General features: G+C 44.4%; 2 protein-coding genes across 3 annotated transcripts; both read right to left on the reverse strand.

Annotated features, from left to right (window-relative positions):
* Positions 1 to 1,473: 1,473 nt before the first annotated feature.
* On the reverse strand, positions 1,474 to 41,921 carry LOC129708456 (M1-specific T cell receptor beta chain-like). Its single transcript, XM_055654245.1, has 5 exons — positions 41,422 to 41,921; positions 17,415 to 17,494; positions 11,250 to 11,594; positions 5,331 to 5,461; positions 1,474 to 2,541 (listed from the first exon to the last, which is right to left on the reverse strand). The coding sequence occupies exons 2-5, from the start codon at positions 17,470 to 17,472 to the stop codon at positions 2,440 to 2,442; spliced, it is 636 nt and encodes a 211-aa protein (XP_055510220.1). The 5' UTR covers positions 17,473 to 17,494; positions 41,422 to 41,921; the 3' UTR covers positions 1,474 to 2,439.
* Positions 41,922 to 42,484: 563 nt separating this feature from the next.
* LOC129708457 (programmed cell death 1 ligand 2-like) lies at positions 42,485 to 59,789 on the reverse strand. Of its 2 annotated transcripts, XM_055654248.1 has the most exons (8): positions 59,396 to 59,778; positions 54,074 to 54,138; positions 52,624 to 52,705; positions 52,216 to 52,533; positions 47,032 to 47,304; positions 46,070 to 46,216; positions 44,297 to 44,331; positions 42,485 to 44,217 (listed from the first exon to the last, which is right to left on the reverse strand). In XM_055654248.1, the coding sequence occupies exons 2-8, from the start codon at positions 54,074 to 54,076 to the stop codon at positions 44,215 to 44,217; spliced, it is 861 nt and encodes a 286-aa protein (XP_055510223.1). In that variant the 5' UTR covers positions 54,077 to 54,138; positions 59,396 to 59,778; the 3' UTR covers positions 42,485 to 44,214. The 2 variants fall into 2 exon arrangements, with proteins under 2 accessions (XP_055510223.1, XP_055510222.1); XM_055654247.1 differs by lacking the exon at positions 54,074 to 54,138 and having other exon boundaries at positions 59,396 to 59,789.
* Positions 59,790 to 72,089: the final 12,300 nt, after the last annotated feature.

Consider the following 72,089-nt stretch of genomic DNA (forward strand, 5'->3'; position numbering starts at 1 on the left):
ATCTGCACACGGGTGCTGTCTGTACGGAGTTTGTACGTTCTCGCTGTGACTGCCTGGGTTTTCTCTGGGTGCTCCAGTTTCCTGCCACATTCCAAAGACGTGCAGGTTTGTAGGTTAATTGGCTTCTGTAAATTCCCCGTAATGTGCAGGGAGTGGATGCAAAAGTGAGATAACATAGAACTAGTGTGAACGGGTGATCAATGGGCGGCATGGACTTGATGGGCCGAATGCCCTTTTTCCATGTTGTACAAGAAATCCCTGCAATAACAAACCATGTGCGGGGGATGGGGGAGGGGGGATAGTGTCAGTATTGTCAATTGTCCACTATAACCATGTGAGGGTGGCGGGGAGTGCGGTGAAGTTTAACCCCAGGCCGAAGGAAGAAGCTCCGAGTTTGGGGTGGGGGGGGTTTAAAATCAGCGAGACTTCACAGGCAGGGGAGCCGCGGAGCCCGGCCCGACATGCAATGCACCAGGGACGAGCCCGGTACTCATGCCGTCTTCATCCAGCTCTCTCTATCCGCTCTCGGGCTTCCTGACCTAATGACTTACTCCAGCACTTTATGTTCTCAGCAAGATTGTAGCATCTGCATTTCATTGCATGCCCATCTACTGCCCTCCAGCTAGTTAGACCTACAAGTGTGATTCCTGACCCACCAATGTTGTTGGCATTTGACAACTCAGTTCAGAGTTCAGCTTCGACAGTGCCAGCAACATTCACATACCAGGGGTGAGGAAGAAAGATGACAATAATTGACACAATGATGTGGGCGCATTGTTGTAAAGATTTGCATTCACTGTTTTCTTCAGTATAAAGATCCTTTTTCAATCAAGGGTGGGAACGATAGCTGAAGATCAGAAGCCACTCAAAGAAACAAATGTGACACATTTTTCACACTTCTGTTGCAAGTGCAACACAGATTACAGAATGAGTTTCCTCCCCGTTGTGTGGAACGGATATTGAAAAACACTGAAGGTGGGGTGAAACATCGAGATTTATTTTAAATGAAAGCTAAAAATATATATACAATGTATATTGCATGTACATTGTAATGGAACAGTGAGTCTGTACATTATATACATGGGGAAACTCAGCGGGTGCAGCAGCATCTATGGAGCGAAGGAGATAGGTAACATTTCGGGCCGAAACCCTTCTTCAGACTGATAGGGGGTGGAGAGGAGAAGGAAGGAAAAAGGGAGGAGGAGGAGCCCGAGGGCTGAGGGGTGGGAGGAAACAGCTCGAGAGCTAAGGAAGGGGAGGAGCAGCAAGGGCACTTTACTAGAATGTTGCCTGGGCAGCTAAGTTACAGAGATAGTTGAATAACGTCTTTTTCTCTGGAGCGCGAAGGTTAAGGGGGGACCTGATAGAGGTCTTTAAAATGGTGAGAGGGATAGATAGAGTTGACGTGGAAAAGCTTTTCCCACTGAGAGTAGGGAAGATTCAAACAAGGGGTCAGAATGAAGGGACAGAAGTTTAGGGGTAATATGAGGGGGAACTTCTTTACACAGAGAGTGGTAGCGGTGTGGAATGAGCTCCCAGTGGAAGTGGTGGACGCAGGTTCATTGGTATCATTTAAAAATAAATTGGATAGGCATATGGATGAGAAGGGAATGGAGGGTTATGGTATGAGTGCAGGCAGGTGGGACTAAGGGGAAAAAATTTGTTCGGCATGGACTTGTAGGGCCGAGATGGCCTGTTTCCATGCTGTAATTGTTATATGGTTATATGGTTAAAATTGGGAGAATTCAATGTTCATGCCCGTCGGATGCAGGCTCCCCAAGCGGAATATGAGGTGCTGTTCCTCCAATTTCCGGTGTCGCTCACTCTGGCAATGGAGGAGACCCAGGACAGAGAGGTCGGATTGGGAATGGGAGGGGGAGTTGAAGTGCTGAGCCACTGGGAGGTCAGGTAGTTTCTTGCGGACCGAGCGGAGGTGTTCGGCGAAACGATAGCCCAACCTCCGCTTAGTCTCACCGATGTAGAATTGTGGATTCTACATCGGTGAGACTAGAACATCATGTAGATTATATACATGATGTTCTGTTCCAACACCAGCCATCAAAAAAACACACCCAATTTATACCACAGCAAAACACAAAGTGCTGGAGTAACTCAGCAGATCAGGCAGCATCTGTGGAGACTATGGAGAGGCAGCGTTTCGATTCTTAAGACTGATCAAGAGCTCCCGACCCAAAACGTCTCCTGTCCATTCCCTCCACAGATGCTGCCTGACCCGCTGATTTATTCCAGCATCTTGTGTTTTGCTCAAGATTTCAGCATTCCATCTTACTCCATAAAAGTTTACGTCACAGAAACAAAACAGTGAAGAAAATGATTAAGAACTTTGCAGATTCCATCAGGTCCTATCCTACTTTGATGGTGCATTTTACCTTTCATAGATCATTGAATCAAATGTTTAAGGCTCATTTTACTTGACCACTAACGAGCCATGCTTTGCGAACGTACCAAGTTCATATCTTCATACACTGAATTTGGAACTCGTTTTCGTTGAGATTCGGCCTCTTGATAGTGATTTTTCCCCTAAAAATGAAGACAATTTTTAAACGTTATTTTTTCTCTAAATTTACAACTTTCAACACAGACATTCTTGCACTCTTATTAATCCTAATTAAGCATAATGCTCTTTGGAATCAATATTGGTTGGCATTATTTGCGCAATGATAGGCCATCTTCTGCCAGATTGTCTATTCATATCTCGCTTCTTGCAAAGTTGCAAGAGAGAATTCTATCAAAGAAGGACGGAACTGCAGATGCTGGTTTAAACCGAAGCTGGAGTAACTCAACGGTCATGCAGCAGCTCTGGGGAAAAAGAACAGGTGATGTTTTGGGTTGAGACCCTTCTTCAGCCTGAGAGCCTTCAGAATTCTAGCAAATGTCTTTACAGTCATCGTGGCATACAGCATGGAAACAGGCCTTTCAGCCCAACTCATCCATGCTAACACCAAGTGTCCCATGTAAGCGAGTCCCATTTGCCCACATTTGGCCATATCCCATTAAACCTTCCTTTCATAGAAACATAGAAACATAGAAATTAGGTGCAGGAGTAGGCCATTCGGCCTTTCGAGCCTGCACCGCCATTCAATATGATCATGGCTGATCATCAACTCAGTATCCCGTACCTGCCTTCTCTCCATACCCTCTGATCCCCTTGGCCACAAGGGCCACATCTAACTCCCTCTTAAATACAGCCAATGAACTGTGTGGCCTCAACTACCTTCTGTGGCGGAGAGTTCCAGAGATTCACCACTCTCTGTGTGAAAAAAGTTCTCCTCATTTCCTTGTACCTGTCCAAGTGCTTTATAATGCTGTTATTAAATCTGCCTCAACTACCTCCTCTGGCATCTCATTCCATACACCCACTGAGTGAAAAAGTTGTCCCTCACGTTCCTTTACATCTTGTCCCCTCGCCTTAAACCCCCCGGTTCCTCAGGGTATAAAAACTCTGCATTTATCCTATCAATTCCCCTAATGAATTTTGGAAAGGTGAATAGTGGACATACATGCTGTTAATACCCCTAACAAGTCATAGAAACATAGAAAATAGGTGCAGGAGGAGGCCATTCGGCCCTTCGAGCCAGCACCGCCATTCATTGTGATCATGGCTGATCGTAGTGGGTCAGCTTCCTGAATTAGAGACTCTATATAAGTAATCCCATGGTGTTGTTGGGCAGAGAAGGGTCCAAGGTTTACAGCTAGCAATGAAGCAGGAATAGCACTAAATCCCCAAATCAGGGTGGATTGTAACTTGGAAGGGAAGAATGCAGAACAGTGCAGCACAGGAATATTCACCCCACAATGTCCATGCCAAATATGATGCCAAGTTCAACTAATTTCCTCTGCCAGCACATTTAATTTAGTTCAGTTTAGTTTTGTTAATTGTCACATGTACCGAGGTCCAGTGAAAAGCTTTTTGCCACGTGCTAGCCAGCCAGGGTAAAGACTACACATGATTACAATTGATCAGTGATCCATATTCCTCCACTCCCTGCCTATCCACATTCCTATGTTAAAGGCTATTAAAGGCCACTATCATATCTGCCTCCGACATCACGCTTGACAACACATTCTAAGCACTCACCCCACTCTGTGTAAAACATGTGCCTCGCACATCTCCTTTAAGCTTTGCCACCCTCGCCTTTAAACTGTACTCACTCGTCTTTGACATTTCCACCCTGGGAATAAAGGTTCTGACTGTCAGACTGTCTATCTAAGCCTCTCATAATTGTATGTACTCCCAGCAGTTCTCCCCTCAACACCCAAAGTTCCAGAAAAAAACAGTCCAAGTTTGCCCATCCTCCCTTTATATCTAAAACCATCAAATGCATCAATTGCTGGTCGGTGTTTCGAGTCAGGACACTTCGCCCAGGCTGCCTATTTCCTTCCACAGATGCTGCCTGACTGGCTGAGTTCCTCCAGCTGTTCTCCTTTCCATCCATCAGATTCCAGCATCTGCAGTCTGTTGCGCCTCAGAGCACCCACTATCTCTTGCCCACTCCCATGTACACCCATAGTGGCATTTAAGAGGCATTCAGATGGGCATATAGACATGCAGGGATATGGATCACATGCTGACAGAGACAGGATCGAACCCGGGTCTCTGGCGCTGTGAGGCAGTGGCTCTATCTGCTGCGCCAGAGACCCGGGTTTGTGTAATGTATTCAAAAAAAAAACACATTACACCAATTCTTAAATCCTTATATTGGCTCCCTGTATGTCAGAGAATTGATTTCAAAATCCTGCTGCTCACCTATAAATCACTACATGGTTTAGGACCAAAGTATATCACTGACATGCTTCCACTATATAAGCCTTCTAGACCGCTAAGATCTTCTGAAACCAATCTGTTAGTGATTCCCAGAGTAAATACAAAACATGGGAAAGCAGGATTTAGTTACTATGCAACAAATAGCTGGAATAAACTTCCTGAAGATTTAAGACTTGCCCCAACTTTGACCACTTTTAAAACAAGACTGAAAACTTTTATGTTTACTTTAGCTTTCAGCTAAATCTTAACTACATTGCACTTTTAACTTTTGCACTTTTTATAATGCATTTTTAATTTTGCTTTTCTTTTCTTTTAATTCTTCTATTTTATTTCAATTTATTATTTCATTTTATTGTATGACATGTTTTTATGTGAAGCACTTTGAGTCTGCCTCGTGTATGAAATGTGCTATATATATATAAAGTTGCCTTGCCTTGTGCCACAGTGCTGCCCTCAAATCAATTTCTTCAATCAGTTTAATAATCTTGTTATGTTTTTTATATTTCATGGCATAATATTCGATGAATATAAATTAGAAACTTACATGTCGAATTAACAGAACCAGTGCACAAAGGAAGCTAGCAACGGTAAGAATAATCATTGCAATCATCAGCGGATCCTTAAAAACAGCAAATGTGCACTTTTCTTCTGTGGCACAGTTATGCTTGGTTTCGTCTGAGAAGATAAAATATAAAAACATATACGTATGTCTTAATTTGTCCATTACATCATCAACTTCTCATAAAATGTTCACAAACCCCTTAAAAAAGATGAAACATGAGTTATAGGATGGAATATTTGTGTCTGGTGGCAAAATACCATTCGCTACATTAATCGTCAGTGTTTATCTCATGAACTGGATAGTGTGGGCATGAAGATGATGTTTCCACTAGTATGAAGGTGTGGGAGCAGAGGACACAGCCGTTAAGAATAAGAGGGCGTACATTTAGAAAGGAGATGAGGAGGAATTTATTTAGTCAGAGGGCGGTGAATCTGTGCATATTTTGCCACAGATGACTGTGGTGGGTCAAGTCAATGGATCTTTTTAAGGTGGAGATTGGCAGGTTCTTGATTAGTGCGGGTGTCAGGGGTGTTTGGGGGAAGGCTGGAGAATGGGGTTGAGAGAGAAAGATAGATCAGCCATGATTGAATGGCAGAGTAGACTTGATGGGCTGAATGGCCTAACTCTGCTCCTATAACATGAACGCATGAACTCTTCAAAGAAGTAATTCTAAGGATCTTGAACAAAGACCTTTAAACATGAGGTCAGCATGCTTGAGCTATTAAATTGCACATTGAAAATTAGCAAGGATTTTGATAACTAAATCACAAATATGAGAGCCTTTTTGAAAAAAGATATATAAGCTCAAGTTTACAAGTGTTTGGGGAGGAAAAACAAAACTGTTTACAGATCCAGCAGATTGGTTTATAAGGCATTAGGATAAGGCATAAGGAATAAGGCATAACCCCTCAGGAGTTTCATCCCACAATATAGAGGCAGTTCGATGCAGTGGCGGTTTCCAAGCACCACTGGTAGTTTTCAAAGTTCACACAAAATGGATCACATTTCAAAACATGAGAATCTAACAAGTGTAAGTATGGAAGCAGGCGGAACTGCAGATGCTGCAATCTTCAACAAACACAAAATGCTGGAAGAACTCAGGCAGCATCTCTGGAAGTCAAGTGTGTAGGAAGGAACTGCGAATTCTGAAGATAGACACAAAATGCTGGAGTAACTCAGCAGGACAGGCAGCATCCCTGGTTGGAAGGAATGGGTGACATTTTGGGTCGAGACCCTTGGGAGACTATCTGAAGAAGGGTCTAGACCCGAAACGTCGCCCTTTCCTTCAATCCAGAGATGCTGCCTGTCCCGCTGACTTACTCCAGCAATTATGTCTATCTTTGGAATTCAAACCAGGGCAGAACCAACAGTGAATGGCAAGGCCCTTTGACGTGTTGTGGAGCAGAGGGATCTGGGGTTACAGGTACAATGTTCCTTGAAATTGGCATCACAAGGCTATCAAGAAGGCTTTCAGCACATTAGTCTTCATCAGTCAGAGCATCGAGTATATAAGTGTTTAAGAAGGAACTGCAGATGCTGGAGAATCGAAGGTACACAAAAAAGCTGGAGAAATTCAGCGGGTGCAGCAGCATCTATGGAGCGAAGGAAATAGGCAACGTTTCGGGCCGAAACGTTGCCTATTTCCTTCACTCCATAGATGCTGCTGCACCCGCTGAGTTTCTCCAGCTTTTTTGTGTACCATCGAATATATAAGTTGGGAGGATATGTTACAGCTGTCCGAGACATTGGTGAGGCCACTGTTAGAGTACTGTGTTCAGTTTTGGTCACCCTGTTATAGGAACAACGTCGTTAAGCTGGAAAGTGTCCAGAAAAGATTTACGAGGATGTTGCCAGGTCTTGTAAATATCAAGTCCTGGAAACTTCATCGTAATGTATTGAATTTTAGTTTGGGGATATATATCGGTCAACTAGTGGTCTGGGAAATTTATGTCCTGCTGAGTGGGCAGATGGAACGGCATTTTAACACCTTATCCAAAGGATCTCCCAGAAATACATTATTAAAGACTTAGGCACAATCTATCTGCTTAAGTCTCTCGGAAATGGGTGTTGAACCGAGAATCTTTTCACTTGCCATTCTGACATGGAGAATGGACACATGTTCCCTCCCACACTCTAAGGACGTGCAACTTTGTAGGTTCATTAGCATCTAAATCTCCCAAATGTGTAAGGAGTGATTGAGAATGTGGTATAACATAGATCTAGTTTGAAAAGACAATTGATGGGTGGCGTGGACTCAAAACATCCTGTATCTCTAAACTAACCAAAGGTGTTGGTCATATGATCGAATAGAACAGACCACAAAAATAAGAAATTATCCCACTGACACCCAAGTTGCTGGGTTTATCCAATCTCACTTGAATAAAGAGGGGACTATATAATACAACGTTTTTCCTTTGGCATGTCTACTTTGATTACAGTAACCTCTTCTCCGGAGATGCTGCCTGTCCTGCTGAGTTACTCCAGCATTTGATGTCTATCTTTAGCAATTACAATTCCTTCCTACACTCTTCAATCAATATGCCGCGCAAAGGCAACACGACTTCTGCTGACCTCTGAATAAAGCACAAGATCCTGGAGTAGTGGGTCAGGCAACATCTGTGGAATCAAAGGATAGGCTGAAGAACAGTGCCAACCCAAAATGTCGCCAATCCATTCTTTCCAGAGATGCTGCCTGACTAGTGTTACTCCAGAACTTTGTATTTTACTCAAGATTCCAGCATCTCCAATTCGTTTTGCCTCTACTCTGCTGCCTCTTACTACATTCTGGAAGAAATTTTATTATGAATTCAGTATAAAACGGCACTTAAAATGCAATTGCCACAACTTCATTTTTCAGTCAGAAAAGTGAAATCAAATATGTTGAGTAACAAGCTGATAATTTATTCCCCTGGGAAGAGATAATTAGAAACAATAGAATTGATATTTTGGATACCTGTTAAGAAATATTAAAACAGGTAATTGCATAACACAGGTTTAGATGGATATGGGGCAAAAGCAGGCAGGTGGGACTAGTGCAGATGGCACATGTTGACCGGTGTGAGCAAGTTGGGCCAAGGGGCCTGTTTCTATGCTGGAAGGGGATTAGTGTTTTATAAATGATTGGAAACAAAGCTGTGAGCGGGCGGACGGCCGATAGCAGCAAAGGGCCGGCCGATCGTGGCTTCTGGGGCGGGAAGACTTCACTCACTGCACCGGGGAGAGAGAGAAAGAGAGAACAGGGCTCGACTATAGGGAAACCTGGGGCAGGCCGCGAGGAGAAAGTTCTTCAGCGCGTGAGCGCCGGTGACCTCCGGTGACCGCGGGATCTACAGAACACTCAATTTTTCTGCGCCTTTTGAAGAATGGGGGGGGGGGGGGGGTAACGTAACTCGTGGAAAGCAGTGCGCATGCGCGGTGACATCATCTGCTTTAATCCAGAAGCAGGACGGGGTCATGTGGGCCTCGAGCAAGGGCATTGTGACGTCAGCAGCTGGGCAGCGGTTGGGAGGAGAGAGAGGAGAGAGGAGGGGAGAGAGAGGGCGAGACAGGGGGGGAGAGAAAGGGGGCTGAGGTGGGGAGAGGAGGGGGGGGAGGGGGAAGGGAGAGGGAGGGGGGGAAGGGGGGGGAGAGGGTTGGGGAGGAGGGGGAAGGGAGGGGGAGGAAGGGAAGGGGGAGAGATGGTTGGTAATGGGATGGGGAAGGGGTGGAGAGAAGGGGGAGAGGGGAGGGGTGGAGGGGGGGAGGGGGTGGAGAGGGAGAGAGAGAGGGGAAGAGAGGGGGAGAGGGGGAGAGGGAGAGAGGGAGAGAGAGAGAGAGAGGAGAGAGGGGGGAGAGAGAGGCAGAGGGGGAGAGAGGGAGAGGGAGGGGGAGAGAAAGGGGAGGGAAGAGGGAGAAAAGAGAGGGATGGAGAGAGAGAGAGGGGGGAAGAGAGAGAGGGAGAGGGGAGAGAGAGAGAAAAAGAGCAAAGTGAAGGATGGGGAGGGAAGGGGGAAGAGAGAGAGAGAGGGGGAGAAGAGAGAGAGAGGGAGAGAGAGGAGAGAGAGAGAGATAGAGAGGGAGAGAGAGAGAGAGAGAGAGAGAGAGAGAGAGAGAGAGAGAGAGAGAGAGAGAGAGAGAGAGAGAGATCGGAGAGAGAGAGAGAGGGGGAGAGAGAGAGAGAGAGAGAGAGAGAGAGAGGGGAGAGAGAGAGAGAGGGAGAGGGAGAGAGAGAGAGAGGGGAGGAGAGAGCGAGAGGGGAAGGGAGGGAGGGGGACAGGGGAGGGGGGGGAGGGAGAGAGATAGATGCTATAGCGAGCTATAGGATCTTTGCTGAGGACTGATACGAGCAACGGAGGGCGGGGAAGAGAGAGATGGAGAAGAGAGAGCTGCATTCATCCAGAGTGGTATGGGGGGCGATGTCCTCGAGGAAAGGCATTGTGAGGTCAGCAGCTGGGCAGCCTTTCTATTTTTTTTAAATGTCAGTTTGGTGATAAATTTAAGTAAATATCTCGGAAAATAATTGACCACATTTATAGAGAATTGGATTTTTGAAATCATAACGGAAATTTCTACCAGAAGGTGTAAACATTTCACTGTTATTGTAACGTCAGGAACTGGGCAGTGGTCAGATTAAATGAAAAGGTCAGGTTGGTCACCAATTTTAATAAAAAAAGCCGGGGAAAATAATGTACCAAATGAACAGATTCTCTACTGCCCAAAATCTCTACTGAAATATGTACAAATGTCCCTGTTTCGGCGTCTGGTTTCGAGGAGATATGTTTCACAGGCAAAATGACATACACACACACACACACACACACACACACACACACACACACACACACACACACACACACACACACACACACAACACACACACACACACACACACACACACACACACACCAACCCCCCATTTCACACACACACACACACACATGTTGATATTATATTAATATTAATTTGCTCCTTATACCCCATGCCCCGCCCTATCCACTCATGCATAACCCCTAACTGCGCAGTCGTGTCTAGAGAGGGGGGGTGGTGGAGGGAAGGGGAGGGGGTATGGATTTGGGGCTGGGAGAGCACGGCATCACACTGGAGGGCTGGTTCCCAAACGCAATACTCCACCACTCACCCATAGGTCCCAACATTCACCACTCACTAGAGAGGGAGGGGGGCAGAGAGGAGGGGGGCAGAGAGGAAGGGAGGGCAGAGAGGGAGGGTCCCTCCCTCTCCCCTACTCCCTCTCCCCTCCTCTCCTCCCTCTCCTCCTCCCTCTCCTCTCTGCTTTCTCTGGGAGGAGAACCTTCTTCAGCATGTGAGTGCTGCTGACTTTGCGATCTGCCAAAACAAATATCCTATTGCGGAGCGGAGCTGTAGGATCTTTGCTGCAGAACTTTCTCATTCCTTCTGCGCCTTTTGAAGAATGAGGGGGGGGGGTGCGTGGAGTAACATACCTCGTGAAAAACTGCGCATGCGCATTGACAGCGGCTGCGTTAATCCACAGTGGTGGGAGGGCGGGGCCAGGAGGCAGGTGGGCTTTGATTGGTGGGCACGTGGGCATCGCGATGTCAGCAGCTAGCAAGCGGCAATTTTTTTTTTAAAGTGAGTTTTGTGAACAATTTTATTCAAAATCTGGGGAAATAATTGACCAAATTTTCTGAAATCATAAGGTAATTCCCTAGCAAAATATGTAAAAATCTCCCTATTTTTGCATCTGGTTTTCGAGGAGGTACGTTTCAAAGGCAAAATGACACACACCCACACACAGAGTTTTAAAAGTATATAGATAGATAGATATGTTATGGTAGTTCAATGTTAACCAGCATCTGCAGTGGCTTCCCACACATAGTTTTTAATTATCAGCTCTAGTTCAGTATATAATACTGCATGAATATTTGATGCATAAAACTCACGTACCTGTTACAAAAAGTATTGTTCCTGTAGAGTTGAAGTCTTTTAATCTACCGTTCTCTATCCCAGAAGAACAATAGTAAATATCAGTGTCGTTTTTCTGGAGATTTTTGAGAGTAATGTTGATCCTCTTTGCATCGTGTGTCCCAATGCAACCCAAACGAAGTTTATGCATATCAGGTATGAACGCAGATGTATTGGTGACATAACAAAGTTTCATTGGGTTGAAAGGATTCCTTAGTAAACTAGTGCCCACTAGCGTTCCATGTGTAAATGTGATTTCACAGGTCATTGAAACTGATTCTCCTCTTTCTGCATATATGGTACGTGGAGACTGGGAAACAAACTGTCCTGTAAAATTGCACAAACAAAAGGTTTGTCAGTGCATGCATCAAGTGATCAGTCAGCAATAAGCACATTTTCATACTTTAAAAAACAGAGATGGAGAAGGTACGAATATCATACAATTAGAGATATATCCCTGGAGGAAGTTTGTTTCATGCAACAATCAAGAATTGATGGACACAAAATGCTGGAGTGACTCAATCGAGGCCCAAATTTAGTTTAGTTTAGTTTAGTTTATTGTCACATGTACCGAGACACATTGAAAAGCTTTTTTGTTGCGTGCTATCAGGTCACTGGAAGGACTATACATGATTACAATCAAGCCGTCCACAGTGTACAGATATATGATGAAATAAATAACATTTAGTGTGAGATAAAGTCCAGTAAAGTCCACTTTAGTCTAAGGGTCACCGGTGACGTTGATAGTAGCTCAAAATCGCACTCTAATTGGTGATAGGATGATACAATTGCCTGAAAACAACTGGGAGAAACAGGTCAGGATGATGCGTGGAATAGAGGGTATTAGCTACCAAGAGAGGTTGGACAAACTAGAAATGTTTTCTCCGTAATGCTGGAGGCTAAGGGAAGACCTCAAGTTCAAGTTCAAGAGTTCCAGAGAGTTTATTGTCGTGTGTCCCTGATAGGACAATGAAATTCTTGCTTTGCTTCAGCACAACAGAACATAACAGGCATTGACTCCAAAACACATGAATTAATAAACTGATAGAGTGCAAATAACAAATAATGGGTTATTAATGTTCAGAGTTTTGTCCAAGCCAGGTTTAATAGCCTGATGGCTGTGGGGGAAGTAGCTATTCCTGAACCTGGTCGTTGCAGTCTTCAGGCTCCTGTACCTTCTACCTGAAGGTAGCAGGGAGATGAGTGTGTGGCCAGGATGGTGTGGGTCTTTGATGATACTGCCAGCTTTTTTGAGGCAGCGACTGCGATAAATCCCCTCGATGTTCTATGTTCTGTGTTCTCTGTTCTATGATCTAATCTCTCCCTTTTCTTTTATTCACTGGCTGCAGATTATTTTGCAAAGTTGCGGTCTGATCTTTGGTTCTGCAGCAAAAGTTGCAGTAAAAAATCTATTGACTTATCCTTGACTGCAGTAATGTCCAGAATATAATTTCATTCTGCAGTCCTCCTGCTCGTGGTATGTATCTACTTTTTTGGTCTTCAAATCAAAGGAGGCTACAAAAACAAACAAAATATTGCAGGTGAGGGAAACCTGAAATATAAACAGAAAATGCTGGAGCTACTCAGCAGGTCAGGCAACATCCGTGGGAAGAGAAGCAAAATTAATGTTTCAGGTTGAAGACCTTTCATTAGGATTAGGAAGAAGAAGGAAGACCAGCTCTAAGGAAGGGGTCCCAATCTGAAATGCTCACTCTGTTTCTCCTCCCACAGATGCTGTCCAACCTGCTGAGTATTTTGGGCATTTTCTGTTTTTATCAATGGAGGCGGATGGCTTGGTGGCACAATTGTACAGCTGCTGCCTTACAGACCAGAGACCTGGGTTTGATCCTGACCACGGGTGCTGTCTGTATACAGTTTGTATATTTGCCTTGTGACTGCGTGGGTTTTCTCTGAGTTATCCGGTTTCTTCCCACACTCAAAAGACTCACAGGTTTGTAGGTTAGTTGCCTTCTGTAAATTGTAAATTGTCCCTAGTGTGTAGGAAAATGTTAATGTATGAGATGATCGCAGGTCAGTGCGGACTCAGTGGGCTGAAGGGTCTGTTTCCACACTGTTTCTCTCAAGTCTCATGAGTCTAGCAGGTGATAGCTGTTTAATGACTTCAAGTTTTCACCAACGTTTTTCCTGTGGCCACTGATGAAATGTCATCATATCCCCAAAACATTGTGTGCACATTTTGCTTCACATTGACATTGCTGCCAAAGCCTGGCCTCAAAGTCTGGCCTATCCCTCAAGATATTGTTACTTCTAAGCAATAAGATCCACTCTGGTCCATTGAGGAATACAGGCGGTCATGCTGGACACAGCACCATGCATACTCAACATTAAGGTGTGCATGTCTCCATACATGTTACACAGTAAAATGATATGCAATGAACAGAATTGACTTCACAATCAATGGATTCGTTTTTTTAGTTTAGTTTATTATCAAGTGTACCAATGTTTTGTTGCGTGCTAACAAGTCAACGGAAAGAGAATACATGCTTACAGTCAAGCGCTCTGTAGCGTATAGATACAAGATAAAGGCAAAACGTTAATAACGTTTACAACAGGATAACATCCAGCAAAGTTGGGTCAAAGATATTCTGAGGGTCTCCAATGAGGTAGATAGTAGCTCAGGCCTGCTCTCTAGTTGTTGGTAGAATGGTTCAGATGCCTGATGGTAGCTGGGAAGAAACCACCTCCAGTTTAAATTCCATTTGGAATATTTTTGAGAACCAAGAAACCAAGAAAGAGTCCCTGAGTCTGGAGGTGTGCGTTTTCACATTTCTGTACCTCTTGCCCAATGGGGGAGGGGAGGGGAGAGGAGGGAGTGGCCAGGGTGCGTCTTGCCCTTGATTGTGCTGCTGGCCTTTGTCGAGGCAGCGTGAGGTGTAGATGGAGTCAATGGAAGGGTGGTTGGTTTGTGTGATAGTCTGAGCTGCGCCCGCAATCCTCCACTGGGCATCATGTCCCTGCCGAACATGACTCCGCCATTAAACTAATCTCCGCTGCTTGCACATTATCTATATCCCTCCATTCCCTGCCTATCCATGCGCCTATCAATAAGCCTCTTAAATGCCACTATCATATCTACCTCCACCACTGCCCCAGGCAGCCACCACTCTCTGTGTAAAAATCCTGTCTTGTTTAAATGTTGCCCCTCTTACTTTAAAGCAATGGCCTCTAGCCTTTGACATTGCCAAACCTGGGATGTGGTAACTGCAATCATTTACAATGATTATTGCAAAACCATAAGAACTCCCACTTTTACTTTACAAATATTTAAATGTAATTGAAACATATTAAGATGCTTAGAATCTAAGAATTAAAACATGCAAATAAAATGTTCAAGAATAAAATAACCTAATTTTGAGACAGTTTCTTAAACCTAAATATTTAAAATTAAAGAAATGTCGAATAAGATTTGTTGAAACAGTACGGGTTTGAGGGGCAAAAGAACATTTGCTTCACTCAGTCGGAGGCAGGGTCTTAAGGGGTTGGACAGGATTGATGCAGGAAGATTATTCCCGATGTTGGGGAAGTCCAGAACTAGGGGTTGCAGTTTAAGGATAAGAGGGAAGACTTTTAGGACTGAGATGAGGAAAACATTTTTTACACAGAGAGAGTGGTGAATCTGTGGAATTCTCTGCCACAGAAGGTAATTGAGGCCAGTTCATTGGCTATATTTAAGAGGGAGTTAGATGTGGCCCTTGTGGCTAAAGGGATCAGGGGGTATGGAGAGAAGGCAGGGATGGGATACTGAGTTGGATGATCAGCCATGATCATATCAAATGGCAGTGCAGGCTCGAAGGGCCGAATGGCCTACTCCTGCACCTGTTTTCTATGTTTTTATGTTTCTATGTCTTGAAATGTTGTCTGTTCATTCCCTCTGGAGATGCTGCCTAACCCGCTGAGTTCCTCCACCACTGTTTTTGCTCATTTATTTCTTAATCTTTGATATAAACATATATAAACATATAAGGATTACAGAACGGAAACAGGCCCTTCTTTCTTTTGTGCCTACATTTCAATTTTTATAGATGATAAGGTAATATTAATAATAATAATAATAATAATTTTATTTATAGAGCACTTTAAAAACAAACATAGTTGCAACAAAGTGCTGTACATCACTAATCATTGACAAAAAGTTAATACACACCAAAAATAACAATCAAAAGAAATAGTAGGAAAAGACAAGTAAAAAAAGAAACATCAAAAACACCACAAACAGAAGCAAAGCCTCAGGCATGGTCAAAAGCCAGGGAGTACAAATGTGTTTTAACACTGGATTTGAAGATGGACAAAAAATATTCCTAAAAAGAGGAGCTAGGAAATGGAATAATTCTTGATCTGAAACTTTAATTTGTTTTCTCTTTACATATACGACCTGTCTTGCGGAATATCCCAGCAATTTATTTCCCAGCAAATGCAACATATTATTTGCGCCTCCAAAGTCTATTCCTCACTATGGAAGCTTAAAATATATATTTTTGGATGTTCCAATGAGATTTTGGTTTACAACATTCATTTTTTGTATGTAATGTATTTTAATACAACACTTTCAAACCCAACATCATTTTGAAGGTCACAAATATATAAGAACTAATTCTATAAAGATTAGCTTGATTTTTCATGATAGATTCCTTATCGGTATTGCAGAATTTATCTTTTGTTTAAAACCTTTAAAATTAGTTCAATTATTTGCAGCTTTAACGACCAAGGATTGTAAAACATAGTTAGGTATCATTGCTTTCATGTTTAAGAAGGAACTGTAGATGCCGGAACAATCAAAGATAGACAAAAAATACTGGAGAATGCTCATCATCCTACAGTCCAAGAAATAGAGTCCTCGACTGCTCAACCCAGTATCTATGGTGAAGGAATAGACGTCGTTTTGGGTCAAGACCCTTCTTCAGACAGAAGAACATCAACTGCTTCAATGTTGATTGGTTTGTATTGGGATTATATTAATATTTAAGTATAGAAGTTGGGAGATCAATCTGCAATTGTGTAAGACATTGGTGAAGCCACATTTAGAGTATTGTGTTCAGTTTTGGACACCAAGTTATAGGATAGATGTTGTCAAACTGGAAAGGGTGCAGAGAAGATTTATAAGCTTGTCAGCACTCGAGGGCTTGAGCTTAAGGGAGAGGCTGGGCAGGCTCGGACTCTATTTCTTGGACTGCAGGACGATGAGGGATGTTCTTATTTATAGAGCTATACATGAGAGGCAAAAGCATAGAGTCTCTTGTACAGAGTAGGGGAATTGAGAACCAGAGGACATAGGTTTAAGGTGAGGGGGGAAAGATTTAATAGGAACCTGATGGGTTACCTTTTCACACAAAAGGTGGTCGGCGTATGGAACGAGTTGCCAGAGGAGATAGTTGAGGCAGGCACTATCACAATGTTTAAGAATTATATAGACAGGTACATGGATAGGACAGGTTTAAAGGGGTGCGGGCTACCTGCAGGCAGGTGGGACAAGTGTAGACGGGATGTTGGCCGGCGTGGGCAAGTTGGACGGAAGGGCCTGTTTCCATGCTGTAAGACTCTATGGTTCTATAACTCTATAACTCTATTTACACTGGAGAGAACAAGTTGAAATGCTCTAATAAAGATCACAGTTCAAGATAGCACAAGAAAAGGATAGCATGCACTTTTATAATTTCTTACTAATATAGAAACACATCCCAAAATGTACCACAGGAGTGAAAAAATTAAACATTAGACCACAGAACCTAGATTTGGAAAATCTATCCTAAACTCTGGGATTTAAGAAGAATCATAGATGAAGGGATTAGTTCCTTGGCAATGAAGAACATGGATAGGTGATGTTTCAGGTCGGGACAGAAGAATGGTCCCGACATGAACCATCGCCTATCCATGTTCTCCAGGGCTGATGCCTGACCCGCTGAGTTACTCCAGCCCTCTGTGTCATTCTTGTTGCAAACTAGCATCTGCAATTCCTTGTTTCTACAGTGCAGGGACAATATTTGTCAAAGGCTATCCCAAAGGAAGATTGAACATATACGATCACTTCTGACCACAAGCCTGTAGAGGAACAAACAAGTGCGGCAAAACATTTCTGGTGTGCAGTTATTATTTAAAATTCATGAGACTTCATTGGAAGTTGTTTCTTACCTGCAATTATCGTTGGAAAGAATAAAAACGAAAAGCAGAGGAATATTTGCACAGCCATATTTCTTCCTTGCTGGTTGTTTCTGTCAAAAAATTTAAAATCTGAGCTGGTATTCTAAGCAAGTTTCACTTTGAAGTCACTTTTGAAACCACACTAGATGACGCTGACAGGAAGATTAGATGCTGGTAGAAATAAAGAGACGCAGGTGTTGGGTAATACACTAAAGGCCACACAATGCTGGCGTAGCTCAGCAGGTCAGACAGCATCGCTGGAGGACATGGAGGTGATATTTTGGGTCGGGACCCTTCTTCCGACTGATTATAGAGGGGAGAAGAAAGCTGGACTTCCACACTTTGTGTCATTTTGAAAATAGTTACTTGATGCTTTACACTCTGTTATTCACAATGCAAGGGGAAATGAAACGGAAAAAATATGAAGTGATCTTAAAACCTGTGAATTATGTAAACATGAGGAAGAGCAGAGGCTGGTTTACAAATAAAAACACAAAATGCTGCAGTAACTCAGTGGGTCAGACAGCATGTCTGGAGAATATAAATGGGCAGACAGAAAAAGGGTCCCGACCTGAGATGTCACCTGTCCATATTCTCCAAAGATGCTGCCTGACCGCTGAAATACTCCAACACTTTGTGTGAATTTTGACATCATTTCTGAGTCCCAATTTCACAAAAAACAGACTTGATTGAGTACGTAAAATATACTTGAATGTTAATGGTGTATGCTGGTCTGCAAAATGATTTCACATCGAGTTAAAACAAGTGTTAGAGAAAAGAGGACTGATTAAATACGTTCATAAATTAAATATTTATTGAAAGATATTAGTGGTAGTTACTCCAGCACTTTGCATCTAGTTTAGTTTAATTTAGTTTAGTTTATTGTCACGTGTACCAAGGTTAGGTGGAAAGATATTGTTGCGTGCTATCCAGCCAGTGGAAAAGCAATACATGATTAAAATCGAGCCATACACAGTGTACAGCTGCATGATAAGGGAATATCGTTTAGTGTAAGGTGGAACGTAAAGCAAGCAAAGTTTGATCAAAGATAGTCTATCTTCAGTATAAACCAGTATCCGCAGTTCCTTCCTGCACACTTCGTTACAACATATTTGGGGCATTGCATGCTTTTCTGGTCACCCCACGACAGGAAGGATTTGTAATCGCTGCAGGTGCGGTTTACCAGGATTAGAGAGTATTAGCTTAGCTTGTTTTCCCTAGAAAGCTGGAGTTTGAGTGGAGACCTGTAGCATGTCATAGATAGGACATAGACACAAAAAGCTGGAGTAACTCAGCGAGAGAGGCCACATCTCTGGAGGAGAAATGGGTGACGTTTCTGGTCAAGATCCTTCTTAAGACCCAAAACGTCTCCCATTCCTTCTATCCAGAGATGCTGCCTGGCCCGCTGAGTTCCTCCAGCTTTTTGTGCCTATCTTCGCTTTAAACCAGCATCTGCAGTTCCTTCCTACTCATAGATAGGACAGACAGTTAAAACCCTCAGGGAATAGCTTGCACAAGACCAGAAGAAATTGTAGAAAGTTGTGGATGTAGCCCAGCCCATCACAGAGACCATTGACTCCAGCTACACCTCGTTCTGCCTTCAAAAGGTCTGAGGAGTCAAGTCAAGTCAAGTCAAGTTTATTTGTCACATACACATACGAGATGTGCAGTGAAATGAAAGTGGCAATGCTCGCGGATTTTTTGTGCAAAAGACAAACAACAAAACAACCAAACAAATTATAAACACAATCATAACACACATATTCTTTTACATAATAAATAATAGAAGGAAAAACGTTCTGTAGAGTTAGTCCCTGGTGAGATAGGCGTTTACAGTCCGAATTGCCTCTGGGAAGAAACTCCTTCTCAACCTCTCCGTTCTCACCGCATGGCAACGGAGGCGTTTGCCTGACCGTAGCAGCTGGAACAGTCCGTTGCAGGGGTGGAAGGGGTCTCTCATGATTTTGTTTGCTCTGGAGTTGCACCTCCTGTTGTATAGTTCCTGCAGGGGGGTGAGTGAAGTTCCCATAGTGCGTTCGGCCGAACGCACTACTCTCTGCAGAGCCTTCTTGTCCTTGGCAGAGCAATTCCCAAACCAGATGGTAATGTTACCGGAATGAACTGGAGTACATCTACAACGTGCTGCAACTCCTTGCGGTCTCGGGCAGAGCTGTTCCCAAACCCAGCAAGCCACAGTTTGCTCTCTACGGTGCATCATAGATGTTTTCAGTCACCGTAGACATGACTGAATTAATAATGTGTTATTGTCACATCTCACACTAGGTGTAGTGAAAAGCTTTATTTCACACATGACCGAGGCAGTACACGCGTGTCGCCACGTGTTGACGTTGACAAAGTTAGAAAAGTATCGGAGAGTCCTGTCTACTGCTGCACGTGGCAGCAGCCCCGCCACTCCCTTCCCACCCCTCACCCTTGTTCTTGCCGGGTTCCCCACTATTCTCACTGGCCCGCCACCAGGATCTCCTATCGCTCCTGCTGGTCCATCGCACTCTCAGTGGCACGGCTTGGGGATGATTTGTCCGCGATGGTTGAGCCCGCCCGACCCATTGTCGGTCCATGGCGGACAAGACCTCCTCTCAGGTTGGTCCTCGGTGTGTGAGTTAAGAGCCTGTCCCACTTGGATGACCTAATTCACGAGTTTAGAAGACTCTAGATGAGTTGAAAAATATGTCAAGGCCGTGTTGACTCGCCAAAGTAAAAGACCTCCTACAACTATGTCTATGACCTCCTGAGACCCCCCTCGACCTCAGTCTTCCACACCTAAGACCACCTACGACTAGCTACGAATGGAAAATGATCACATGATAAAATGATGTCACGTTTGCATTTTTTTTCTTGGGCCAGTTACCGACCCACGACTGCCATCACGACCTTCTACGACCGACCTACGAGTAAAAAGTATCATTTTTTTCCATGCCGGCCTTTTTTTTACTCGTGGACATTTCTATCGGGCTGGAAAAAAACGCCGCGGCCTACTTGAAGCCACGAGTACGCGGAGACCACTCACGAGCATGAGGAAGAGTTACGGAGACCTCCTACGACCTCGTGGCGACCATGCTGCGAGTATGAGTCATAGAAACATAGAAACATAGAAATTAGGTGCAGGAGTAGGCCATTCGGCCCTTCGAGCCTGCACCGCCATTCAATATGATCATGGCTGATCATTCAACTCAGTATCCCGTACCTGCCTTCTCTCCATACCCTCTGATCCCCTTAGCCACAAGGGCCACATCTAACTCCCTCTTAAATATAGCCAATGAACTGGCCTCAACTACCCTCTGTGGCAGAGAGTTCCAGAGATTCACCACTCTCTGTGTGTGAAAAAAGTTCTTCTCATCTCGGTTTTAAAGGATTTCCCCTCTATTCTTATGCTGTGACCCCTTGTCCTGGACTTCCCCAACATCGGGAGCAATCTTCCTGCATCTAGCCTGTCCAACCCCTTAAGAATTTTGTAAGTTTCTATAAGATCCCCTCTCAATCTCCTAAATTCTAGAGAGTATAAACCAAGTCTATCCAGTCTTTCTTCATAAGACAGTCCTGACATCCCAGGAATCAGTCTGGTGAACCTTCTCTGCAGTCAAGGACAAACTCGGCAGAGGTCGCCAATTAGGTTGTGAGAGTGGGACAGGGCTGTTTAGGCCTGTTTTCTGTGATTGGCCCGGCCCAATGCTCACCATGAATGCCCCATCCCAATGGTCACCAGAGTGTTCCAGCCCGCTGCCAAAATTCCTCAGTCTCCTAAGGAAGTGAAGGCATTAGTGTTTCTTCTTGGCTGTCGTATCAATATAGTTGGTTCATGACAGATCGCTGGTAGAAGCTATTGTACCATTGTAGACATATTATTCTGAGCTCTGTTGACGGAGGTGAGCATCAGGTAGACAAAGAAGAAGGATCAAAGGTGCGCTCCTTAAAGCCTTCCTGACGAAGAGCCAAAAAACAGGAATCCCACTGTTCCCTGGGAACCTCTAGTCCAAATATGCTCAGCTGGAGAAGAAGCATTCAGGATGTTGTTGGTATCCATGCATCAGGACCAACCAGAAATAAGCCTTGAGAATATAGTATCCAAGGAAGGATGATGTTGGTGTTAGAGAGGGTCCAGAGGAGGTTAATGAGAATGATCCGAGAAGTGATTGCGTTAACATATGATGAACGTTTGACAGCACTGCTCTCACTGGAGTTTAGAAGGATGAGGGGGCACCTCATTGAAACTTACCGAACAGTGACATGCCTGATAGAGTTGGTGTGGAGAGGATGTTTCCGCCTTTGGGAGAGTCTAGGACAAGAGGCCACAGACTCAGAATTAAAGGACATGCCTTTATAAAGGAAATGTGAAGGGATTTATTTAGTCAGTGTGTAATGGGCAATAGACAATAGACAATAGGTTCAGGAGTAAGCCATAGTAAATCTATGGAATTTATTGCCACAGACGGCTGTGGAGGCCGTCAATGGATGTTTTTAAAGCAGATATTGGTGGATTCTTGATTAGTACAGGTGTCAAGGATTATGGGGAGAAGGCAAGAGAATGTGGTTGAGAGGGAAAGATAGATTAGCCATGAATGAATGGCGGAATAGACTAGATGGGCCGAATGGTCTAATTCTGGTCCTATAATTTATGACCTTATGAACTAGTGTAAGCAGTGGAAGGAATGCACTACCTCATGAACTATTCTTCCATCCCAGCCCTGTGCAAGAGGCAGTGATTATGATATTGGTCCCATTGTCCAGTTCAGATGCCACAACCTGGAGTGGATTTGTCATTTAATTTTATATTTTGAGCCACAGCATGGAAACAGGCCCCTCAACCCACCATGGTCACCATCGATAACCCGTTCACACTCGTTCTACATTATCCCACTTTCACACCTCCTCCCTACACTTTAGCGGAAATTTCACGGAGGCCAATTAACCTGCAAACCCGCACGACTTCGGGATATGGGAGGAAATCGGAGCAACCGTAAGGAACTCATGCGATCACAGGAAAAACATGCAAACTCCTTACAAACAGCACCCGAGGTCAGGATTGGATATGGTCCCTGGTAGGGCGAGGCAGTGCGCCACTGTGCCACATTATGAAAGAGACTGCTTCAGATGAAGACTTCCATACGTACTCATTTTATTTTGCGGATCAGAGTTAAGTTTCCACTTCCCCGGGACTCTTTAAACATCTGCTGTTTCTAGCCTTTCACATATTTCTACCATTGTTATCTTTTCATCTGAAGACTGCGTGCAGACTTAGGTTAGTAGAACATCCGCAGGTGATTTCCTTCAAAGCATGTTTCAGTAAAGATTGAGAAGCAACATTGTGACCTTTAAATTTTATTTGCTTCTATCAACAAGAATAGTTCCGGTTAGAGCTCAGAAAGATAAACTGAACTGAGCATAATAAAATGGAGCCCATCAAGGATGTGGGCAGGTGGCACATATATATCTTCTATATCTATATAGCATTCATTATTATTATTATTATTTCTGAACCTGTAACATAGAACATAGAACATAGAAATTAGGTGCAGAAGTAGGCCATTCGGCCTTCGAGCCTGCACCGCCATTCAATATGATCATGGCTGATCATCTAACTCAGTATCCCGTACCTGCCTTCTCTCCATACCCTCTGATCCCCTTAGCCACAAGGGCCACATCTAACTCCCTCTTAAATATAGCCAATGAACTGGCCTCAACTACCCTCTGTGGCAGAGAGTTCCAGAGATACACCACTCTCTGTGTGAAAAAAGTTCTCCTCATCTCGGTTTTAAAGGATTTCCCCCTTATCCTTAAGCTGTGACCCCTTGTCCTGGACTTCCCTAACATCGGGAACAATCTTCCTGCATCTAGCCTGTCCCAACCCCTTAAGAATTTTGTAAGTTTCTATAAGATCCCCTCTCAATCTCCTAAATTCTAGAGAGTATAAACCAAGTCTATCCAGTCTTTCTTCATAAGACAGTCCTGACATCCCAGGAATCAGTCTGGTGAACCTTCTCTGCACTCCCTCTATGGCAAGAATGTCCATCCTCAGATTTGGAGACCAAAACTGTACGCAATACTCCAGGTGTGGTCTCACCAAGACCCTGTACAACTGCAGTAGAACCTCCCTGCTCCTATACTCATCAAATCAGTATCTGTAACCTCAATGTTTCTGCTGCATTCTGCACACAGATGGTGCTATACTTGACTTTTCACCACTGGTTGTTGATCACAATCCAAAGAACACAGAACATAGAACATAAAACAGTACAGCACAGGACCAGGCCCTTCAGTCCACAATATCTATGCCAAACATGATGCCAATACCCGCTAAATGGTGGCACAGCAGTAGATCTGCTGCCTCACCAGACCCGGGTTTGATTCTGACTACGGGTGCTCTCTGTACAGAGTTTGTACATTCTCCCTGTGACTGGGTGGGTTTTCTCCCAATGCTCTGGTTCCCTCTCACAGTCCAAAGACATACAGGTTTGTAGGTTAATTGGCTTTGGGAAAATTGTAAATTGTCCCTAGTGTGTAGTAGAGTGCTAGTGTACGGGGTTGGTCGCTGGTGATTGCTCGGGGGAATGAAGGGCCTGTTTCTGTGAAGGGCTGTATCTCCAAAGTCGAAAGTAAAGTCTAAAGGTAATGAAGTTGACTTTTCATCACTGGAAATCAGAACAAAAGTTGCTGACCACAGTCCAAATAACACTGAACATGGAACATAGAAGAGTACAGCACAGGAACAATGCTCATGCTGAACATCAGGCCAACACCAACCTCTATATCTGCCGTCACATAATCCATATCCCTCCATTCCCTGTGTATCCATGTGCCTATTCAAAAGTCTCTTAAATGAAATACACAAATGGATAGGTGACATTTGAGACTGAAGATATAAGCTTAAGGCCAATATAAATACATAACATTTATCAGATATGCAGCCACATCTCATAAAGGGTTGTTCAGAGGTCCGTCAGTGTAAGTCCAGGCCATTCTGGAAGATCAGGGGAGAATGTAAAATGGAAGGAGCATCAAGACATCAGCAGCAACAACAAGGGGACAAGTATTGTAAAGGATGGCCTTGAGTTTGGAATTTGGAGAAGACTACAATACTTTCACAAGATTACAAGATACATTTATTTGGCACATGTACCAATTGGTACAGTGAAATATGTGGTCACCATACAGCCATATGAATAATAAAGAGCACAGAACACGATAGCCTTTAACACAGACATCCCCACACAGCGGGATCAAAGTTTCCCACTGCGAGGGAAGGCTCCAAAATTCAGTCATCCTCCTCTGTTGTCGCCCCGCAGCTATGGGCGGCCCGATGTTCAGGCCCGCTCAGCTTGGACATCCGAATTGGCCACCTCCTACCGAAGTCCACGGCTCCCAAAGTCCACAGGTCACGCTGGGTGGAGATTCAATGCTGGCGGCCCTCGGCAAAGGGCCCCAGGACTCCGCGATGTTGAAGTCAGCGCTGCCCGCCCGCCGGAAGTGGTTGCCGGAGGTTGCAACTAGTGGAAGGTCTTACCTGCAACCTCCAGCAACCAACTTCAACTAGCATTGCAATCGGCTTCGACTAAAAAATTACCGATTTTTAAAACGGCAACCTATTTTTAGTCGCAGCCGGTTTTTAATTTTTTTAAATAATCGCCGGAACTAAAAGAAGCGGAAACCACTTTCGACCATTAGGGAGACTGACAAAAACCTCCGGGAACCGCACGGGAACCTTGGGTGTGGCGCAAAGTCTCCAGAGGTTTCCATTCAGGTTTCCTAAGTTGCTAAGGGGCATTACAAAGCACAGTAACAGGGTTTAAAAAATGATCGCAGTACTCTCAGGCCAGGAATGATTATGTACTGAATGAGTGTTAGACAACAACAATCTTGCTTAATTTACAGATTATAATGCCTTCTGAATTCCAAATTCGTGCAGGTTTGTATGTTAATTGGCTTCTGTAAAATTGTTCCTTTGTGTGTAGGATAGAATTAGTGTACAGGTTATCAATCTTCTTCTGATCGTGTCCCCACACAAGATTAGAAGTTGTTCAGCCAGAGCTGAACACACTTCTCGGCATCTGCATACAATGGTGTCTGTCTTGCGCTGCTTGTGTTTCTCGGGCGTGTTGGTGGAAAGATTGGTGGAAACAGGGCTGCGACGTGATCGGTCTTTCCATGACCCCAGGTGATCAATGGTCGCCGTGGACTCGGTGAGCCAAAGCGCCTGTTTCCACGCTCTATCTTCAAAGCTAAAAAGCTAAAAACTTCTGAGATCATTGCTCTAAGTTATTGATATGTCAGTTTTAATTATGAGAAGCAAATTGCAATCGTTGACATAATTTCTAAACAACACAGCCGCATCTACTTCACCCACCCACACGCACTTCGAGATCTGAAGTAAAAGTGATCTTCAGATCAAGTTTCATTTGATAATGTCGCAATAACACGCACAGAAAATTCCAGAAATATTCAGCAGATCAGGTCAGGGCAGATCTGTAGGAATGGAAACAGAACTAATGCTTCTAGTCAAATGCTTTCTGTCAGTCTGCAATACCAAGTGCAGACAACACTTTAATCTGCAACCCTCTGAAAATGTAACACAAGTCGTAAACAGGAAAGTAAACCACGATGAACAGTCATTACTCTCCAGGAGAGGGGGCGTGAATGAAGATTTCTCATCAGGCGGAATGGAAACAGGGTAAACAAGGTGCAAGTCTAAAGAAGGGTCTTGACGAGAATGATCCCAGAAATGATTAGGTTATGATGAATGTTAGACAACATTAGGCCTGGACTCGCTGGAGTTTAGAGGGATGAGGGAGGGGGATCTCATTGAAACTTATCGAATAATGAAAGGACTGGATGTGGAATAGTGGAAGGAGTGCATGTGGAGAAGATGTTTCCACTAATGGGAGAGTCTAGAACAACAGGCCATAGCCTCAGGCAAAAAAGATGTACCTTTAGAAAAGTACCTTTAGAATCTAGGACCAGAGGCTTTTGCCTCAGAATACAATGATGTACTTTTAGAAAGAAGATGAGGAGGAATTTTGTTAGTCACAAGGGCGGTGGATCTGTAGAATTCATTCCCACAGTCGGCTGTGGAGGTCAAGTCAATGGATATGTTTTAGGTGGAGATTGATAGATTCTTGATTAGCACGGGTGTCAGGGGTTATGGGGAGAAGGTAGGAGAATGGGAAAGGTGTTTGACTGGCAGAGCAGAGGATGGAAAAAATCCAAAGTGATACAGATAAACTAAATGGCCACAGTCTGTTTCCCAATGAATCTAGAACTAGAGGCCATGAGTTTAGGATGAATGGGGAAAGATTTAAAAATAGACCTTATACACAGACGGAGTGTGTATTTGGAATAAGCTGGAGAGGCAGGTGCAATGACAATGTTTAAAGGACAGAAGGTTAAGAGGTACAGGGACAGGAAAGATTAGAGGTGATATGACCAAATGCAGACTAATGGGACTAGCTCAGTTATAAATCTTGGTTGCCATGGACGAATTGCATGGAATGGCCTGTTTCCATGCTGTCTGACCCTATGATACTTTGACAGAGCAGGAACAGGAATGACTGCCTCTATGTAGCATTACTGAAGGAGAGAGTGGTGGTGGGGAAGATGCTGGAGTCAATTATAAAAGAATAAAATAGCGGCACATTTGGATAGCAGTAACAGGATCGGCCCGAGTCAGCATGGATTTACGAAGAGGAAATCATGCTTGACTAATCTTCTGGAATTTTTTGAGGATGTAACTAGGGAAATGGACAAGGGAGAGCCAGTGGATGTAGTGTACCTGGACTTTCAGAAAGCATTTGATAAGGTCCCACATAGGAGATTAGTGGGCAAAATGAGGGCCCATGGTATTGGGGGTAGAGTGCTGACATGGATAGAGAAGTGGTTGGCAGACAGGAAAGAAAGAGTAGGGATTAACGGGTCCCTTTCAGAATGGCAGGCAGTGACTTGTGTGGGTACCGCAAGGATCGGTGCTAGGACCACAGCTATTTACAATATACATCAATGATTTAGATGAAGGGATTTAAACTAACATTAGCAAATTTGCAGATGACACAAAGCTGGGTGGCAGTGTGAACTGTGAGGAGGATGCTATAACAATGCAGGGTGACTTGGACAGGTTGGGGGAGTGGGCAGATGCATGTCAAATGAAGTTTAATGCGGATAAATGTGAGGTTATCCACTTTGGTTGCAAAAACAGGAAGGCAGATTACTATCTAAATGCTGTCAAGTTGGGAAAAGGGGAAGCGCAATGGGATTTGGGGGTCCTTGTTCATCAGTCAATGAAAGTAAGCATGCAGGTACAGCAGGCAGTGAAGAAAGCGAATGGCATGTTGGCCTTTATAACAAGAGGAGTTGAGTATAGGAGTAAATAGATCCTTCTGCAGTTGTATAGGGCCCTAGTGAGACCACACCTGGAGTATTGTGTGCAGTTTTGGTCCACTGATTTGAGGAAGGACATTCTTGCTATTGAGGGAGTGCAGCGTAGGTTTACAAGGTTAATTCCCGGGATGGCAGGACTGTCATATGCTGAGAGAATAGAGTGGCTGGGCTTGTATACTCTGGAGTTTAGAAGGATGAGAGGGGCCCTTGTTCAGACCCCTGTTAGAGTTAGAAGAGGGGTCCTGACCTGAAACATCACCTATCTTTGTTCTCCTGAGATGCTGCCTGACCCGCTGAGTTACTCCAGCACTCTGTGTCCTCAAATGAAATTTATGGACTCTTGCAATAAGTGGCACATCCAATGTTTGATGGAAATAGCTTGAGTCTTCAAATTCTGCATCAAGTATTAAAATAGTTTATTTTCCATGACTCTTAGTTTTCTGCACAGTCAATAGACAATTAGAATTAGGGACGACAGATAGCACAATGGGCACAATGGGCTAAGAGTTTGGCTGGCGACCGGAAGGTAGCCGGTTCAAATCCCGCTTGGAGTGCATACTGTCGTTGTGTCCTTGGGGCAAGACACTTCACCCACCTTTGCCTGTGTGTAATGTAATGTAATTATGTGAAGCACTTTGGGGTCAATGCAAGTTGACTGAAAATGTGCTATATAAATAAGATTATTATTATTATTATTATAAATATACAATGAATGCTGACTTTGGAGCCAAACACATCTCATGATCAAGTACACTGTTGTAATCACGTGTAGTCTTTTAGCTGACTGACTAGCACCCAACAGAAATGCCTTTCACTGTACCTCGGTACATGTGACAATTACAAACTAAATTAAGTAGGACTGGAGGCGTGGGTTAGAATCCCACTTCTGACACCATGTAAAGAAGTCTCACCAACACATCGTGTCTTTACTAATTGTTTATTGATAGTACACAAGCATTGCTGTTCTAGCTGTACGTGGTCTGTCACCGGAGCTAGAGAGAGAGAACTATGGGTGGGGAGGTTGCAATTATACATCTAGTAAGGGGAGTGGTTAGCAGTGGTGAGGTCACTATGTTAAAGGCACATGCACTAGTCATCTACACAAACAATTGGAAATATAAGGAACTGCAGATGCTGGAATCCTGAGCAAAAGCTAAAGTGCTGGAAGAACTCCCCAGGTGTTCCGGTTTCTTCCCTCACTCCAAACTCGTGCAAGTTTGTAGGTTAATTGGCTTCAGTAAAAATTGCAAATTGGCCCCAGTGTGTAGGATAGTGCCAGTGATTGTTGGCGCAGATTCAGTTGGACAAAGGGCCTGTTTCGATGCTATATCCCTAAACTAATCTAAACTAAAACTCAGCTGGGTCAGGCAATATCTACGGAGAAAAGGAATCGGTAACATTTCGGTTCCTCTGACCAGGAGCATCTTTGGAGGGAATGGACGGAGGATGTTTTAGGTTTGAAGAGAGGCTCCAACTTGAAACGTTGCCTGTCCAATCCCTCCAAAGATGATGCCTGACCTGCTGAGTTCTTCCAGCACTTGGTCTTTTTTCTCAACAATGGTAAAAACAATAGTTACACCTAGTGAAGTAACGTCCTCTGAATATCTACTTGAGAGTGTCTACCGCCATCTGTTGATGCTCTGTGATACTGCGTTAGTTTGCAAGGTCAGATGGCAACTAATTTCTGTCCACTGCTCATGATGTGCAGCTGCCTCAGCAACAGTAATAGTCATTTGATTGATTTATTTCACCCTCTGTGTGAAAATATTTCCCCTCAGGTTTCTATTAAATCTTCCCCCCCCCCTCACCTTAAACCTATAGGTTGGGGTCAGGTGAAAGTCTCTGGGCATTCGCCATCCTTATCCCCTCCTGATTTTATACACATAGTTATCAGATCATCCCGCAGACTCCTGCACTCCAATAAATAAAGTCGTAGCCTGCCCAATCTCCCCCTATACCTCAGGCCCTGGAGTCCTGATAAGATCCTAGTGAATCTTCTCTGCACTCTTCCCAGCTTAATGGATTTTGATGCCAAATTATTCCACAGCCATTCACGTTAAGCATGTTTATGATCCTGACCTCTTGCACTACTGCTGTGCATGCTAGCACCAAGGCCTAAGGTGAGGGGACTGCTGTGGGCAAAAGGAATGGCAACTTCTAACCACCAAGGATTGTTGAGGCATTGAGGCACGTCCAATGAGCACGTCCATTGCTCTTTCTTGGTGTGCCTTCTCATATCTATCAGTCCTCCTGCGTCCTTGTTATAGCCCATCAGTCAGTCAGCCACCTCATAAGATCATAACCCTACGATCATGAGACCATTCAGCCCATCGAGTCTGTTCCACCATTCGATCATGGCTGATTTATATTTTTCCACTCAACCCCATTTTCTTGCCTTCTCCCCGCCACCTTTGACATCCTTACTCTCAATCTCCGTTTAAAAATACACAGCGTCTGTGGCAATGAATCCCTCAGATTCACCACCTTTTCGTTAAAGAAATTCCTGCTCATTGGCTGGGCTGATGCTGTCAGGTACCTTGGGCTTGAAGGCTCCGTGAAGTTCAGGATCGTTCCACACAGAAAACCACGGGCTTTCGACTCACTTACTGCAGCCACTGGAGTAGCACTGTAGAGGAACATTTGATCAGCAAGAATGATGATGAATGATTAATAAAACAGCACAGTGGTGCAGCTTACAGGGCAGCTGCCTCATCAAATACTGTTCAAAAGTCACTCTGCTGAGGTTCCTATTACAAATTTGAAAGTAAACGCACAGCGGTGCAGTCTGCAGTAATATTGCCTCCATATTGCCTCCAATATTGCCAATATTGGTCTCCAAATCTGAGGAAGGACATTATTGCCATAGAGGCAGTGCAGAGAAGGTTCACCAGACTGATTCCTGGGATGTCAGGACTGTCTTATGAAGAAAGACTGGATAGACTTGGTTTATACTCTCTAGAATTTAGGAGATTGAGAGGGGATCTTATAGAAACTTACAAAATTCTTAAGGGGTTGGACAGGCTAGATGTAAGAAGATTGCTCCCGATGTTGGGGAAGTCCAGGACAAGGGGTCACAGTTTAAGGATAAGGGGGAAATCCTTTAAAACCGAGATGAGAAGAACTTTTTTCACACAGAGAGTGGCGAATCTCTGGAACTCTCTGCCGCAGAGGGTAGTCGAGGCCAGTTCATTGGTTATATTTAAGAGGGAGTTAGATGTGGCCCTTGTGGCTAAGGGGATCAGAGGGTATGGAGAGAAGGCAGGTACGGGATACTGAGTTGGATGATCAGCCATGATCATATTGAATGGCAGTGCAGGCTCGAAGGGCCGAATGGCCTACTCCTGCACCTATTGTCTATGTTTCTATGTTTCTATGCCTCACAGCACCAGAGACTTGAATTCAATTCTGACCTCAGGTGCTGACTTGTGTGGAGTTTGCACGTTCTCCCTGTAACTGTGTGGATTTCCTCTGGATGCCCAGGTTTCCTCCCACATCCCAAAGACGGGTGGGTTTGTAGGGTAAGTAGCCTCTGTAAAGTGCCCCAAGCGTGTCGGAAGTGAATGCGAAAGAGGGATAGCATGGACTAGTGTGAATGGGTGATCAATAGTCAGTATGGACCCGGTGGGTCGAAGGGCCTGTTACAAAAGGCGAATCTTTCATTCAGTCAAAGTAAGTTTGCCCGCAGTATGGTTTCATTTACAAAACAAAGTAGATATTTTATTGTGTGTTGATTTTAATGTTTTCCTTTGGGTCTCAGAGAATGATATGATGATTAGTGACAGCAGGAAGAGAATGGAGGGGCTGGTGTGAATGAGCAAAATGATCGATTGTTGTTCGTTGTAGTCCACTTGAATTAGTTCTTCATTGGTAGAAAGGAACTGTTTGGGGCAGAACCTTCCTTCCTCAGATGTGTCTTCCATGTCTTCCAGCAAAGAATCCCACTCAGGTGCTGTCTGCGTGGAGTTTGCACGTTCTCCCTAGGACAACGTGGGTTTCCCCTGGGTGCTCCTGTTTCCTCCCACACCCCACAGACGTGCGGGATTGTAGATTAATTGGTCTATGTAAATATTTTCCCTACTGTGCAGGGAGTAGATGAGAAAGTGGATAACATAGAACAAGTGTGAATGGGTCGGCATGGACTCGGTGGGCCGAAGGGACTATTTCCATGCTGTATCTCCAAACTCAACTGAACTAACACTAAATTAAATGTAAATAAAAGAATGAATGCATTCTTGCCTACAAATGTGATAGGGTTACTTTGTGATTGTTTAAGGGGTTGGACAGGCTAGATGCAGGAAGATTGCTCCCGATGTTGGGGAAGTCCAGGACAAGGGGTCACAGCTTAAGGATAAGGGGGAAATCCTTTAAAACCGAGATGAGAAGAACTTTTTTCACACAGAGAGTGGTGAATCTCTGGAACTCTCTGCCACAGAGGGTAGTCGAGGCCAGTTCATTGGCTATATTTAAGAGGGAGTTAGATGTGGCCCTTGTGGCTAAGGGGATCAGAGGGTATGGAGAGAAGGCAGGTATGGGATACTGAGTTGGATGATCAGCCATGATCATATTGAATGGCGGTGCAGGCTCGAAGGGCCGAATGGTCTACTCCTGCACCTAATTTCTATGTTTCTATGTTTCTATGTTTCCACATATCTTGTGGAAAGAAAATAACGGGTCTTGTCAAGTTCAAGAAAAGCCATTGACTTCCTCCAGCTGCTCTCCTTGTTTTGTGCTATCAGGTTCTGTCAACTAGATGAGGACCACCCCAGCTTTATTGACTGTGTTTAAATGCTACTGAGAGCTGCCTGATGAACACCAAACAGCAGCCTGCCTCCATCATCTTGATTTACATTAATAGAATCTCCAATTCTGAAGGTCCAATTCTTGTGTCATCTACTCTGCACATCCGATTCCAAGTTGTCAGTGTGATTTGACTACAGCTGTAGTCATAATCCTACTAAACTGTGGGAATGTGTGGAAAGGAACGGCAGATGCTGGTTTATACGGAAAACAGACACAAAGAGCTGGAGTAACTCAGTGGGTCAGGCAGCATCTCTGGAGAAAAGGACCAGGTGATGTTTCGGGTCAGAACCCTTCTTCAGGGTGAAATTAGAAGGTAAACTGGATGTAGGAAAAATACTAGAAAGTGGGGGGGGGGGAGGGGGGGGGGGGGGGGGGGGGAGTTTCCTTTTTGTACCCTTTTCTACCTTAAGTTCCCGCCCATCGGACACGGAAATCGCTATCAAAATATGGAGGGGACCGAGAAACAGGGGGGACACAATTTCATGGCGGCCACGTGCGCATGTGCACACACACACGCGCACGAGGCTTCGGAGGCTCAATCCAGTGCTAAATGCAGCTCAACTCTGCCTGTCTCGCCGGGTTAACCTACAGCCCTCCCTGGACTGACGGGACACCAGCGCTGCTTCTCCGCGCTGGCTGTAAACCTGGGCCATATTTCCCGCAAGTCCAGGCAGGGCTGTAGGTTAACCTGGTGGAACAGGCAGAGTTGAGCTAGGTTTTGCTCTGCTTCTCTGCGCTGGCTGTGGGACAGGGGGCACAGCTCCCGCCTGACTCCCGACGTCTCTGGCCACCCGTGGGGGGGCACTCAGGTGGGGACGGGACATGCCGGAGAGCCGGGATCGATCCTGGCTGCGGATGAGGCGCAGGTCTGTGCCGAGAGTGTTTTGGCACGTCTCCCTCCTCCAATTACCACACTATCCTCAGTCCCACCCCCCCCCCCCCACTCCTCCCTCCTCAAATGATCGCGCTGATTCATCATGTCCCGCCCCCATTGCCTGCTGACTGACATCTCTCTCGTCCAATCGGCGTCCTCGATCAGCAGTCCCACCCCCACTGTCTCGCGGAAAGCGGAGATTTCACCGGGTTTTAAAATCCGGATTACAAAAACTGGGGGGGGGGGGGGGGGGGGTCATCCCCCCTCCCAAAACAGAGAGGAGTGATGTGTTCCCCCTGCCCCCCCCCCCCCCCCCCCCCCCCCACTGGGATTTCCGCCCCTGCCGCTCATAAAACACTAGCTCTATGTTATCCCACTTTTTCATCCACGCCCTCCACAATTTATAGAGGCCAATTAAACTATCAACCTGCACGACTGTGGGAGGAAACCAGAGCACAAGGAGGAAATTCATGCGGTCACAGGGAGAACGTGCAAACTCCCCACAGACAGCATCTGAGGTCAGGATTGAACCCAGGTCTCTGGCGCTGTGAAAGGTAGCTCCTCCACCAACTGTGTGAGTGCGCTTCCCATGTTGGTGTGATGTGATGTGACTCCTAACAAACAGGTCACACACCATTTGCAGACTGGTACATTTAGTGTTGTCTCTGGAGGTGAGTTTGTGGGCAGTCACTCTCAGCAGCAAGAGTGCCGCCAAGAAAGCAAGCGCTGTCTGCGGAGGGCGCTCAGCATCGCCAAGGACTGCTCTCACCCCAACCATGGACTGTTTACCCTCCTACCATCCGGGAGGCGCTACAGGTCTCTCCGTTGCCGAACCAGCAGGTCGAGGAACAGCTTCTTCCCAGCGGCTGTCACTCTACTCAACAACGTACCTCGGTGACTGCCAAATCACCCCCCCCCCCCCCCCCCCGGACACTTATTATTATTTATTCAAATCATTTGCTATGTCGCTCTTCCAGGGAGATGCTAAATGCATTTTGTTGTCTCTGTACTGTACACTGACAATGACAATTAAAATTGAATCTGAATCTGAATCTGAAGAAAGACATGAATTAACTGCACTGGTGAATTTATGTTGACACTTGCTTTTAGTTCCAGTAAGGGGCGCTACTTCTCCACATTGACAGAGGTCCAACCACTCCTGTACAGATAAACACTAGGTATAGTGTGAGACCAATGCAAACAACTCTTAGAGGGTTTAGAGGGATATGGGTCAAACGTGGTCAAATGAGATTAGCTGAGATAATCTTGGTCGGCATGGACAACTTGGGCAAAAGGGGCTTGCTTCTGTGCTGTATCACATTACGACCCTATGACTAACATCCCAGTCTTCCCGTAACTCCTCCACAATGGAGGCATTTTATTTTGTATGCTGTATGATTCTAAGTAGTGTCCCAACCCGAAACGTCCCCTATCCATGTCCGTCAGAGTTGCCGTGTGTTCTGTTTATGTAAACCAGCATCTACAGTTCCTTGTTTCTACGCTATTGTTTTCCAGATTTCTACCCAAATTTCCACCGACCCTGGTTGTGTGGCAATAAATTATATCTAATCTAATCTAATCTAAATGAGGCACAATGTCCCTGGAATGAGCAACCTCCCACTAAATTTGCCGTGGCAGATAAGGAGACTTAATTTAGAGAGTCATCGTCGTAAACAGTGTGTAAACAGGTCTTCGGCCCAACTTGCCCACACCGACCAACATGTCCCATCTACACTAGCCCCGTGCTCCTGATTCCTCCAACACCCCACAGACGTGCGGGATTGTAGATTAATTGGTCTCTGGACATTTTTTCCCTAGTGTGCAGGGTGTAGATGAGAAAGTGGGTAACATAGAACAAGCGTGAATTGTATTGTATTGTATTGTATTGTATTTTAATGACCACACAGCCAGGCTGGTGGAATTTGTTACCATACAGCTCAGTACAGGTTCCAACGTTTCATCAAACATTAAACATATAGCATAGATATACATACAGACAGACACATTCCATAATACATAAGGGCCATGCTTATTCTTATTCCTCACCGTACAGAGTTTAAAATGTTAATTGCAGAGGGAATGAAACTGTTTTTGAAGCGGTTTGTTTTGGAGGCAATTGTCCTGTAGCGCCTCCCAGAGGGCAGTAGCTGAAAGGCATAGTGTGCAGGGTGAAAAGGATCAGAGATGATCTTGCGGGCTCTGTGTAATGTCCGTTTGTGGTAAAGTGATTCAAGGGATGGTAGGGGTAAGCCAATAATTTTAGATGCTCTGTTGATGATGCGCTGTAATTTCTTCCGGGAGAGTGAGTCGAGACTGCCGAACCAGACTGTGATGGATGAAGTGAGGATGCTTTCGATGATGGCTGTATAGAAGCGGAGCATGAGATGAGACCTTGCTCTGAACTTCCTGAGCTGTCGGAGATGGAAAAGTCTTTGCTGGGCTTTTCCATAGATGTGGTCTGCGTTTGTCCTCCATTTGAGGTTGTTGCTGATGTGGGTTCCAAGGAGTTTGAATGTGTCAGTGATGAAGATGGATTCACCTTTAATGAGCACAGGAGTTTTGGGGGATGGCTGGCGTCTTGGGTCGATGATGAGTTCTTTTGTTTTTGATGAGTTGAGTAAGAGATCATGGTCTGTGCACCAGGTCACTGTGGGTGATCGATGGAAAATAACGGGTCTTGTCAAGTTCAAGAAAAGCCATTGACTTCCTCCAGCTGCTCTCCTTGTTTTGTGCTATCAGGTTCTGTCAACTAGATGAGGACCACCCCAGCTTTATCGACTGTGTTTAAATGCTACTGGGAGCTGCCTGATAAACAACAAATAGCAGCCTGCCTCCATCATCTTGATTTACATTAATAGAATTTCCAATTCTGAATGTCCAATTCTTGTGTCATCTGATTCCAAGTTGTTAGTGTGATTTGAATACAGCTGTAGTCATAATCTTACTAAACAAGATACACGATACAAGAGAGTTTATTGTCATGTGTCCCAGATAAGACAATGAAATTCTTGCTTTGCTTCAGCACTACAGAATATAGAAGACATGAATACAGAACAGATCAGTGTGTCCATATACCATAATATAAATATATACACACATGAATAAATAAAACAGATAAAGTGCAAATAAACAGAAAATGGGTTCAGAGTTTTGTTTGAGTTGAGTTTAATAGCCTGATGGCTGTGGGGAAGTAGCTGTTTCTGAACCTGGATGTTGCAGTCTTCAGGCTCCTGTACCTTCTACCTGAAGGTAGCAGGGAGATGAGTGTGAGGCCAGGATGGTGTGGGTCCTTGATGATACTGCCAGCCTTTTTGAGGCAGCGACTGCGATAGATCCCCTTGATGGAAGGAAAGTCAGAGCCGATGATGGACTGGGCAGTGTTTACTACTTTTTGTAGTCTTTTCCGCTCCTGGGCGCTCAAGTTGCAGAACCAAGCCACGATGCAACCGGTCAGCATGCTCTCTACTGTGCACCTGTAGAAGTTCGAGAGAGTCCTCCTTGACAAACTGATTCTCCGTAATCTTCTCAGGAAGTAGAGGCACATGTGCTTTCTTTATAATTGCATCAGTGTTCTGGGACCAGGAGAGATCTTCAGAGATGTGCACGCCCAGGAATTTGAAGCTCTTGACCCTTTCCACTATCGACCCTACCTCTTCCAAAGTCCAAAATCAGTTCCTTGGTTTTGCTGGTGTTGAGGGCCAGGTTATTGTGCTAGCACCATTTGGTCAGTCGGTTGATCTCTCTTCTATACTCTGACTCGTCCCCATCAGTGATACAAGACTGGTGTCGTCAGCGAAGTTGATGATGGAGTTCGCACTATGACCGGCTACGCAGTCATGAGTATAGAGTGAGTACAGCAGGGGGCTGAGCACGCAGCCTTGACGTGCTCCGGTGCTGATTGTCATCGAGCTGACACATTTCCACCAATTCGAACAGTCTGTGGTCTGTGAATGAGGAAGTCGAGGATCCAATTGCAGAGAGATGCGCAGAGGCCCAGTTCTGCGAGTTTAGTAACCAGCTAGGAGGGGATGATTGTATTAAATGCCGAGCTGTAATCAATGAATATTAGCCTGACTAATGAGTTTTTGTTGTCCAAATGGTCCAGAGCGGAGTGGAGAGCCAGCGAGATCGCATCCACCATTGTTCTGTTGTGGCGGTAAGCGAACTGCAGTGGGTCTAGGTTTTTGTCGAGGTAGGAGTTGATTTGCGCCATGATCAACCCCTCAAAGCACTTCATCACCACAGACATTAGTGCCACTGGTCGATAGTCATTGAGGCACGTCACCTTGCTCTTCCTGGGCACCGGTATAATTGATGCCCTTTTAAAGCAGGTGGGGACCTCAGACCTCAGAAGTGCGAGGTTGAAAATGTCCGTAAAAACTCCAGTCAGTTGGCCCGCACAAGTTTTAGAACACGATCGGGTATACCATCAGGTGCTTTTCGAGGGTTCACCCCTCTGAAGGATTTTCTGATGCCGGCCTCTGAGACTGAAATACCATCATGGCGAATGGGGGCTCGGAAAGGAACATCAGTTTTCTCCCTATCAAAGCGTGCGTAAATCGCATTGAGCTCGTCAGAGAGTGATGGTACGCCGACATTTGAGCTACCTCCTGATTTCGCCTTGTAGGATTGCATTCAGGCCCCGCCACAGCTGCCGAACATCTGTCTCATCCCCCAGCTTGGAGCAGAAGTCCCCCTTTGGCCTTTTTGATGGCCACACCGTGGGAATGTGTGGAACGCAACGGCAGATGCTGGTTTCTCGGAGAACGGAGAAAAGGAATCAAAGAGGACAGAGGAAGAGCAGGAAGCAGAGAGAAGAGAAACAAAGTTGGAAAATGAGGATCAGAGAGAGGAATGGAGAGAACATCAGATCTTGGTTCTTGGTTTCTTGGTCCTCCAAAATATTCCAAATGGAATTTAAACTGGAGGTGGTGAAGGGAGGGCTTAAGCCAGAAAGGGTTATTGGGAAGAAAGAGCTACTTTAAATTTAGTTGCATCTGGTTGGGTAACTATAGTTGGGTGGAGATTATTCCATGCTTTAATTGTGCGGGGGAAGAACGAATTGCTGTACACATCTGTCTTTGTAGCTGGGATCACAAATTGGATCGAATGCCCTCGTCTGCTCCTAATTGGTTTGGGTTTGGTGTAGGTCTTGTAATCTATGTCGAGCTGACCATTTAACATTTTGTAAAAACAGGTCAAACGGTGAGCTTCACGTCTGTCTGTCTTGGAGAGGGTTCCACCCCAGAGAATTCAGAAGTTTGGTGACACTCGCTTCTCTCTCATAGGTGTTAGTAACAAATCGAGCTGCCTGTCTTTGGACACGTTCGATGGAAGACATTTTTTTATTTGTGTATGGGTCCCATGCTGCAACTGCGTAGTCCAAATGAGGTCTAAATACTGCGTAGTCCAAATGAGATCGTGCGATGATTTTTAGTTTTAGAGACACAGCGTGCAAACAGACCTTTTGACCCACTGAGTCAGCGCCAACTCACAATCTCCTGTACATTAGCTCTATCCTACACAATTTCCTGAAGCCAATTAACCTACAAACCAGCATGTCTTTGGAATGTGGGAGGCAGCTGGAGCACCCCGAGAAAACCCACGTAGTCACAGGGAGAAGGTACAAACTTATTACAGACAGCATCTGTAGTCAGCATTCAAGCCAGGTTTCTGGTGATGTAAGGCAGCAACTCTAATGCTGCGCCACCATGCCTCTCCAAAGTTACCAGTTTTAAAGATAAAACTTTTAATAACCATATAACAATTACAGCACGGAAACAGGCCATCTCGACCCTTCTAGTCCGTGCCGAACACATAATCTCCCCAAGTCCCATATACCTGCGCTCAGACCATAACCCTCCATTCCCTTCCCGTCCATATAACTATCCAATTTATTTTTAAATGATAAAAACGAACCTGCCTCCACCACCTTCACTGGAAGCTCATTCCACACAGCTACCACTCTCTGAGTAAAGAAGTTCCCACTCATGTTACCCCTAAACTTCAGTCCCTTAATTCTCAAGTCATGTCCCCTTGTTTGAATCTTCCCTACTCTCAGTGGGAAAAGCTTTTCCACGTCAACTCTGTCTATCCCTCTCATCATTTTAAAAACCTCTATCAAGTCCCCCTTTAACCTTCTGCGCTCCAAAGAATAAAGCCCTAACTTGTTCAACCTATAAATCTTACCTATTATAAATAATCTACTAGCAGCCTCAGTTTAGTGAGGTTATAATATTTCAAAAGCTGATTTACTCTTTTCTGAAAGGGTTTTAGCTGTTCATGATCAGTACTCTGAGTGATGTGTCCCGTCTGAGTGATGTCTCCTTACTAACGAGCAGATACCTCCAGCTAACCAAGATGATTAAACACAGATATCTTATTTTTTAATGGAAAACATTTATTTATACAAAACAATTTGAAGAGAGAATTTAACTTTACAAAGGATTTGCAAAACGCGCGCACAAATCTTATAAGTCATGAGAAACAAAACATGCCACCAAGTTGCAGACAAACAAGTTCTGTCATGAGGCTGGAAAGAATGCGGAGAAGATTTGCGAGGTTGCTGACAGATCTTGAGGGCTTCAGCTAAAGGAAAAGGTCGAGTAAGCTGGGAGTTTCTTCCTTGGAGCACAGAAGGCTGAGGGGTGATCTTATAGAGGTGTACAGAATCACAGGGGGAATAAACGGGGGTGAATGCACAGTGTCTTTTACCCAGGGAAGAGAAATCAAGAACCTGAAGACATAGGTTTAAATTGAGACGGGCAAGATTTAACAGGAAACTGTTTCACTCAGAGGGTGGTTGGTATAAGGAGTGGACTGCCAGAGGAGGTAGGTGAGGCAGGTTCTGCAGCATATAAAAAACAGTTGGATAGGTACATGGATAGGAAATGTTTAGAGGGATATGGTCAAACACAGTGAAGAGGCACTAGCTTTGATGAGCTAGCTTGGTCATCATGGAACAGTTGGACATTATTCTGGCCCTTTTTGACTCTACATTATCCATTACAGTGATGAAGGTCCAGGGAGGCGATCTTTCATGGACTGAATTTGAGGAGTAAATTCTGTGCCTTCCCTTTCACTCCGACTGCCTTTCCTATTTTATAATTCTTCTATATTTGCCTTTACTAATTATCTTGAAATGACATCAACTACAATTGATGGCTTTGTTGGCTCCACAGCCAACAATGGGCTATTGTGGACTCCAGAAGATGGACTCAAAAAGCTGGAGTAACTCAGCGGGCCAGTCAGCATCTCTGGAGAGAAGGAATGGGCGATGTTATGGGTCGAGAACGTTCTTTGACCTTTCCTTGGTCATCGGTGCCGGCTCTGATTTGTTCTGAATCTTTGCACACCTCGAGTTTCCATCCCCCTCCGACTCTCAGTCTGAGCAATGGTCTCGACCCGAATTATCACCTATTCCTTTTCTCCTGACTTGCTGCCTGACCCGTTGAGTTATTCCAGCATTTTGTGTCCATCTTCGGTGTAAACCAGCATGTGTAGTTCCTTCCTACAGGTGTGTTCTATCTTTATGGTATTGTTCTTTATCTTGGCAAAGTCACTGGGCAAAGGTAACCGTTTAGAAGTCTATAAACAATTCTGCTGTTCTTTGAAACCAAGGCTAGCAATGTTCACAGCAGAACATGCTTTGTTTTGGTTTCAATTGGAGGAGGCGGAGCGTGAATGTAAGAATGGTTCTAGGCAGGGAGACAGAGAGGGATAGAATGGTAGTCACAAAATGCTGGAGTAACTCAGCGGGTCAGGCAGCATCTCTGGATAGAAGGAATGTGTGACGTTTCAGGTCGAGACCCTTCTTCAGTTAGAATGGGGAGATGTGCACACAATTCACGATCGCACCGAGTTTGATGTTTGTCAGCAAAATATTACAAATGTCTCTCATCTGTATCATTGCTATATACTGTGAATAACTAAAACCCTTACCTTCAGTCACCCCGTTTTCACTGCGAGCTTTTTAAAAAGCTTGTCTAAATGAAACCATTTCAATATTGTGAAATCATGTTGCTGTAATAATTGTGTTAATCATAAACTCAGAAAAAATACTGTCCTACTGCACTCTACAAAATACCTGGTGTGTTGCCAAAGTTTTCAGAAATGATATCACTCTTCTGTAATTAATTGAGAGATATAACACAGAGACAGGCCCTTTGACCCGCTGAGTCCAAGCCAGCCAAGGATCACCCCATACACAAGCTCTATCCTACACACTAGGGTCAATTTACAGAAGCCAATCAATTTACAAACCTGTACGTCTTTGGAGTGTGAGGGAAAACCGGAGGACCTGGAGAAAGCCCACGCGGTCACAGGGAGAACGTACAAACTCCGTACAGACAGCACCTGAAGTCAGGATCAAACTTGGGTCTCTATTGCTGTGAGGCAGAAACTCGGTTCTGCACCAGATTCAGATTCAGATTCAATTCAGATTCAATTCAGATTCAATTTTAATTGTCATTGTCAGTGTACAGTACAGAGACAACAAAATGCATTTAGCATCTCCCTTGAAGAGCGACATAGCAAACGATTTGAATAAAAAATAATAAGTGTCCGGGGGGGTGGGGGGGGGGGTGGTGATTGGCAGTCACCGAGGTACGTTGTTGAGTAGAGTGACAGCCGCCGGAAAGAAGCTGTTCCTCGACCTGCTGGTTCGGCAACGGAGAGACCTGTAGCGCCTCCCGGATGGTAGGAGGGTAAACAGTCCATGGTTGGGGTGAGAGCAGTCCTTGGCGATGCTGAGCGCCCTCCGCAGACAGCGCTTGCTTTGGATTGGACCACTGTGGAGTCACCGAATATAAATCCCACTGATGATGTTTGAGAGTTGGATTGTGTTGATTAAATCACCACCAATTTAAGTCACAGGCCCTCGTTGAAATGGAAGTCATATGAATCCCCTGACGATCGTAAAACTAAGGCAAGGACTGATGGAAATTGTGCAATTTGACCAGCAGTCAAAGCATTCACATGAGGAAGAAAGCGATAAAGAATGGAAAGGTCACAACCTATTTATTTCCTGGCAGAATTGCTAACAATGCATCATAGACTCTACAAACAATTCAAAAATAATTAGTTCATAACTTTTTTTTTGGCTCTTCTGGCAATAAAATAAGCAGAATAAACTCAGCCAGTCTCATTCTAACAGAAAGACACAGGGGTGGAAGATTGCAACCTTCACGTGGTCCGCCCTGTTTCGACTAATGCAATCAACTCGACGTGCACAAACGGAAGATCAAAGTTGTCCAACAACGTTAGGCTGTGCACGCCACATGAAAGAAGAAGAAAGGTACAAAATGCTGGAGTAACTCAGCGGGTCAGGCAGCATCTCTGCTGGAGGTAAATCGGTGATGTTTCGGGACAGGACTCTTCTTCAGACGAAAGTTCATTCTGAAGGTGGGTTCCGACCCAAAACATCACCTATCCACCTTCACCAGAGATGCTGGCTGACCCGTTGAGTTACTCCAGCATTTTGTGTAATTTTTTGTAAACCAGCACCTGCGGTTTCTTGTTTCTCCATTCTAACATAGACTCTGAGTCTAGCCTGTGTTAGATTTCACATTGCATACATGACCACAACTTCCATTGGGTTTGAATCAGTTACTTCAATGAAATAGTGAACTCTTGTAAAAAATACAGCATGCACTGGATATTATTTGCATTTTAGGACTGCTACAAACTGTGTCACCAAATTTTCTTAAGTGTTAGGGACTGATGACAAATCTTACATAGTTAAATGACCAGCTCACATTCATTGGCTTGGCTCATACAAGCAGTAGTGTAGGTTAACTTACCAGAGATGGTTCAACATCCATTAAAGTGACAAAAATAATTTTAGTTGGAAAGAGAACAAATGAAAAACTCTCTAAAATGTTAATACGTGTGTTGCACAGATCAAAATAGCTTTGCAATTGGGCGACATACAAGTTCTGTTGATTCATTCAGAGTAGCTGTTGGCAAAGAACGTTTCCTCTTTTATATTGTGGGAAGTGCAGTCCTGCAGAAAAACTTCTTCATGGTTGTTCCGTTACCAACCCACAGGAAGCAAACTTTCAAAGTGCAACTGAGCCGAAGATGTTCTTCTCTTTTATTATACATTTATGGTGGCTGGCTCTTTGATTTATTAAGCATTCTATGTGTAAAGCAGTGTTATTCCTTAGGGAAGCTGATTGGCCTCTTTTGTATCCAGTCTTTCTTTTGATTTTGGCCTACCGAATCTGTGTCGACCAGCGATCATCTCGTACACTAGCACTTGCCTACACACTACAAACAATTTACAATTTTACAACCAACCTGCACGTCTTTGGGCTGTGGGAGGAAACTGGAAAACCTGGAGAAACCCCACACAGTCACAGGGAGAATGTACAAACACTGTGCGGATAGAACCCATAGTCGTGATCGAACCCAGGTCTCCGGCGCTGTAAGGCGGCAACTCCAACGCTGCGCCACCGTGCCGTTGTGTTTTACTAAGTGCGAATAATCAATGTATGATGTTGGTGACGTCAAACAAAACGAGTGGCGGAGCTCATCAAAGTGCCATCGTTCTTTGCTCCATTCACTGGATCGTGAAAGCATAATTTTACTTTTCAGGCTACAATGATTTTCGCAATCTCTGTGGCAGATGCTGAAGTTGCTCAGTTGCACAATAAGATGAGCAAACCGATAAAACATTGCGTTGCAAAACGCTGGCTCAGTGGATTGAATTTACCAGTTGCACTGTTCCGGACATTACTGTTAAAAGAACAAAGAAACTATAAGAATAGTGACGCAAGTTGTTAAAAATAAGTCGAATATTTGAAATCAAACCTACCAATGGTGGCATATATTCTGGTTTGTGGCTTTGATCTAAAATTAAAAAACATAATTTGTTATTAATAATTTGTTATTAATACATTTGAAGTAAGATAATTGTGTAAAATATTCCAGTACATTTTTCTTGCACTTAAACTCCAAAAAATGCCTATTAAAAATATACAATCATAGATTATCCATAACATTCAAGTAATTGCAACCTTCAAAATAATTTTATTTCAACAAAATAGAGGAAATATTGAGACTGGGACAATCCTGCCTATAATAGTGTTTGATAGACTGTTGCTTAGTATGGGTGTCAGGGGTTATGGGATGAAGGCAGGAGAATGGGGTTGAGAGGGTTGCGAACTCGCTAGAATTTAGAAGATTGAGGGGAGGATCTTATAGAAACTTACAAAAGTCTTAAGGGGTTGGACAGGCTAGATGCAGGAAGAATGTTCCCGATGTTGGGGAAGTCCAGAACAAGGGGTCACAGTTTAAGGATAAGGGGGAATTCTCATCTTTTAGGACTGAGATGAGAAAAACATTTTTCACACACAGAGTGGTGAATCTCTGGAATTCTCTGCCGCAGAAGGTAGTTGAGGCCAATTCATTGGCTATATTTAAGAGGGAGTTAGATGTGGCCCTTGTGGCTAAAGGGATCAGGGGGTATGGAGAGAAGGCAGGTACAGGATACTGAGTTGGATGATCAGCCATGATCATATTGAATGGCGGTGCAGGCTCGAAGGGCCGAAAGGCCTCCTGTGATGAAGCCGAGTTTTAGTTAAAAATATAAGAAGATATTAAATTGGTTTCTGGGCTAGCTTACAGCTTAAATTTAGTGTCAAATTAGGCTTGCCTTAGGTTGTGGGTGTGTGTGAGATAATAAATCCTATAACATTGTCTCCCAAGTGACAGGCAGAGGAGCAGCTAGAGAGATAGCTGGTCAAATCTTTGAAGTGAGATTCCATAAACCAAATGACCAATGTTTATGGGGAGGAGGCAATAAAGGAAGAGAGAAATAGCCAGTCACATCTTTGTAAACAAATTACCTATGTTTATGAGGGACCAAATGACAGAGGAAGCAGCGAAGAGAGCTAGGGTGGTCTATTTGGAGATAACGCAAATTGCCAATGTTTTCAGTATATCTTGTACCATGTAAACAAAAGGCCTTTGATGTGATGCAATCTGTGGAAACCTTTTCCTGTACCTCTGACATGATTAATGTCTGTGGAAGGTGTTAAGGGAACAAAAAAACCCTATTTAAGGCAATGTAATTCTGTTGTTCAGGGAAGGTGGCTGAGGACAGTCAAGTGTCTGTGTTGGTCACTTGACTGGAGTTCTCCCTGCCTTCCATCGGCCGATGTTAAGTAAAGTTTTGAACTGGTCTACCAAACAGTTTGTGTGGTGTCTGTTTATTAAGAAGCGAACCTGGTTTAGTAGTTAAGATAAGTAGCTTTTTCACCTGCACCTATTTTCTATGTCTATGTCTCTGTCTATGTTAGCTTGCATTAAACGTTACTCGAGTTATTCCCTTCATCATGCATTTGTACACTGTGGATGGTTTGATTGTAATCATGTATTGTCTTTCCGCTGACTGGTTGGTACGCAACAAAAGCTTTGCACTGTACCAATAGAACAAAATATTACATAGGTCGCTTAATTACTGGTGTATATTATAATAATAATTGGTTATCCGTGGCTAATTTAATACCAAAGATTCATGTAGGTAATACTTCATGTAACAAAGATTACAAGGCTTCTCATGGAACCATTTGCTGAATAGTTGTACCTGGACTGTATCTTTTCCTGAGTAGGAAAAGACCCAGGATAAGTATCCCAGAGAGCAGAGCTCCAATAATGACATAGACTGCAGTGAGAACCTTTTTCTTCTTTTCTTCTCTTTGCTGTTCTGGGTTCAATTCGACAAGATTTGAAACTAAAAGTTTAGAAGGAAATAAAAGGCACAGTAAGTTTCAGCAAATGAACGCTGGTGTCATTTGTTAGTACAGTTATTTTGTTGCAGCTTTCACCTGTCACCCAATCAGCCATCGCATACAACACATCGTGCCCCGACATTTCCGTCGCCTCCAACGGGATCCCGCCACTAGTCACGTCTGCCCATCTCCACCCCCTTTCCGCCTTCCGCAGAGACCGTTACTTCCTCAACTCTCACTCATCCTTTCCCACCGAGGCCAACCCCTGCTCTGGAAATGTCCCCTGCTGTACACTTATTCTCAGTCTACCTTGGCCTATGGGATCTCCCAGATCCAATCACTTTAACTGCCCTTCTTCCCATGCCCACACTGACCTTTCTGTCCTGGGCCTCCTCCATTGTCAGAGTTGAAGGAACTGCACCTAATATTTTGCTTGGGCGTCTTACAAACCAGCGGTATGAACATTAAGTTCTCTTATTTCAAGTAACCCCTGCATTGCTTCTCTCTCCCCCCTACGCATCATTCCAATTCCACTGCATCCTTGTATCTCTTCGTTATCACCTCCACCCCGCCCAACAATGGGCCATTGTGAGCTCCACTCTTTCTTGGTTATCTGTTGCCGACCCTGCCTTTTCTTACCTACAGTTCCCTCCCCTCTACTTTCAGTCTGAAGAAGGTACCCGACCTGAAACGTCACCCATTCATTTTTCTCTGGTGCTGCCTGACCCATGGAGTTCACTCCAGTGCTTTGTCTATCTGCAATTATTTAAAGATCTCTTTTTTCCCCAATCATGAGAGATGAAGGTTATGAACTTACTTGATGAGGATGCATCCACTTCAATTCTTCCCTCTGCCTCATTCCATACAGAACAAGTATAGCTATTCTCTGGATTATCTTTGGATAGGTTGATTGGAAGTTTGCTGGTGATTTTAACCAGACCTTCCGTTGTGTTTTCTCTGTCGGTTCTTGATATATTGGTGAGGTTTCTTTCTCCATTGAGCATCCAGTGAATCTGAGCAGGAGGATATCCCATTGTTTCGCAACTGATAGATTCTTCAAGTAAGGTCATATTTGGCGAACTGTATGGAGCTGACAAGATCATATCATGTCGTTAATGATATTATCCAGATATTACTTCACCGTAAACTCCGCCAAACCTGCCATCTTAATCCATCGTGGTCTCTGTGTGATCGCCATCCAGGAGCCCAAGAACTCCGTGGACAAGAGCAGTCAGTGCCAACACACATAGCCGGACAGACTCACGGAACGACTGTGGAAACAATTGTGGATCATCGAGGCAATGATTTGCACAAATGTCCAATAGCGTACAAGTAAAATTCAAAACGTTTTGCATTTAAAACCCAAAACTCATCCCCACAAAACAAAACGTTAAGAAAACCACAATCACTTGGCTTTCTCCCAGGGGACAATATCGCCCTTTCAATTGAATGGGTGTTGCCATGTTTATACCAACTTTAAGTAGATACTGGCTCTGGGGACACATGGAATGTTTAGTTTCGATCATAAGACATAGGAGTCATTTGGCCCATTGAGTCTACTCCTGGCTAATCTAGTTTCCTTCTCAACCCCTTTCTCTTGCCTTCTCTCCGTAACTTTTGATGTCCTTACTGATTATTAACCTGTCAATCTCCGCTTAAAAAAAAATTCAAGTCTGAGAAGGAGTGAATGGTTCAGGTTCAGAACCCTCACTCGGATCTGAATTCCCAGAATTATGAGACATGTCAATGAAGGAGTGTGGCGGCTCTTTACGTACTGGCCCCCAAAGAGGAATATCATCGGCGGCAGGAGACGCAGCAGTAGAGGTATTGCCTCACAGCGCCAGGGACCCAGGTTCGATCCTGTCTACGGGTGCTATCTGTCCAAATTTTGTACGATCTCCCTGTGGTCATATGGGTTAACACCAGATGCTCCGGGTCCTTCCAACATTACAAAGATGTGCAATTTTGCATTTTAATTGGCTGTGCTATAATTATCCCTGGTGTGTGTAGGATAGAACAAGTGTATGTGTGATTGTTATAGATGTGGATCTTATAGAAACATATAAAATTCTTAAAGGATTAGCAGGCTAGATGCAGGAAAGATTTCTCCGATGTTAAGGGTGTCCAGAACCAGGGGTCACACAGTTTAAGCATAACGGGTCGGCCATTTAGGACTGAGATGAGGAAAAACCTTTTTACCCAGAGAGTTGTGAATCTATGGAATTCTCTGCCACAGAAGGCACTGGAGGCCGATTCACTGGATATTTTCAACAGAGAGTTAGATTTAGCTCTTAGGGCTAAAGGAATCAAGGGATATGGGGAAAAAGCAGGAACGGGGTACTGATTTTAGATAATCAGCCATGATCATATTGAATGGCGGTGCTGGCTCGATGGGCAGAACGGCCTAATCCTACACCTATTTTTCTATGTTGCTTGGTGCAAAGTCAATGGGCCGAAGGGCTTGTTTCCATGTTGTATCTCTAAAACAACCAAGCCCTACACAAAATACAACTGGTAGAGTGAAGAGAAAAGTACCAGCCTACAGAATATAGTTTACCATCAATGTAGCGTTACATTTCCAGTCCCACAAGATGGTCTACAATGTAATAAATCACGTTTACACTTGTAAATCTATCAGTATTTCTAGCTGTCAAACCTAATATTCTCTTTATCTTATTTCAGGTATGGCGATCTTGTGACTGCCAGGAACTTGAGCAGACTTGATCAGCGAGATCTGTAGCCAAAAGAACACTGGAGTTACTCAGCAGGTCAGGCAGCATCTCTGGAGAACAGAGACCGATAACGTTATGGTTCGAGACCCTCTGAGTTCTGTGGCCAACTGGTCTTTTCTGAATCTTTTCCAGCCATCCTTTTCCCTGGAACTAGAGAGCAACAATGCTGAAAAACTATGTTCTACACTCTGATATCTTTCTCTTAGCGCGACCTGCTGTACTTGTATTTGGCTTCATTGTACTTATGTATCCACTCCCTACACACTAGGGGCTCAACCTACTGTGGCCAATCAACCTACATACCTGCAAGTATTTTGGAACTAAGAAACTGGAGCACCCAGTGAAAACTCATGCAGTCACATGGAGAATGTGCAAATATCCACACAGTCTGCACCAGTGGTCAGGATCGAACTGGGGTCTCTGGCGCTGTGACGCAGCAGCTCTACCCACTGCGCCAATATCATGAACACTTGTTGGTAATTGTTCTGACGTTTCCAATGATTTCCAATCCTGACCACCTTATGTTTCTGCAGTTTCTCAGAATTACTCACCATGTGTCATGTAATCTCTCCTGTTGCACAACATAACCAGGGCTGCACTGTGGCTATCAAAAAAAAAATCTGTTTTGGAAGATTGACACTCTTTCAACAGCTGCTTTTTATTTGGTACATGAATCATGCTGGCAAGATCAGCATTCACTGCCAATTCTAAATTGGCTTTGAGAGAGGGGCGGGTGGTGGCTGGTGAGCTGCCTTCTATCTGCTGAATATTAAAGGACAATGGTGTCTGGGAGACCTCAGAGTTGGGAGCTGATGGAGGTGATGGGACATTTGCAAAGTCAAGCTTTTCATCAGTTCCAGAAGCAGAATTAGGCCATTCGGCCCAACAGGACTACTCCGCCATTCAATCATGGCTGATCTATATTTAAGAGGGAGTTAGATGTGGCCCTTGTGGCTAAAGGGACCAAGGGGTATGGAAAGAAGGCAGGTACAGGATACTGAGTTGGATGATCAGCCATGATCACATTGAATCGCGATGCAGCCTCGAAGACTCCTGCTGTACCTATTTTCTATGTGCCTATGTTTCTATCTATCTTCCCCACTCAACCCAATTCTCCTGCCTCCTCCCCATAACCCTTTCTGACTAAAGAAACTCTTCGTCATCTCCTTTCTAAAGGTGTGCCCTTTTATTCTGAGACTGTGGCTCACTCACTAGTGGTAACATCCTCTCGACATTCACTTTATCTACGCCTTTTACTATTCCACTTTTTCCCTTGGGTCCGAGCCCTTTTTCAAGTGTGCAGTTGGTGCTTTCTAATCTCACTATGCATCGAGGAAGATATTAAGCTTGGCATTTCAGACCAGCAACCACTGTGGTTTGATGAGTCATTAAATTGGAAGGCCCATTTAAATTGTATAGAGAAACTGTGGTCCCATTCCTTGTGAGCAAACCTCTTCTCAAGGTTCCTTTACCAACATTTGTTGGTGCAACAACACCAAGAGCAGGTACTTCACTCATTTGTTCAGTCTGCTACCATGGGTGGAACCTTTCTATATGCATAGAAACATAGAAAATAGGTGCAGGAGTAGGCCATGCGGCCCTTCGAGCCTGCACCGCCATTCAATATGATCATGGCTGATCATCCAACTCAGTATCCCGTACTTGCCTTCTCTCCATACCCCCTGATCCCTTTAGCCACAAGGGCCACATCTAACTCCCTCTTAAATATATACAATGAACTGGCCTCAACTACCTTCTGTGGCAGAGAATTCCAGAGATTCACCACGCTCTGTGTGAAAAATGTTTTTCTCATCTCATTCCTAAAAGATTTCCCCCTTTCGAGGTACCTGACAAGATTGCTGGGATAGAGATACAAGGAACCACAGATGTTGGTTTACAAGCAAAGACACAAATTGCAGGAGTAACTCAGCAGGTCAGGCAGCATCTCTGGAGAACATAGATGGGTGTGTTTCTGGTGATATTATGGCATTGATCGCAATGAGAGTGATATTCTAATCTCTAAATCCTAATGCACAAATCAACGGCATTCATCTTTTTGGAGATAATATCTACAATATAGTACTTCTTTACCCAACCTAACAAGTTTTGGACAATTACAATGCCGATTTACAACCAATGAACCAGTTTTTAAAGCAAAATGAAAGTAGCAGATACCATATATAACCATATAACCATATAACAATTACAGCACGGAAACAGGCCATCTCGACCCTTCTAGTCCGTGCCGAACACATAATCTCCCCTAGTCCCATATACCTGCACTCAGACCATAACCCTCCATTCCCTTCCCATCCATATAACTATCCAATGTATTTTTAAATGATAAAAACGAACCTGCCTCCACCACCTTCACTGGAAGCTCATTCCACACAGCTACCACTCTCTGAGTAAAGAAGTTCCCCCTCATGTCACCCCTAAACTTCAGTCCCTTAATTCTCATGTCATGTCTTGTTTGAATCTTCCCTACTCTCAGTGGGAAAAGCTTTTCCACGTCAACTCTGTCCATCCCTCTCATCATTTTAAAAACCTCTATCAAGTCCCCCCTTAACCTTCTGGAAGATACAGTCCACAATATAGGGTGGCACAGTGGTGCAGCAGTAGAGCCACAGCCTTACAGCGCCAGAGATCTGGGTTTGAACCTGACTACGGGTGTCGTCTGTGTGGACTTTATACATTCAACCTGTGGGTTTTCTGTTGGTGCTCTGGTTTCCTCCCACATCCCAAGGACGTGCGGGTTTGTAGGTTAATTGGCCACTGTAAGTTGCCCCTAGTGTGTAGGGAGTGGATGAGAATAGAAACATTGAAAATAGGTGCAGGAGGAGGCCATTCGGCCCTTCGAGCCAGCACCGCCATTTATTGTGATCATGGCTGATCGTCCCCTATCAATAACCCGTGCCTTGCCTTCTCCCCATATCCCTTGACTCCACTAGCCCCTAGAGCTCTATCTAACTCTCTCTTAAATCCATCCAGTGACTTGGCCTCCACTGCCCTCTGTGGCAGGGAATTCCATACATTCACAACTCTCTGTAGAGCCAACAAGAATGTAGGATGACATACAACTAGTGTGAGTGAGGGTGACATCCACCCACAAAGTAAAGGCGTTGCAGGTCAGTAGTTAGATTGGCTTCTCCCTTGTGTGTTTAGGATAGTACTAGTGTATGGCTGATCGTAGGTCGGCACGGACCCGTTGGGCTGAAGGGACCGTTTCAAAGTTATAGCTCTAAAAAATAAATAAATAAACAACCTACCTTTAAACACTAACACGATATCAGCACTGCCATGGCCCTGATCAGTGCGTATAATGCAATTGTACATCCCACCATTGAATGGTTTGGTTCGTTGGATAATCAGTGAGAAGCTCGCATAATCTAGATGGTGTAATCCAATTTGTCCCTGAAATCTCTCGTTGTGTTCTCGTGTGTCGAAGGTAAAAAGAGTTTTCCCATCTTTCCGTAATTTAATGGTGGTAAATGTTCTGATCCCTGTTGTTTTCAGGCTGCATGGTAGTTCCGTGTCCATGTTAAATTCTCCTCTCACTGGGCTCTTACAGTTAAAAGTCATGAACACTGTAAAACAAGAACTTCCATCAAACTCCAATCCTAAATTAACAATCAGCCCTGCATGGTCTATTTACAGATAAGTGTTTCAGTACTTACTTTGAACAGAGTGTGTGCTTTCAAACAGAATGAAGAAAAGACAAAAGTTTAGCTGAAAAATTAAATCCATAATTCGGTTCACCTGTGGAGTTAAGCACAATACGCAAAACAATCAGAAATTTGGATGAACATATTGACATGCAATTAAGGGAGGGACAAAGAGTGCTGGAGTAACTCAGCGGGTCAGACAGCACCTCTGGAGATCATAGAGAAATGTGAGGTGTTACCTTTTGGGAGCAGAACCTACACGGTGAGCGGTGGAGCTCTGGGGCGTGTGGTAGAGCAGAGGGATTTAGGAGTACAGGTACATCGTTTGTTGAAAGTAGCATCACAGGTAGATACAGTGGTCAAAAAGCCTTTTGGCACATTGGCCTTTATCAGTCAGACCATTAAGTATAGAAGTTGGGAGATCATGTTGTAGTTGTATAAGATAATGGTGAAGCCATTACAATAGAGCAATTGATTTTCCTTTCTTCTTTTTTTTTCTTTTCTTTCTAGGGTCTTATTTCTTTTCTTTGCTTCCTTCTCTAATTCCTTCCCTAAGCGGTTCTCTTCTCCCAACACTTTCCTGCACCTTCACGATTCTTGCTTACTTTCCTTACTTCTTTTATTTCTATCTTTTTTAAAGCTCAAAAAATGAAGTGGTACAACATAATGTAATAAGATATATGCGATGTATTAATGTGATTTACTGTACTGCTAATAAAAATAAAATTTAAAAAAAAGATAATGGTGAAGCTACATCTAGAATATTGGGTTCAGTTTTGGGCACCATGTTGTAGCAAAGATGTTCTTATGCTGAAAAAGGTGCAGAGAAGATTTACAAGAATGCAGCCAGGAATCGAGGGGCTGAGCTGTAGGGAGAGGTTGAGTAGGCTCTGACTCTATTCCTTGGAGCGCAGAAGGATGAGGGGGGGGATCTAATAGAGGTGTACAAAATCATGAGAGCAATAAATCCGATAGACGCAAGGTGTCTCTTGCCCAGAGAAGGGGAATCAAGAACTGGAGGACATAGGTTTAAGGTGAGGGGGGAAAGATTTAATAGAAACCTGGGGATAACTTTTTCACACAAAGGATGGTGGGTGTATGGAATGAGCTGCTGGAGGAGGTAGTTGAGGCATGTGCGATTGCGACGTTTAAGAAACATTTGGACAGGTACATGGATAGGACAGGTTTAGGGGGATATGGGCCAGGTGAGACTAGCGTAGATTGGGCATGTTGGCCGGTGTGGGCAGGTTGGGCCGAAGGGAAAACTATGAGATAGGTGACATTTGGGTCGGGACCCTTCATCGATGTGTGAAGAATGTTCAGACATTCTTCTCTGGAGGTGCAGCCTGACCCACTGTGATGCTCCAGCACTTTGTAAACCAGCATCTGCAGTTCCTTGTTTCTACTAATTAGTGGAGGGATATGGATCATGGACAGGCAGAGGAGATTAGCTTGAACTTACCATCTTAGTTGGCACAGATTGTTGTGAGTCGAAGAGCCTGTTCCAATGATGTACTGCTCTATTTACTAAATCAAAAGAAACATTGGTTTACATTGCTGATATATCGTGTCAGGAGTTTCATATAACTACAACCTTAAACAATAAATCATATTTGATAATTTTGTGACATTCTGAAGAAAAGTCACTAACCAAAAACATTACCTTTTTCTCCAGACATGCTGCCTGAGTCATTGAGTTACTCCAGCACTTAGTGTCTATCTTTGTGACACTTGATTTGGCTGATCAGAATTAAGCGCTATAATTAAAACAAATCATTCTATTTGGTGTTTTCCACCAATTATCAGGGTAAAAATCCAAAAGTCTGTGCCCTGTCTTAATTACTTCATAGGTAGACAAAAGTGCTGGAGAAACTCAGCAGGTGCAGCAGCATCTATGGAGCAAAGGAAATTGGCAACGTTTCGGGCCGAAACCCTTCTTCAGACTGATGTAGGGTGGGGGGAGAAGAAAGGAAAAAGGAAGAGAAGGAGCCCGAGGGCTGAGGGAGAGCTGAGAAGGAGAGGAGACAGCAAGGGCTACCGGAAATTGGAGAATTCAATGTTTATGCCGCTAGGGTGCAGACTGCCCAAGCGGAATATGAGGTGCTGCTCCTCCAATTTCCGGTGGTATCAAGTTAGTGAATTTCCTTGGGGATTTCCTAGTCCCTCAGAGCAAAACACAAAGTGCAGGAAGATCTTAGCATTTCAGGCAGCATCTGCGGAGGAAAGGTTGCGACTGAAGAAGTCTCCAGCCCCGAAATGTAATTTGCCTATTTCCTCCACAGATGCTGCCTGACCCTGGGCTCCTCCGTCACTTTGTGCTTTGCTCAAGATGACACCATCTGCAGTTCCATGTGTCTCCCTCAGTACCTTCAATGGAAGATCAGGGTAATTACTGAAAACAGATTCATTTTAGATAGTGTGTGTAATCCCATGGTTTTCCATCAGGATACCTATTTCAGGATTGAACACCACACTTTCCTGGACCGTCTATAGCAGTGGTTCCCAACCTTTTTTTGGCCATGCCCCACCTAGTCACCTCTAAAATCCTGATGCCCCCCCCCATGTGGTGATATATAATTCTTATCATTTAAAAAGTGAACTCCGTTTCAGCTGAAGAAGCTTAGAACGCCAATACCTTGGTCTAAACAAGCTTCAAAAGAACATGGCATCCATGAAAAAGAAAAATGAAATAAACAAAAGACAGTTAAAGTTCTGAGCAAGAAATTACTAAAAAATTGTAAAAAAAAAAAAAGAAAAAAACATTAGGTGGAAATTGCCACCCTGTGGGGCGTACGCCCCACGTTGGGAACTGGTCTATAGGGTGACACAGCGGTACAGTAGCTGCCAAACAGCTCGTGACCACGTGGGTGTTCTCTGAGATCTTTGTTTTCCTCCCACACTATTTGCCGTTCCCTTTTCCTATTTGCTTTGATCTTTCTCGCTTCCTCATCCAAACTCCTACCTCTTTATAAGTTTTCTTTACTCAGAGAGTGGTAGCGGTGTGGAATGAGCTTCCAGTGGAAGTGATGGAGGCAGGTTCATTGGTATCATTTAAAAATAAATTGGATAGGCATATGGATGAGAAGGGAATGGAGGGTTATGGTATGAGTGCAGGCAGGTGGGACTAAGGGGAAAAAAAAGTTGTTCGGCACGGACTTGTAGGGCCGAGATGGCCTGTTTCTGTGCTGTAATTGTTATATGGTTATATGGTTATATGAGTACGTCAAACAGGACAAACCAATACTTGTTGCTCCCTGATGTATGTGTCGATGCTGAAACTCTTCTGGGACGTCCTAACAGTCTTTGAATCATGTTTTCTATCCACATGTGATGGTCTGCCATCAGTCAGTTCTCAGCCCACGTCGGAAATGATCTTTCCACTAGTGGGAGAGTGTAGGACCAGAGTGCACAGTCTCCGAATAAAAGGACATACCTTTAGAATGTAAATGAGGTGGAATCTCTATAGTCATGGGTGGTGAATCTGTGGAAATCATTGCCACAGACGGTGGTGGAGGCCAAGTCAATGGATATTTTTAAAGCAGGGATTGAAGGTCAAAGGTTAGGGGGAGAAGGCAGGAAGATGGTGTTGAGAGGGAAAACTAGATCAGTCATGATCAAATGGCGGAGCAAGCTCGATGGGCCGAATGACCCAATTCTTCTCCTATGTCTTATGGTCATGGTCCACAACTGTAAGGTGCAGAGGAACCTGGAAAAAGCTCTACATTACTTACATGGAGCTTTCCTGATCATTCAAGTTGCTTGTCCATTGGGTGTCCAAGCTATAGTTTAGTTTAGTTTAGAGATACAGCGCCGAAACAGGCCCTTCGGCCCACCGAGTCCGCACCGACTAGGCACCGACTAGCGATCCCCAAACACTTCCACTATCCTGCACGCACTGGCGGCAATTTACTTTTATACCCACAATAATAACATAATAATCATAATCATAATCGTAAATTATTAGCCAAGTGTGTTTTGCAACATACAAGGAATTTGGTTTGCCATACAGTCATAACAAAAAAGCAACAAAACACACAACTACATAATAATGACATAAACATCCACTGCAGAGACTCCTCCACGATCCCCAGAAAGGAATAAGGAGGAGGAGGAGCCTGAGGGCTGAGGAGGGGGAGGAGACAGCAAGGGCTAACAAAATTGGGAGAATTCAATGTTCACCGAAACGTTGCCTATTTCCTCCGCTCCATGGATGCTGCTCCCACACTCCAAAGACGTACAGGTTTGTAGGTTTAAGAAGGAACTGCAGATGCTGGAAACGTGAGGTACACAATAAATGCTGGAGAAACTCAGCGGGTGCAGCAGCATCCATGGAGGACCTGCTGAGTTACTCCAGCAGTTTGTGTCTTGATTCTAGGCCATTTCTTCTTCTGCCTGAGTTCAAAATGTAAATTCAAACATGCAATTCAGAAGAAGGGGTAAACCATTTGGCCTTTCGAGCCTGCTCTGCCATTCAATGCAAAGGTATGGTTGTAACATTATCTCCCAATTCCTTCTGGTAACCCTTTATTCCTTTTTTTTTGTTATCGAGAAACTATCTAACTCTACCTTAAAACACATCCGATGTCTCTACTTTTACCGCCTGTTGATGAAGAGGCTTCTAAAGGCTCGCAGTCTCTGGGTGAACAAAATTTCACCTCGTTTCTGCTTTAATTTATTAACTCCAGATTTGTGACCTTTTACACCACGTTACAGATTCGAAACTGTCCTCCCCGTCATCTTTGCGTCCTATATCCATCCAACAAACATCACAGGATATGAAACCATTTAGTCCCCTCTCACTCGTCCTCTCAACTCCAGCGCACCCAAACCTCACCTGCCCCACCTTAGCCAATATGACAATATGCCCACTCCAGCAAACTGTACAAAAAAAGTCCCCTTCAACCTATATCCCTTGCTCTGGCTTCACAATCTGCATTATAACCATATAACCATATAATAATTACAGCACGGAAAACAGGCCATCTCGGCCCTACAAGTCCGTGCCGAACACTTATTTTCCCCTAGTCCCATCTACCTGCACTCAGACCATAACCCTCCATTCCTTTCCCGTCCATATGATGGTTGCCCTCTCCCCTCCCTGATGGACATCTACACCTCCCACTGCCTTGGCAGGGCAAAGAAGATCATCAAAGACAGCTCCCATCCTGCATTTGGACTGTTCGACCTGCTGCCCTCTGGAAGGCGCTATAGGTGCATCAAATCAAGGACAAATAGACTCAGAAATAGTTGCTTTCCGAAAATTATAACTACTCTTAATTCAAATTCACACATGCACTGACTTCACAGCCCAACACCCGGACTTCCATCTGTATATATGTATATAGCGCCGCAGAATTGTGCACCTACCCCCCCCCCCCCCTTCTCCCTTCTTTTTTTTTGTTTTTCTGTTTCTTGTTTTTTGTACTAAATTATATGTATGCACTGAGTACGAGCAGCTTTCAATTTCACTGTACATGTATAGTGACAATAAATGGCATATCTATATCTATAGAGGAGGCAGTCATACCCCCATCCATATAAACGGGACTGAGGTGGAGCGCGTCTCCAGCTATAAATTCCTCGGAGTACATATCTTGGAGGATTTGTCCTGGTCCCTCAACACCTCCAAGCTGATCAAAAAGGCACAGCAGCGCCTTTACTTCCTGAGGAGGCTCAAGAAAGCTCACCTGTCCCCCCGGATCCTGACCAACTTCTACCGCTGTACCATAGAGAGTATCCTGACCACCTGCTTCACGGTATGGTACAGCAGTTGCACCGTAGCGGACAGGAAGGCACTACAACGGGTGGTGAAAACCGTGCAGTACATCATCGGTGCCCCGCTCCCTGCCATGGATGCCCTCCACCGAAAACGGTGTCTGAGACGGGCTGGGAAGATCATCAAAGACCCCTCACACCCCAACCATGGACTGTTTGCCCTCCTCCCATCAGGGAGGCGGTAACAGGAGCCTCAGGTCACGTACTAGTAGGATGAGGAACAGCTTCTACAACAATACAATCACATTGCTGAACTCGGAGTCCCGCCGATAGATTTCTCCAGTCCCTCCGTCCCCATTGTTTAATTATTCTGTATTTTTTGATTATTCTGTATCTTCTCTCTTTCTATTTTTTTTTAATTTCTTTATGTACAACTACTACGGACTGACGCAAAACTGCATTTCGTTGTACTCATACTTGTATTTGTGCCATGACATTAAAGTTGAATTGAATGGAATTAACACATAAAATACATGAAACAGGAAAGTTCAGTGAGTGGAAAAGATTCTGGATGTGCAAATATAGGGAAGGGTGGGGGGGGTCAGTCTCAGTCTACCCCGACAGAAGGGGACAGACACGGACATTCACAGAAAGACACATACAGACACCGACAGACACAGGGAGTAATCTGCAATGTGTCAGTTTGTTCAGTTTAGTTACATTTAAAATTCTGAATTACACCTAATCTAAGAAAGACTAAAGAATTGAACCAGTAATCTACTCATCGTTGCAATGGCTGTAAAAGGGGGGAAACATCAAAGAACTGCGGATAGTAGAAGGGTCTCGACCCGAAATGTCGCCCATTCCTTCTCTCCAGAGACGCTGCCGGTCCCGCTGAGTTACTCCAGCTTTTTCTGTCTATCTAAGGAACTGCGGGGTTATAAATAAAGACTGGAGTAACTCAGCGGGCCCGGCAGCAACTCTGGGGAGAAGGAATAGGTAACTTTCGGGTCGGTCCCGGAGTGTGGACAAGGCTGGAATAAAGAAACACGAACTAAGACAAACTTACCCGGAGCTCCCCGTCAGTCACCCTGCCGCTGGCTTCAATATCTCTCCCTCTCATCGACTTTCAGTTTCCTGACTTTCGCTTCAGGGTGACTGTTCCGAAGCGGAGGCGGCGGTGAATGGTACTGGTGTACAAGCAGAACTCACAGGAAGGAGCCTGCGCCTTTTGCAGTAGTCCTTGCTGTTAAACGTGCAGGTAATCCGACGCCAGGTGGCCAGCAGAACGCACCAAAGATCCTATAGCAGAGCATAAGATCTTTGGAACGCACAGTGGACAAGTGAGGACCGGAGAGGAAACGAAGGTCAAGGCGACTGCTCGCTAACACAAGTCCCAACAGAATGAAACCATAATTCCGGGAAATTCCCGAGCGTTGTGTGGTTTTAGAAATCCCCTCCTCCCGTTTGTTTTAACAACCTCGCTCTCCCCAGATCTCTGGACTTTCTCTGTTTTGTACAGGAAGGAACTATAATGCCGGATTACACTGGCATAAAATATCCCAGAGAAGGAACAATAAAAAAAAAAGACTAAAATAGACAAAACAAGCTGGAGTAACTCTTCAGACTTACAAGTTTGATCCCCAGTCTTCAGACCCCAAGTTTGACCCCAAACGCCACCCATTCCTTTTCTCCAGAGATACTGCCTGATCCACGAAGTTACTCCAGCATTTTAGAGTGACACAGTGTGGAAACTAGAATTTAGAAGATTGAGGGGGGATCTTATAGAAACTTACAAAATTCTTAAGGAGTTGGACAGGCTAGATGCAGGAAGATTGTTCCCGATGTTGGGGAAGTCCAGAACTAGGGGTCACAGTTTAAGGATAAGGGGGAAATCTTTACTCAGAGAGTGGTAGCGGTGTGGAATGAGCTTCCAGTGGAAGTGGTGGAGGCAGGTTCATTGGTATCATTTAAAAGTAAATTGGATAGGCATATGGATGAGAAGGGAATGGAGGGTTATGGTATGAGTGCAGGCATGTGGGACTAAGGGGAAAAAAAATTTTGTTCGGCACGGTCTTGTTGGGCCGAGATGGCCTGTTTCCGTGCTGTAATTGTTATATGGCTATATGGTTTTATGGAGATGAGAAAAAAAAATTCACACAGAGAGTGGTGAATCTGTGGAATTCACTGCCACAGAAGGTAGTTGAGGCCAGTTCATTGGCTATATTTAAGAGGGAGTTAGATGTGGCCCTTGCGGCTAAAGGTATCAGGGGGTATGGAGAGACGGCAGGTACAGGATACTGAGTTGGATGATCAGCCATGATCATATTGAATGGCGGTGCAGGCTCGAAGGGCCGAATGGCCTATTCCTGCACCTATTTTCTAGGTTTCTATGTCTATGAAACAGGCCCTTCGGCCCAACTTGCCCAGCTACATGACCCAGCTACACTAGTCCTACCTGCCCGAGTTTGGTCCAAATTCCTCCAAACCTGTCCTATCCATGTATCCATTTTGTGGGGCTTTTATTGCATGAATCTAATCTGCTATCCAGGAACCATCTGCTAACCATCAAATTACACCATTTTCAGTCCTATCCTGGACTTCTCTTTACTCCACTCTCTGCATTAATTCCCCGAATAGAGTTCAGAATTTAAAGGCACAGCTTGGAAGCAGTGCTTCAGCCCACACTGATCACACATCACACTCGTTCTACTGTGTTTAAGAAGGAATTGCAGATGCTAGAGAATCGAAGGTACACAAAAAAGCTGGAGAAACTCAGCGGGTGCAGCAGCATCTATGGAGTGAAGGAAATAGGCAACGTTTCGGGCCGAAACCCTTGGGTTTCGGCCCGAAACGTTGCCTATTTCCTTCGCTCCATAGATGCTGCTGCACCTGCTGAGTTTCTCCAGCTTTTTTGTGTACACTAGTTCTACTGTTAGGCCCGGAGGTTTTTGTCAGTCTCCCTACCTGCTTCCACTACCTGCAACCTCGAGCAATCACCTGCAACCTCCGGGAACCGCACGGAAACCTTGGGTGCGGGGGAAAGTCTCCAGAGGTTTCCGTTCAGGTTTCCTAAGTGGGACAGGGACATTAGCATCCATACCCTACACTGGGGGCAATTTGCAGAGGCCAATGAACCTACAAACCTGCACGTCTTTGGGATGTGGGCGAAACCCGGGAGCGCCCGGAGAAAGCCCATTCGGTCACAGGGAAAACATACAAACTCCACACAGACAGCAGCCGAGGTCAGGACCGAACCTGGGTCTCTGGCGCTATGAGGCAGCAACTCTACTGCTGCGCAGCCCTGCCACCCTAATGTTTTCTGGTGGCATTCCTTTTCCAATTTTTATTTTAGTTTTCTTCCAAAGTTCAGTTTGTTAAGTTGTCGACATCAACTAACATGGTGGAATAATCTCAACCACTTGCAGACAAGTGGCAGCATAGTGGTGCAGCGGACATGGCTGCTGCCTCACAGCCCCCAAAGATGCGGGTTCAATACTTGCCTCGGGTGCTGTCTGTGCGGAGTTTGCCTGTGACAGTGTGGCTTTCCTCCGGGTGTCTCGGATTCTTCCCACATCCCAAAGAACTACAGGTTTGTAGTTAATCAGGTTTGTAGTTAATCAGGTGGATGAGAAAGCAAGCTGTGAGAATTGGTGATTAGAGGTCAGCGTGGAACTGGTGGATCAAAGGCCTTGTTTCCATGATGTATCTCTAAACTAAAACTATACTAAACATGACAAGCACCTAGTTTTCACTGTCACACTCAAAATGTTAAATTGGACTGCGCTGGAGATCTGAACTGCTAGTAGAACAACAGACCATTCGGCCCACAATGTCTGTGCCAAACATGACACTGAGTTAAACTAATCTCCACTGCCTGCACATGATCTATATCCCTCCATCCCCTGCATATCCATGTGCCTATCTCAAAGATCATCCTTCAAACATCACCATCGCATCTGCCTCTTTGGCAGTGTGGTCCAGGCACACATCAACCTCCCTGTAAAAAAATGTGCACCTCACATCTGCTTTAAACTTTGTCCATCTCATGTTAAAGCTATGCCCACTCACCTTTGACGTTCCAACCTTGTGAAAAAGGTTCTGACTGTCCACCCTATCTATGACTCCCAGAATGTAATATACTTCTATCAGGTTTCCCCTCAAGCTTCAATGCTCCAGGGAAAATCATCCAAGTTTATCTTTTCTCCTTATAGCTATTCTGGTAGATGGAAGGGATGACATTAAGTGAACTACACACCGATGCAATAGGATTGTATTTAGAACAGAGAAACATGAAGAGGAGACGAAAGCTAGCAAAGGAATTAAATTAACCCATTTATTCTCCAGTTATGTGATGGATGTGAGAACAGCTCCTTTGCCTTTACGGGAATGATTAACTAATCTTACCGATCTGCAAAGCCAGTCACTGCATTCAATGTTACTATGAATACCATGGCGCACCTTCATCTAACGTTGCTCAGTCACTTTGTAACAGTCAGGAGAGTTGATCAAGTGCTTTTCACTCCCCAAGCCCCACAACAAAGTGGGAGGCTATGGCAGTTTAGACACTCAAAAGCGGCAGCAAAAGCAAAATCCTGGCAGTATTCTGGTAAATGGAAAGGGTGTGTATGTTGTGCTATAAAGTTAACAACACACAGTCCAGATGGAACAGGGTTTTATTTATTACAGGCAAACATGAAAAGGAAGCATAGAGTTTTTCATAGGTGGAATTGCATAGAGTTTTTCAAATTACACTTTCTGAGTACATAAACAAGACCAGGCAATCAAATGTAATATCACCAGTCAAAATGCATAGTTTAATTCAATATTCAACAAATGGTTCTCTACAGTGACACATTTATAATGGGTGATTATGGCAAATGACCAATGATGGAATTGGGGGGGGGGGGGGGGGGGGTATGCAGGGGGACGGCGTTCCCCTAGTTTTCAATTTCCAGCTCGAGTTTAATGAGTACTGCAGAAAGATTTGAGTCATTTATCACTTTATTCAACTCAGACGAAAACGATTTGTTAACTGCCACTGTTAGCACTTGTTAACAGCCAGTAGTTAACAGGTAGTAGTTATACAATGTGTCATCAATACATCGATCTACATTCCTCAGTAAATGTATTACTCAGACCATGTATTAACAATTCAATTCAATTCAAAGCACTTTATTCGTCCCCGAGGGGCAATTTAAAAGGGCGCATTACAGTAGCCTTTTAAAAAGGGACACAATCAACAAACATAAGCAGCACGCATACTGCACAATCAACCAGCACACGCATTTCACAGACACACTGCACAATCACACAACACACGCCGCACATCAACATTCAACCATTAGTAATAGTTTTTAAAGTGCTTCCTAAGTGCTTCAATTAAAAAGTGCATATAGAAGGTTATTTCATTTCATATGTTCATGAGTCAGTGATCAGCATTAAAAAGCTGGACAGCCCTGGGGATGAAGGTTGCCTTAACGATACCGCGTTTCTCTGCATATAATTCAAGGGAGAATTTGTTAAATTCACTATCAGGGCAGACCGCGAGCACAGACTCAAGTAGAGTCATGTTATTTTATTATTTCACGTTATTTTATTTGCCGCTCTGCCGCACTGCCTCCGTGCCGTTCTGCCTCTCTCCCTCTGTGCCTCTCTCCCTCTGTGCCCCTCTGTGCTGCTCTGCCCCTCTCTCCCGCTCTCTCTGTTTTTATGTAGAGGGGTAATAGAGAAGTACTCCGGACCGCGAGCTCACTGACTGAATGATACATGCATCCTGACTGAAAATCACACCCTTCCGATCAATTATTTTAGAGTAAGCCTTTCTAGAGAACAGGCTACTTTTTGCTTTGCCCATTTTCAAAATATAGAATTTTGAATGTGACATTTGATTGGTACAAGGAGACTACAAAGCTCGTAATATCTATGCTTTTTATGCACTGAAACTTTCTACATTTCTACTTTTGGGTATGTATGTGGCAATTATGGCTTATGGAATTTTTTCCCACACCTAGTTATATTCGTAACAACATATTTAAATATGTAAAATTTACGATCTTTCACAACCCCTTAAAAAATGCCTGAAGAAACCACCCAACCCTAACCGTCGCCTAGTCATTCCCTCCATACAGGGCCACATTTAGATGAAGAGAGGCCCTAAGCTATTTCACTTGTGAGCACACACCCCCCCCCTCCCAATCCCCCACCCCCATGACTAGAGGACCATGACTGCCCGACAGTGACAGTGTGACACTTATAGATCCGACTGTATGTTGTCATTAAATGGTTGGTTTTAAAATCCATATTGGATTCACCGCGCAGCGAGCGATGCGTTACCTGGATCGCCGTTTGAAGCTCTGGAGTGTTGGGCCTGCTGCTTCAACATCACCGAGCTGTGGTTTGCGAAGCTCCCAGCCTCGGGCCGCGCTGATTTTAATATCGCGGAGCCCTGGGAACCCTTTGCCGAGGGCCACCAGCGTGAATCTCCACCCAGCTCAGCCTGTGGATTTCGGGATCCGCGGTCTCCGGTAGGAAGTGGCCGATTCGGAAGTCCAAGCCGCTGAGAATATTCTCCCGTTCCGACGTCGGATGGTGACCCCCCAAATGTCATTGTACGAATGGTCATGAGGGTGGGTCTAAGAGGAGGGGGTCCGTTAGAGACGGGAAAAGGGATCATCAATGGGGGCGAGGACTCCTTCCCATGGAAGAACACTGTGAGGCGGAGGCGACGGAAGAAGAGCTCCAAATCGTGGTGGCCGCGGAACGCATTGAGGTGGGAACGGAGGTGGACAAAGGTGAGGCCTCTGCTGAGGTCCGACTGTTCGGTATCTGAGAGGGGGAGGTCAGGGGGGATGGTGAACACGGCAGGGATGGGGATTGGGACCGGAGGAAGGTAGGTGAGTGGATTGAGGCCGAGGCGATATCCGGTGGATGGGTGGTGGGTTGTCCGGGGGTAGGGGGGTATGAGGACTGTAGTGTGGGTGGGGAAGACCCAGTGGAACAGCCATTGAGATTACCAGGTTTGCGGGGGCCGAGCTCTAGGACCCAGCGCAATCAAACCCAGGGGAGTTGGAGTATGCAGCATGGAAACTTCAGGCCCGGTGCTGAGTCCAGGCTGCAGGTAAGGTGACGGCTGCGGGCAGCTGGAGGGCGGTGGAGTGGCAAGGGTCAGCGGGCAAAGAGTAGGAGGTCCCGGTGGGTGGGTGGTTGGTGAGGCAGCGAGGTGAGTAGATCTTGAGGCCCTAAGCTTATGCAACAAGTGTCATCTTGGACTTGAACGAACGCAAGGATTTCATTTGTCTTGTGAGTGGCGCAGTGTTAATGTGGTAGGAGTGAGTGATGACAAAACAAAACATTTAATGAGTTTAAAGAAAAAAGATTTTTAAGCACAAATATAGTGAAGGTCATAATCAGATGCCAAAAAAATCAATGGAACAGCCGGAAAAAAAGCAATCGAAAATGTAGTGTATGTGTCACTTAAATGGACGAAGCAAAAACAGGTCGAGTTTTTAGAACTGTATATAATATTGTATACAAAAGGTAGACACAGATATGTCTTCTGCTATTGAACTGCAAGAAAGAAACGGCATCGACTTAGGGTATGTTCTACACTCTCGTAAGTCCTGTGCAGTGGAATTCTCTGCCACAGAAGGTAGTCGAGGCCACAGTTCATTGGCTATATTTAAGAGGGAGTTAGATGTGGCCCTTGTGGCAAAGGGGATCAGAGGGTATGGAGAGAAGGCAGGTACAGGATACTGAGTTGGATGATCAGCCATGATCATATTGAATGGCGGTGTAGGCTCGAAGGGCCGAATGGCCTACTCCTGCACCTAATTTCTATGTTTCTATGTTTCTATGTTTCTCATCACATGGTGAACCAGATGCGAAAGACAGTGGTGGAAAATATAATTTTAAAACGATCTAAAATGTCTATTATGATTGATGAATCTACTACAATTAATGGGACAACTGTTCTAGTAGTCTGCTTGCGAGCAACAGTTGGTGAATCTTCCCAACCTATATCATTCTATTTTGAGAATATATGAGACTTAGAGCAAATGCAAAATCTATAAATGATGGGCTTCCAAGTTGCTTACAAAGAGGTGGTTTTTCAATACAGTACCTAAATGAAAATGTGTTATCACTTGTAACTGATGGTGCATCAGTAATGTTAGGACGAAATGCAGGGGTTGCAAAACTATTTCTTGATGATTTCCCTAATGCAACTGTTGGCCCTGTGCTTGTCACAGGCTTGAACTCAGTGTAGGTGATGCTTTGTGATGTTGCAGGTTTGAATCATTTTCAGATATTTTGCGATAAATTGTATTCCTTATATCATAGGTCTCCTAAGAATCAGGATGAGTTAGCTGCCTGCGCTGAGCCTCTTCACTGTCAACTGTTGAAAATGGTCGTGTTTTCAGTGTGAGATGGGCTGCTTCATCTTACCGAACTGTAAAGGCAATGTGGCAGTCTTATAAAACTATTTGGGAGCATTTTGGAAAAGCAAGCAGTGATGCTTCAAGATCTAGTGCAGAGAGTGCAAAGTACGAGGAGCTGAAAAATGTATTAGAATCATCAGCTTCCGTAAATAATTTGGGCTTGTTGATGGACAGTTTGCTCGAGTTGTCAGAACGGTCACTTAATAATAATAACTTGATTTATAGAACACTTTAAAAACAACCACTGTTGCAACAAAGTGCTGTACATGACTAATCATGGACAAAAAAATATTATAGGACAATAAAAAGATTAAAAGAGAAAGTAAAAACAATTAAAAAAAATTAAAAAAAACCATTAAAAACACTAAAACAGGAGCAAAGTCTCATGCAGGGTCAAAAGCCAAGGAATAGAAATGGGTTTTAAGATTGGTTTTGAAGATGGACAGTGAGGGGGCCTGTCTGATGTGCAACGGCAGAGTGTTCCATAACGCCGGAGCAGCAACAGAGAAGGCTCTATCCCCTCTGAGCTTCCGCTTAGACCTCGGTACCTCCAGGAGCAGCTGATCAGCTGACCTGAGGCACCGGGCAGGAGAGTATGGATGAAGCAGCTCAGAGAGGTAAGGCGGGGCGAGGCCATTTAAATATTTAAAAACAAATAAAAGAGTCTTAAAATGAACTCGAAAGTGCACCGGGAGCCAGTGGAGGGAGGCCAGAATTGGCGTTATGTGCTCCCTCTTTCGAGTTCCAGTTAAAAGGCGAGCAGCAGCATTTTGAACCAACTGGAGACGAGCCAGCGAAGATCGAGTAACTCCAAAATAGAGTGTGTTACAGTAATCCAGCCTAGATGTAATAAAGGCATGGATTACTGTTTTAAAATGCTGCCGCTCAAGAATGGGCTTCACCTTTGCCAGCTGCCTTAAATGAAAGAAGCTGGACTTTACTACCGCGCCTATTTGATGATCCAATTTAAAATCACTGTCCATCTAAAATCCTAGAAAGTTTAGGGCCATCCAGACATTATGTCATCAAGACATAACAGAAGTGATTTGACAGAGAATGCATCTTTCTTCCAGCGGCACATATAGTTGGCCATCATCAGCGTAACAATGAAAAGAGATGCCATGCTTTCTCAGAATGGAACCCAGAGGAAGTAAGTTCAGTGAGAAAAGCAGGGGCCCTAAAATTGAGCCCTGTGGAACCCCATATGACAGAGGGGCGGAGGAGGATTCAAAACCAGCAAGGCTTACACACATAGTTCTGTCTTGAACTGCAGAACCAAAACTGTACACTTAGTAAAGCACATGAGGAAATGAAATAAACTATCAGGGTTCTTGAATGTCAAATAGAGAAGCCAGGAAAATGTTATACTCAAGTGGAGAAAGCAACAAGCCAGATGATATTTAATGGAATAAATGTGAGAGTTTGTAAAGTACCTACTATACATAGACAACAGTTTTTGAGGAGTTTAGTCAATAATATGAAATCCAGGCTGCTTAAATCCACAACAGCTTACAATGATAAATGTAACAAGTCAAAATATTTAGACATTAACAATATTCCAGAAGATTCACTGTTTATCTTTGGGGAAAATGATGTAGAAGAAATAGCAGAACAATTTGGCTTAAATGGTCGGCTTTGTGTCTGAGCCTTCAGAGAAATCAAGGAATCTAAAGGGAAGATAGTTTCTGCAGATTTTCAGCAGCTGCTAACTGCTGTTAATACAATTCCAGTATCAACAGTAGAATGTGAAGGAAGCTTCAGTGGCATGAATGTCTGCATGTCCACACAACATGCAAGACTTCAAACTCTCAGCGTCTCCAATTTGTTAAGTTGGTGGGACCTCCTCCGTCAAAATTCAACCCCGGAGAATATGTGAGGACATGGCTTCTTAGTGGCAGAAGGCGTGCTGAAGAAACGGCATGCAGGAAGAAAGAGGTGACAGCAAAACATTGAGATGATATGCCATTATGGAACATTTTGTAATGTAAACGAGAGAGAGAGAGAGAGATAGATGCCAGAACGCAGCTATGACATATAATACACAATAAACAGTTATGCATTCTTTTACTCTTGCATGGGTATGACTGCACATCACCCCCCCTTCCTTCCATCAGCCTCATGGACCTTAGAGTACCCCTAGTTCCTAAAACCCATTTCCATCACTGTAAATAACAATATTAAATTTGAATATTCAAATGCCTTTGTTGAGGCAAGCTACCTACTGTCAACATTCATAAACCTTCTGAGGGCAGATGCCAACATTGGAAACATCCTCCTGCTGCCATAGTATTGTGAAGGGTAGATCTTTGGATATATCAACACCCCAAGTAATGACTGGCTGAACAAATATGTCTATGGCGATGGAGGCAGATGCTGGAATAGTGGGCAAAGCACATATTGCTGAAATAATTCAAAAGGCCATGCTACATCTGTGGAAGGAATGGACAGATGACATTTTGGGGCAGGACTCTTTTACAGACTTAACAAGGGTCCCAACCTGAAAGGTTGTCTATCATGTTCCTCCACAGACCACAGTTTAATTCACCTCGTGGTAACATTATTAGTTCGGAACCTCCCTAGTCTCATTCGAGGGTTGAAAACACATGGCCACTTATACCTTTGTCACAATGGTGTAAAATATCTGAGCTCACAGGTTCTATTCCCTGTTTCCAATGCTTGCACCTTCATCCGCTGTTACTCTCACTTCCCTCTCAGTGCAGTGGCTGTTGAAATATTTGTCACGTAACCTTGTTTTTGTACATTTAGCCACTGCCTGCCAGAATGTAGCATGGTTGTGTAGGAAAGAACTGCGGATGCTGGTTTAAATCGAAGATAGACACAAAATGATGGAGTAACTCAGTGGGGCAGGCAGTATCCATGGAGAGAAGGAATGGGTGATGTTTCGAGTCGAGACCCTTCTTCAAACTGAATGTAGCATGGTTGTGTCAGTTTCCAAAGCAAACATATTATGTGGCCCCCCAGCTGTATCCCGATATCTTGATCCCTCTACAGGCAGTGCTTATTTAGTTCAGGTACTTTTTTTAGCAATTTTTTTAATGAATCACTGCTTGTAAGTTAAATTTGGAGGTGCTTTGTGAGCAGAAAGGAGATGAGGAGGGATTTCTTTAGTCAGTGGGTGGTGAATCTGTGGAATTATTTGCCACAGGCGGCTGTGGAGGCCAATTCATTGGGTATTTTTAAGACGCAGATTGATTGATTCTTGATTAATAAAGGTGTCAAGGGTTATGGGGAGAAGGCAAGAGAATGGGATTGAGAAGGAAAGATGGATCAGCCATGATTGAATGGCGGAGCAGGCTTGATGAGCCGAATGGTCTAACTTCTGCTCATAACTTATGGGCTCACAAGTATAAATATGTGTAGGAGGAAATGGAAGTTAATAAGAGTTCTGACCTCTCAGATATATATATGACATGAGTGAATATTTTTTTGACCTAACATTAAGAATACACAAGCACAATGCAAGAGACCCAGGTTTCATTACATTCTCCCTATGGGTTTTCTCCAGGTGCTGCAATTTGCTCCCACACTCCAAAGGTGTACAAGTTCGGAGGTTAATTGGCTTCTGAAATTTGTCCCTAGTGTGTAGGATAGTGCTAGTGTACAGTTGGTTGCTGGTTGGCATGGACTCGGTGGGCTGAAGGGCCTGTTTCCACGCTGCATCTCTAAAGTCCAAAGTCACATATAAGCATGTAAGCAAAAGTAAGCATGCAGGTACAGCAGGCAGTGAAGAAAGCGAATGGCATGTTGGCCTTCAAAACAAGAGTTGAGTATCGGAGCAAAGAGGTCCTTCTGCAGTTGTACAAGGCCCTAGTGAGACCACACTTGGAGTATTGTGTGCAGTTTTGGTCTCCAAATGTGTGGATTTACATGCTTGCCATTGAGGGAGTGCAGCGTAGGTTCACGAGGTTAATTCCGGGGATGGCGGGACTGTCATATGTTGAAAGAATGGAGCGACTGGACTTGTATACACTGGAATTTAGAAGGATGAGAGGGTCTCTTATTGAAACATAGAATTTTTCCTGGATAATGGATATCCCGGTTAGGGCAACCATGGGAGCATAGAGCATTCCCTATGGTCTAACCTCAGCCCTAAACTACTGTAAATATTAAAAAATGGCCATGAAAATATTAAGAAAACAAGCATAATCATGGCATATATGGGATGATATCCTCATATTAGGGGAAACAAAGGAATTAGCTGTGGGAGCAGTTCTAGCTACGAAACAGCTCTCTAAAGCTCTGAGGTTTATCCCACGCCCAGATATACCAGAATTGAAGCGTTAACTACCAAGGATTATCTGGGCTTCAATAATAATTCCGTCCATATGACTGTTACTTTGCCAAGGTACTTGGGTCACTATAATCAAATCATGAATGTACCCACTGAAGCTATATCACAATTAAGGTGGTGGGTAGACATATATTTGGCATAGTTCTCAGCCCTATTATCATCACCAATCCCAATTTGGTTATTAAAAACCGATGCCAGTACTTTAGGCTGGGGAGCAACTAAACTCCATATCCAGCACAGGTAACAGATGGACCAATTCACAAACATCGTTACTACACATACCGGGCATCAACTACTTGGGATTGGTGATCGCCTATTGGGCTAAAAAGCATATGCATTTCAAATGCAGCACGCACATATGTGGTTACGGATTGATAATACTATGGTGGTGGCTTACATCAACCATATGGGGAGCATAATAATCATTATTGTGGAACAAATTGGTCAAACAAATCTGGCAATGGTGTGTCAAAAGACATTTTAACTATCAGCTGCCTAGAACACAGTGGGAGACACCATGTCACGGGGTAAAATTTATGATTACATTGAATAGATGTCAAACCCAAAATATCTGCTAAAGGTATTAAGCAGTTTGAAAGCCAGATATCAATTTGGTTGCACAAGAAGGAATCACCAGTAACCTATGTATGTGACTTAGGAACCAGATTAGAGGCAGCAGCGATAGATGCCTACACGCTGGAAGGGGGAATTTTTGCTTTGCCTTCCTCCCTTCTGCCTCATCAGACGAGCATTTCGCAATACAGATGGGATCTGTCTCCGAGGTATTGAACGTGCCCGACCGGCCTACACAGCCATGGTTCCCAGTTCATCACGACACGGTGGGCGAGTCACCTATGGATTTCCCTAGTGGACCATGGTTGCTGACTCAACCCAGTATCAGGCACAAGCCACCCATGCCAGGGAAACATCAAACTCCTGGGTGCAGGTTTTGAATAGACCTTACCAGGGACTGGGATTATCCAAAGGAACCATTACCACCATGTCGGCATCCC

Source organism: Leucoraja erinacea, chromosome 23 (genome assembly GCF_028641065.1).
Source record: "Leucoraja erinacea ecotype New England chromosome 23, Leri_hhj_1, whole genome shotgun sequence".
In the NCBI taxonomy this organism is placed as follows: Eukaryota; Metazoa; Chordata; class Chondrichthyes; order Rajiformes; family Rajidae; genus Leucoraja; species Leucoraja erinaceus.

Bases quoted from the DNA above. Each gene is read 5' to 3' on its own strand.
- LOC129708456 (XM_055654245.1), bottom strand. From the start codon at position 17,472: ATGGCTGTGCAAATATTCCTCTGCTTTTCGTTTTTATTCTTTCCAACG. The intron at 11,595-17,414 runs GTAAGAAACAAC...GCAATTTTACAG, and splicing joins CTTTCCAACGATAATTGCAG to GACAGTTTGTTTCCCAGTCT. The intron at 2,542-5,330 runs GTAAGTTTCTAA...CTTCATTTTTAG, and splicing joins TGGTTCTGTTAATTCGACAT to GGGAAAAATCACTATCAAGA.
- LOC129708457 (XM_055654247.1), bottom strand. From the start codon at position 59,449: ATGAGAGGGAGAGATATTGAAGCCAGCGGCAGGGTGACTGACGGGGAG. The intron at 47,305-52,215 runs GTAGGTTGTTTA...TGATCTTGTCAG, and splicing joins TATCGTGTTAGTGTTTAAAG to CTCCATACAGTTCGCCAAAT. The intron at 46,217-47,031 runs GTAAGTTCATAA...CTAAACTTTTAG, and splicing joins AGTGGATGCATCCTCATCAA to TTTCAAATCTTGTCGAATTG.